At 39.7% G+C, this 72,089-nt stretch overlaps 2 protein-coding genes across 2 annotated transcripts; both read right to left on the minus strand.

Moving 5' to 3' along the window:
- Window positions 1–1,820: 1,820 nt before the first annotated feature.
- On the minus strand, window positions 1,821–12,661 carry MEPE (matrix extracellular phosphoglycoprotein). The gene is made up of 4 exons (XM_059681883.1): window positions 12,599–12,661; window positions 7,343–7,396; window positions 6,297–6,389; window positions 1,821–3,682 (listed from the first exon to the last, which is right to left on the minus strand). Exons 1-4 carry the CDS (start codon window positions 12,650–12,652, stop codon window positions 2,213–2,215), a joined length of 1,671 nt encoding a protein of 556 aa, XP_059537866.1. The 5' UTR covers window positions 12,653–12,661; the 3' UTR covers window positions 1,821–2,212.
- Window positions 12,662–25,751: 13,090 nt separating this feature from the next.
- IBSP (integrin binding sialoprotein) lies at window positions 25,752–39,298 on the minus strand. Its single transcript, XM_059681897.1, has 7 exons — window positions 39,215–39,298; window positions 36,788–36,855; window positions 36,644–36,694; window positions 36,471–36,548; window positions 32,018–32,080; window positions 27,350–27,508; window positions 25,752–26,792 (listed from the first exon to the last, which is right to left on the minus strand). Exons 2-7 carry the CDS (start codon window positions 36,839–36,841, stop codon window positions 26,265–26,267), a joined length of 933 nt encoding a protein of 310 aa, XP_059537880.1. The 5' UTR covers window positions 36,842–36,855; window positions 39,215–39,298; the 3' UTR covers window positions 25,752–26,264.
- Window positions 39,299–72,089: the final 32,791 nt, after the last annotated feature.

The raw sequence follows: 72,089 nt of genomic DNA on the forward strand, positions 1-72,089 counted from the left end.
GCCTCGGCGCCTTCCAGGTTGGACTCCTGCCCGAGCCCCACAGTAACGCACTGCAGATTTTGAAACACTGAGTTTCCTTTAAAAGGATGAAGAAAATGTGAATAAATGTGCATGAACGCTCAAGCTGGGAGAGAGGAAATACTATCTGACCAGAGGGTTGAAACGCAGTTTCTCCACTAGATAGCAGACGAGGACAGACGGCCTGCGGAAGGTTCTGCCTATAAACCCAGCGAAAACATTAGTTTTCTCTAGAAGCTCATTTTTTCCCCTTTATAACGCCAAGTGTTTTTCATGTGTTCAGACCATTCACATGTATCAGTCTGATATAATCTGGGATATAAGTAGCAGCTTTACTTCAATTCGTGTGTATGCAATTTCAATTCAGATACAGTTTCCTTCACTTCATTCATTGCCTCTAGTTTTGTGTGTGTGTGTGTGTGTGTGTGTGTGTGTGTGTGTGTGTGTACGTGCACCAAATAGTCTTTTATTAAAAAAAAATTGCTAGGAATAGTTTATTCTGGAATTCTGCCTAAGCTATTGGGTGATATGTTAAGTCTTTCCCTTAATACTGATTTCTGTTATACTTGGAAGATGGAGAATAAATTAGGGGGAAAAGATAATCCTTGTTTTCAGGTTCCCTTATCATTTTGTTCAGGTTCTTTCTCTCTTTGTGTGGAAGTGAGGTAGAAATGAGAACATGGTGATTTGTTTCTGTGCTGGAAGCCGGTCCTTGCTGCTTGACACAGTCACTGCAGGAAAGAAACATCTGCACAGCATATGTTTCAAGGAACCTGGCATATATGGCATACTGTTCTTAATATGTTTGCTCCCCCTCTTACCGCTATGTGTTTTAACCAGGGCCACCTCCCCGAGAAAGGTTGTTTCCCCAGGTGGGGATGTTGGGGATTGACGGGACTGGAGTTGGGGATTGACGGGACTGGGGAGGGGAATGAATCAGTAAAACCCCCTAGTGTTACAGAATACCATGTACTACTTATGAAGAACTTGGACTAAGACTGTTGGCAATAAATTTGGGACTTATTGGGCCCACATCCCCAGCGGTCTGCCCACCAGGGAAAGCACCAAAGCCTATACCCCTGGAGACCCACCGACACAGGGCAGTCCCATGGAAGGCAAGCAGTGAGGCTGGGAGGACATAACCTTTACAGGGTAGGATAACTCCTTCAGTCACTTCCTTGTAGCTTATCAGTAGAGCAGTAGAATAGTGACCTTGGAATAGTCCTTATAATGGAACACAGAGATTAACCTAGACAAGATTAAAATCAACAGAATTAGATAGAGACAGGATTTTTGGCAAAGGTCAGATAAGAAACTATGGACATGAAACAAGGAACTGTAGAAGGTTAAGGGAGGACCCAAAACATACCATGATGTGACTATAGAGGCATGCTTATAGGATCAAATGGTATAAATACAGATGTAACAGGACAATAAATAGAGAACCTGGCTATGCTGATCAACTGAACGCTGTCTCTGTGTCATTCATTCTTTACCAACTCCGTCCACACCTTTGGGAACCCCTGGACCTGCTGGGGCTGGACCCCAACATTTCTGGAAATACCATTTGCCTTCTGCGAAGCTGGGGATGTGCAGCAGAGGAGAGTGCAGCAGGCTGAGGAGCAGGGTATGTTTGCCAGAGCAGAGGGCCTTCAGAGAAGAGGGAAACGCTGGCTCAGGCAGCTCGCGAGCTTTATTCAGCAGGTGGACTTCACAGCACTGCCTTTGCCAGGCGCAGGACTAAGCTGTTGTCTCTGAAATGAAGCGCCAGAGCCAACAGACTTTTCTTATTGATCATTTATTACAGATTACGATATGAGAGATAGTGTTTGTTTTCCTATCTGCAGAGCAACAGCAAGAGAGGCTTGACATTCACAAACTGCTTTTAAATGACGCCTATTCAAATGCTACCTATTCCATAAATCCTTAATGATTTTTTCCCTTAAAAAAGCATCATGATTTTCAATAGAATTTCATAAAGCATCGTAACGTTGGCTAGAATTTCATACCATGACCATAAACATAGCCACAGTTCTGCCCAGGAGGCTGCTTTTCTAGACTTCCCCGCTCCCTGCCCCGCCCTTCTTCACCTTCACTGGGTCGGCCACCGGGTGGCTCTCCTTCACGGTCCGGTCAGGTCAAGTCGGGGATGTCTGGGGATTTGAACTTGATCCTGCTGGGAGTTCCTAGTGGCCTAGTCCCCATCGCTCTCGCTGGAGCTGGCGCTGTCAGAGGAGTCACTGCTGCCGTGCTTTCTGGGGGGCCTCACCCTCCTGCTGGGGTGGGATTTTCTGTGAGCCCAGGAGCCCCTTCTCCGCGGCAGACCCTGACCCCAGGTGGAGCTGTTCTGCCTGTGGGGTCCGTACTGATTTCTCCCACTGTGTGTGGGTACAGTCCCCTCATTATTGGGGTCACTGCGGGGACCTATTTCACTTTTAATGTCATTGTCAAGGCCCTGATGGGGAATGAGCTGGCCTGGGCTTTTGCTCTTATTAGGAAACCTTTGCTTTTCACTCGCGGTCACTTGGTTCCTGTTAGAATGTTCCGTACCTTTCCTACTCCCCCCTTTGCCATTTCTCGGGATTTCATTATAATTCGTACTTTCAGCAACGTCGCGACTGCCTTCTCTTCTTTTCTCTTTTGGGGGTACATGAGGGTAATGAAACTCCACTTTCCCTTGGTGAGCATTTTGGCCGCCTGCATCCACTCTGTTTCCTTCTTTTCCAGGGAGTTCCCTGAAATTGGTGCTCCCTGTGATCTCGTTGCTGCCCCCCACGAGGCTGACATCGGCGGTGTTTGCCTCTCGAGCTGTTTCACCCCGGGTTCCAATGGCACTTCTGCCATCTCCTGCTCTCTCTGGGATTTCGTTATAACCCGGGCCTCCTGCTTCGGGGTCAGTGGTCTCTGCTTCCCCCGGGGCGGAAAGCTCTGTTTGAACATCTGCACCCTCCAGGTCAGGACCCATAGCTTCTCCTTTACCTGAAACGTCCTTAAAAGGCTGGCCATCTCCACTGAAAGGAGAGATACCGTCCCCCCTCTCTTGAAGATCTGGATAACCGCTGCCTTCGAAATCACTGGGGATTTTTTTGAGTGTGGGGAACTGTTTTAGATAGTCTGTGTTGTACTGGATGTGGTGCGTGCTTTTGCCTTTGGCTGGAATAATGGGGGCTTGCGGATCTCTTTGATGATTCTTCTTACCTTTTGAGGGGGCTTTAGCATGGTTTGCACTTGCTGGAATTTTGCTTGGAACATTCCTCGGTTTGATATCTTTGTTTTCGTCCCCTAATGGCTCAATCACAGCTCCTGGCGCCATTATAAGTTGTGTATTATTTCTGGTGAGAGCTGCTCCATATTCTTCTTGGTCATCAAGTCCGCTGAGAACATCGTCTCCATCCTCAGACACGTTATTCCCAGTGGATTCGAGGTAAATGGGCATCTGTAGGTCATTGTGGGCGTTATCTTTGTGACTAATACTATAGTCTTCATTTGTTGTCTGTCTATTTTCAAAAAGATTTGGGGATTTACTAATTTGGTTATTTTTATCAACTCCAAGGAGGGACACGTCTTTCTCTCTCTCTTGGGCAGTGTTGTCTTTAGGTGCTGGCTCTTGACTTCTTCTCTTGCCAGAAAGGTGAAGAGCGATATTGTCTTTGTTTCTTTCTTCCTGGTAAAGTGAAAATTTTAACATAAAGTGATTATTTTATGTTAACTTTTAAAAATCTAATAATTCTTAGGAGACATATATTTTAAAAAAACAACTAGATACTTAATACAAAGATTCTATTAACTCAAGAAAGGTTTGTTAGTAGAGCTAATTCTGGAATGGCCAAAGCAGGTTTTATGGAGAAAGAGGGATGAACAAGGTTTGAAGGATGGGCAAGATTCAGACACATGGAAGGGAAGTGGTGAGAATATTTTAAGAATAAGTTTGCATATTCAAGGGTTTGGAACCAGGAAACATTTGAAAGATACTGTGAATAACACTATAAGTTTAGAGTTGAGAAATCCTACAGAAGAGAATAAGAAATAAATTTGGAAATGTAGATGATTAGGGCCTGATTTTGAAGGAAGACAGAGTGTGGTCTTCATCTTGTGACTAATGAGTCATTGCAAGTGACACAGAGCTCATATTTTTAAAACTATTCTCTCCCCTATTCTCATATTCTTCTCTCTCTCTCTCTCTCTCTCTCTCTCTCTCTCTCTCTCCCTCCCTCCCTCCATCCCTCCTTCCCTCAAATATAGTACTATTCTACTTGAAGGACTGCTTGGTTTTATACATGTACTTTATAAATGTTAGAAGCAGTGAGGAAATTGTTGCATCAGCTCACACTTGAATCTCAAGATAAAAATGGCTTATGGACATGCCCTCTATTCTTATGAAGCTGGCTAATATGCAATATACAAAAGTTCCAAATTTTAAGAGCTAATATGAAATGATTTATTTGAGGAGTTATAGCATCATTATTCACTAATCTTTTATTTGGCAGGTATATTCTGAAAATAAGAGTTTGCAATTAGGAAAATTTTAATAGAAAAAACTTTATAGTGAGTTGTTTTTAAGTAAGAAGCATTTTATTTTTTAATATATATTTTTATTGATTTTTGAGAGGAAGGGAGAGGGAGAGAGAGATAAAAACATCAATGATTTGAGAGAATCACTGATTGGCTGCCTCCTGCACGTCCCCCACTGGGGATGGAGCCCACAGCCTGGGCATATGTCCTGACTGGGAATTGAACTGTGACCTCCTGGTTCATAGATCAAAGCTCAACCACCAAGCCATGCCAGCCTGGCCAATAAGAAGTATTTTAAACATTTGACTTATTTTAAGACATTAAATCTTGGCAAGTTTTACATGGACATTTATATTTCCCTTTGCAATCAAGTTCGTTTGCTTATTGCTAATTATTCTTTTGAGTTTAAGCAGATGCATTAGAAAATCATTAGATTATAATAATTCCTTCTTACCTTTCCTCCCTCTGTATTCTGAAGTGCGAAGTTCTTTTTTACATTTAGTGCTTTTACTGCTTTTAAAACAGTAGCAGATATACTAATGAATTCTGTGCGTTTTACTAAAGACTGAACAGAGTTCTCTTATGAGTGAAAACATAAAACAACTTTTAAATTGTTTTGTGTGGTGCTCAATTATTTTTGCACTTGCTTGTGTTAACTGATTGCCTGATGGTTGCACTGTTGACTGTGTGATGATCTCTGTGTCAGTTGGCTGCTCTGCTTTCCTCTGCTCTGTTTTTCTATCTGTGCACCTTCACTTATATTATTCTTTTCGTGGATATGGCCTCTCCCAGCCACTTGCTTGCTCAAATCCTACTCATCCTCCACAGCTCAATTACTCCCATTATGTACTTTTCCCTGAACACCCGGCTAGGAACTAATCTTTTTCTAATCCAAGCCCAGAAACATACTATTCTGAGTACCTCTTATGTAGCACTTTGCACATTCTGTCTGGGGTTAATGATTTTTCTAAGTGCCATTTGTTCCCTTTATAATTCTAACGTCCTGGAGAGAGAGAATTAAGTTCTCTCAATCATTTCATTTCACATAGCATCTTGCACAGTAGGAAGTGCTCAATACATAGGTGTTCCAACAAGTAAGTTTAACAGGAAGTTAGTCTTAGAGATGCATCTGCAGAATATCAAGCAGAACAAAACAACATTCTGAAGGGAAACTACAGCTTTCATGGGAAACGAAGCCAGATTTGGGAAAAAGTAAGTAGTCCTTTTTTGCTGATGGCATTTTAAGCTGCGTCCAGCTCCTTGGCCAATGAATTTACAAGAAGGAACTGAATGAAAAGAATTATTGTTCCATTCCAGAGACAAGGCCCTTATTCTTTCTCTTCTGAACATCCTGACACAGATGGTGTCCTCTGTGCAATGCATTTAAGGGACATTAGGCCAAAATGACCTCTAATCCTCACCGTTAGAGCATATAGTACCAGAAATCCTGCCCATAAAACACCAACCATTAATCAGAAGCAATAAACCAAAAAAAATTTCATGGGTGCCCGGGGTCCACCAGTACCACACCTGGCTCGGCAGGTCCTGAAGGAGGGCGAGGCTTGGGCCGGGGCCTGGCTGGGCCACCTGTGTCAGGAACACAGAGTCCCACAGCACAGCCGCCTGAGGAGCCTGGGGTGTGAGGGAAGGACAAAGGCACCAGCCGCAGACCAAAACCCCAGAGCAGGAGAAAAGTAAACTCTGTCCCCCTAGAATTCGTCTAGTTTGACTCCTGATAAGGATCATCACTCGGAAATTCAGCTTACCTTTATGTCCGTTTGATTTTTCCTCCCAGGTGATGTGTAAACATACTTGAAAATATAATACCCATGTTTCTCATGGTGACCCTTGTAGGTGACCTACAAAGATACAACATTCTATTAAGATGGGTTTATCTCTGACTACGAAGTTTCCTGGCTCTCTTTTTGATAGTACAGATATTTTAAAATTTGGGCGAAGTGTAATTCTGCCTCTCACAAATGGCAGTTCTTCCTATAACCACAGGAGGGCGTGTGTCCACCAGTCCCTGAAGAGAGCCTGTTCCTTTCTTTTCTGCATGTCTCTAAATCCTTTTTCCTTAAGGATGACTATCAACTTCCCTCTCTCCCTGGTGTATCAATTTGATGACCACATTTCAGTGGAAATGGAGCACTTGGAATATTTTCAGGTGGGAGGGGGCAGGGGATTAGAAGAAAAGCAGATTTTACAATATACATGTCTGATGTCAAATTGGCAAAACTCGCAGCATGAAAATCCAGGCTCTTAAATTTGCAGTTTTTGCCTTTGTATTTTCAACCGAGACAGAGAACAGAACATTGTTAGTTCTTGGAAGGGAATTTTCGGAGACTGCCAGAAGAAGCCCTGGCAGGCAGGAGTAAGCTGCAATTTGGTGACCTGAAAAGCGGAGGGGGCTTGTTTAACTTTCTGGATGCAGACGGAAACCCACTCCAAGTAAACAGAACTCCCCTTATGGCTCGTCCATGCTCTTTCCTTTGTTTTCTCCCTCATTTATTGCTCTGTTCTCCTGTACATGTGTGGGAAAATGGTGTTTGCTAATAACAATATCCCAGGATTTTTACTAGCTTATCCCTCTGAAAGAAGAAATCATATTGAAGATAAATCTCCATTTCGAATGCTTTTCTCTTTTCTGTCACACACTGTGACGGAATTAAAGTGCCAAAGTTATGGTGTATGATTTTGTGCTTTCACCCTAAGTACACAAGACTATTTTTGACAGTTAACATTTCCTCTGACTGACTTTTTCCTTTACAGAGCTGAAATGGATTTATTTGAGAAGAATAACTCTGTTTACCCTCTGTTCTTCCACACAGTCTTGCCTAGTTTTCTCAGCCTGTGGTTGAATCGTCTGAAAGGAAACAAGAAATAAAACTTCACCAAATATCCATTCTTTCATTCATGTCTTCAAATAGAAAATCTTTTATTTTTCTCTCACTGGGTTGTACCACTCGATGTGGGAAATCATCCTGACCAGAAAGGATGGATACACTCAGCACGTTAATATTTGTCTCAGTGCTACAAGCGGGTGCCCGCACACCTCCCCCACAGGGAGATGATGCCATCTCTATTACAGAACGACACTGTTGCATAAATTCAGTAATGGTGCCCGGCCAGTGTGGCTCAGTGGCTGAGCATCAGCCTATGAACCAGGACAGTGGTCAGCAAACTCATTAGTCAACAGAGCCAAATATCAACAGTACAATGATTGAAATTTCTTTTGAGAGCCAAATTTTTTAAACTTAAACTATATAGGTAGGTACATTGTTATTAACTTAATTAGGGTACTCCTAAGCTGGCCTTTGCTAAAAACGTCCTCAATCTGAGGGGTCGACCTCAGCGAACATACCCCCACTTCATCTAACGCCACTTCTTCAAAATAGACTCGCCCAGGCCAAAAACTGACTTCTGTGCATGGGCCACGAAGTTTCAATCACACTGTACGTGCATGCCCCTATGTGGTATTTTGTGGAAGAGCCACACTCAAGGGGTCAAACAGCCGCATGTGGCTCACGAGTCGCGGTTTGCCGACCACTGAACCAGGAGGTCACGGTTCGATTCCTGGTCAGGGCACATGCCTGATTGTGGGCTCGATCCCCAGTGGGGTGTGTGTGCACGAGGCAGCCGGTCAATGATTCTCTCTCATCATTGATATTTCTCTCTCTCTTTCCCTCTCCCAATAAAAATTCAGTAATGGCTTTGTGAGCTCAGATAGGCTACCGCTGGTTATCCTGCAAGAGAAAAGCCACGGCCCTGCATGGAAGGGGAGGTACCACACCTGAGGATGGGACTTTATTGTGCCAGTCACCTGGGCAGATATTTCCTTCAGGGAAAGGAAAACGGGGCAACCTGCAGATTGGGACAAAATACTTCTCTTGATCTGACATGAAAGTGTCGAAATATCTTGAGGGTACCGGGGGTTGGGGGGTTGGGGGCTGGAGCGGGGTAAGAGAAAGGCCAGAAACTAAAAAGACATAGACCCAGGGATCTTGTTCCAAGTTTTTAGGGTAAAATTTAGGTGTCACAGGAGAGCATGCAGAAGAAGACCTGAGAATTCTGGAGCGAGCTCACCATGGAAGCAACGGGCATACCAATTCTTTTAGTCTTGGTATTTTTATTTCCTTATTTATTTCTGAAATTCCTGTTATCTCAGATGTGGCCAGAGGAGCCCATGGGTGGGACTGGTTTGTGTCTGACTGTGTATGCTGAAGGGGAAACAGGCATCATGGTGGTGTCAGTCGTGTAAGAGAGAAAACCCTTGAGGGAAAGAGAGTATTATGCCTGACTAAGCCTTAGAATTCTGTATTTCCCAGCAGTAAGATATGAGCAGTAATCCTGCTTGCTTTCAGATACCGTACTTCTGCTCTCTCTGTGATGATCCCTACGCATGACATTTTCTGAGTTACTTTGCCATCTGGCTCTAGTCTGGGCTTGGCTGATGGGAGACGCACCTGAGACTGAAGGGTAGAAGGAGAAGCCAAGATATGTTCTTCCCTGCTCTCCCCATTAGGCTGCATCTCTAGGATTGGATGCATCTCTTTTGGGGCCACCACGTCCTTCCTTGTTCCTCCAGCCCAAGGCAGTCTTCATGTTGCTCCATCACCCTTGGTTGGCCCTTTCTGTTCATCCTGTACTTTATAACTATTCTCCAAATAGAACCCTCCCTACTGACATCCCTGTCATGACTTCTGTTTTCCTGACTGAACCCTGCCTGACGAAATCATCTTAGAAATAAACTCAAAACGTTCGTAAAAGTGCTCTATTGGCTGAGCTATAAGGCGGATCTGCTTGACATGCCATTTCATTCTAGAAACAACAAAAGTCAGCCAATTATAGATACAGAGAACAAACTGGTGGCTGCCAGAAGGGAGGAGGTAGAGGGACGGGCAATATAAGTAAAGGGAATTAAGGGGTACAAACTTCCAGTTATAAAGTAAGTCAGGCACATGTACAGCCTAGGGAACATAGGCAATAAAATTGTAATAACTTTGTCTGGGGACAGTCTTTTTGTGGTGATCATTTTATAATGTACCAAAGTATTGAATCACTATTTTGTAAACCTGAAACTAATATAGTAGCGTATGTCAATTATAATCCAACTTTTAAAAGACAGAGAAATACACATTAAATAAATAATGAAATACAATTTTGTACTCAGTGGATGGGGATCTAGAAGGAAGGGTAGTATGCTACATATTGGTGGTGAGAATATTAAGATGTATAGCACTCGGGGAAGAAAATATGGCAATATCTAAGGGAAAAAAAACCAGTCCCTTCTACTCAATACTTCTATTCTCAGAAATCTAGCTATTATAGAAAATAAAAGTACAACTCTTGCTCATAAAAATAAAAGCACAAATTTGTATGAAAAAAATACATTGTCAATGACACCTTATATTTATATAGCACTATACAGTTTGTAAACTACTTTCCTGTAAACAATCTCATCTGATTTCCATAGTAATCCCTGTGAGAAAGGAAGCAGAGAAGCACTACACTTACACAGCTGGTCGCACTAGTACAAGTTAAGGAGATATTTTGGCCTAAAGCTTCTGCCGCAAAGTCCCAGGGTTAAAATAATAAATTTCTAAATGGCCTGATATATGGGAAAAAAACATATTTAATAACAAGAGGTAATGTTCCTATACTTCATATTAAGTGCTTTCAGGCATCTTTTATCATTTTATCTTTTATTGCCTTTTTTATGTTGGTTCTTAAGTGACCTTGTGCATTTACATTTAGATCTTTGCATCATTTCTCCAAAAATGTCAAAACAGTGAAAACAAATCTGGAAATGGGGCTCCAGGAAGGAGAAAGCATCAACATTAGATGATTAGATACTAATTTTAAAAAGAAATGACAGTTTGTGGTATTTGGCATCTTCTCAGAGAACATGACACATGCGCATGTATTAAAAACATACTTGATAGTATAGAGCACCTTAATGTAGTTCACAATCATAAATCCTGAACTTATAACAGAGCAACTTATCACAAAGTTGTTAGAGTCAAGTGCAATTGATGAATATTAATTAAATTACATGGCCCAATAATCAATCTTTTCTTCCATTTTTAAGTTTTGTTTTTGAAGGAAACCAGAATAGGACTCCCACATATACCTCTTTGACATAAAAAATTATTCTGAGCTGAAGGCAATTAAAAAGTAGTAAGGAGGAAATTTCCTCCTCTTCTGACTAAAGGCAGGAAATAAATTCTCCTTTTACTGCAAAGAGACTTTTACCATCCAGAGCCCACACCTGAGGAATGTGCAAGCAAACCTTGTTAAACTAACCCCAACGCTCTTACTTGAGGACAGTAAGGCCTCCCTAGCCCAGCTGGACTACCCATAGTCCAAGCCTTTTTGTCTTGTCAATGCTTCACAAACGTATTGTTTCTTTGTCTAAAAGATAAAATAAAAGCTTCCTGCCCTAGTCACTTCTTCAGTTCTTCATTCTCTTATAAAAGCTCCCAGTACATATAAAAATTCAATAAAACTTGTATGCTTTCCTCCTGTTAACATATCTTTGTCAGTTAATTTTTCTGACCTTGCCAGGGACCCTGGAAAAGTCGAGAAAACATTTTTTCCCCTCCCCTACAATTTGAATCTGGATTCTAGTTCCAAAACATATGTACATGACTCAATATATACCAATTTCTGATAACACCAAACTATTAGTAACTAATTTAGATAAATGCTCAAATAGAATCTTATATATCTGGGAGAAAAATATCATATTTAGCCATTTATAATTCCAAATTTTGTTTCTATGTCTTTGCAGATCCTCTTTCATTTGAAATTTGCACCCCTCCCCTCTCCCCCGATACCCGCTTGGCAGCTCTCCCGTGCATGAATGTGGCCGTGCAATGGAGATGGCATTGTCTCCCACTGGGGAGGAACTCTGGCACCTGCTTTTGACCAGTGGTCACTGGATTGATGTTAACATAGCACATTTACTGGAAAATGGTTGGAGAGTGCCACTCCCACTGTTCCTTGGACCGTGCTGCTCAAAATAGATTCATCCTGGGCTGGTGGGATTGAGCTGGGTCAGCAAGACCCACTTGTCCCCCATCATGCCTAAGCACATGCCTGGTGGCCCTGATTGAGCTGAGCCATGTGGATTGGGCCTGGCAGATGTCTATTTTAAGCAGCACGGCCCCCACAGGTCTGCTGGAGGCTGTCAGCTGAGAGGGGACAAGCTTTTCTCAATTCTGCTGTTCTCATCCGATGACATGGTTCATGCTTGTCAGTGGGTAACCCAACTGGCCACCCACTCGCTCAGGACCTATATTTAAGGACTTCTGGCAACAGAATGACCGCTGGTTTCCATGGTTCTCCAACGGAAATATTACTCTGGGAAGTTCGGATGCTTTCCAGACATTATCTAATTGGCACCGTGTCTGCATTGCAGAAAATATCGGTAACGCTCAGCATTTTCACAAGATAATTTAGTCACATCCTGAGTACTCATCTGGGTGAATCAGAGGGGAAAAGAGACACAAAGGAAATTGGAGCTTGATTTGGGGTAAACATGGGGCACTCCCTCCCATCTTTAGCCTCACTGGTGAAGAGGAAATCATGACCAGGATCTCATAGTGTCGAGGTGTTACAAGAATTACAGGAAAGCTCTGCTCCTTTTGTGTTGCCATATATTTACAAAATCTAGCTGTTTAGCCTTAAAATATTCAAGTCATTTTTTTTCTATTTTTAGTAAGATATTGAAAAGTTCTTTTGACATGTTATAATTTGGGTCTCTGAGCCTTTTCTCATTAGTGTTAGCTGATTTGAAACACTGTGGCTGGCTCTTGCTTTTCTCAAAAGTACTCTTTTTGGTGTTTCCTAAAAGGCAGTGTGTGGACGCGCTGAAATTCAGCACTTGTTCATTGAAGGCCTCCTTGGTGGGAGGCTTTGGTGTCTAGTGCTGGATGCTTTCTTTCTGCTTCATTATCACTGAACTAGGTAAGCGTTACTAACTTGAAAAGACATTGCTCAAGAGAAAAATAGGTAAAAAGAGCAATAGGTTTTATGACACGTAACTAAAATGGGAAATGCTTACTGGTGCTGCCCAGGTCAGATGGGATAGAAGCAGTCCCAAGCAGACAATTTGCATCTTTGAGAATCTCTGTAAAAAGACAATATATTTTACCTTAAAGCATTGCCAATTACAAACTGCAGTTCTAAGAAGTAATATAATACAAAAGCATATTCAAACACCCTTCTCCTAGAAGTCCTTTTTTAATTAAAAAACAACAAACTAGGTAAAATTTACTTATACCCATGTGTGGATACTTTAATGAAAGTGCTTTCATATGTCCAATTATTCCATGTGAAAATGAAAATTGTCCAATATTATTTTTTTTAATTTTTATTTTTTAATCCTCACCTGAGGGTATTTTTCCATTGATTTTTACAAAGTGGAAGAGAGAGGGAAAGGCAGAGAGAAATATTGATGTGAGAGAAGCACATCGATTGGTTGCTTCCTGCATGAGCCCCAACCAGGGCCCGGGCTGGGTAGGAGCCTGCAACCAAGGTACATGCCCTTGGCCAGAATCGAATCCAAGACGCTTCAGTCCGCAGGCTGACGCTTTATCCACTGAGCCAAACCGGCGAGGGGTGTCCAATATTAGTAAGGCAATGAAGTCAGTTCATATAAAAGAATTTTATAGACTTATTTATTTGCTCTATGGTCAGCCTAAACTTTTTCCTTTTGTCTTTAGAGAGAGATCATTTAATTTATTTATTTATATAATTCATAATAACATTAAGTTTAGTATAGCAGCTTATAACATACTCTTTAAATGATTTGCCAGGGTAGCAGGCTCCGTGGTGAGGAATATAATTTTGTCTGCTACCAGACTGGTTCCCCAATATATGTTCTTATATTCATTAGCAATGAATCTGATCTAGTATCCATCCATGGGTTGGAGAGTGAAACAACCGATGTGATATTTATATTGATAGCTACCATATATTAATACTAAAATGAGCCAAGCCTTATTCTAAAAATTTTACACTTATTCAATTAATAAAGCCCCATAATATCCCTATGAGTTAGGTGGCATTACTATTCCTGTTTTATATGTTAGGAAATAGACACAGAAAGTCAAGTAACTTGTCCCAGAATTCCTAAGCATAAGGGGCAGAACTGGGATTAATAACTGGCAATGTAGCCAGAGAGCCAGTATTCTTAATCAAAACTTGATGCCACTTGGAATGTTTTCATTCTTTCATTTATTATAGAGAAATCTATATGTAGTTGATTTAAAAGCAAATAATATTTGATATTGGGCTCAACAAAATTATGTTTAAAACATTAACATTTAATGGACCAGAATGACAAATCTCAGTAAAAAAGGTAGGGGGAGGGGTTGGGAAGTGATTAACCAAAGAACATACATGCATCTATGCATAACCCATGGACACAGACGGTAGTATGAGAAGGCTTGGGCTGGGACGGGACCTGGGTGAAGGGGGAAAAGGGAGGAAATGAGGAACATCTGTAATACTGTCAACAATAAATTTAAAAAAACATTGTCATTTAGCTATGGATAAAGGTACATGTTTATCCTTCGGTAAATATACTAAAAGGATCTAGTTAGTTCACTGAAAACTAAGTCAAGTGGCCATTAGATTGAAGATAAAAGTCAACATAGCATTGAGTTACTAATCTGTTGATTTTACTAAACATTAAGTATTTTACTAAGTACCACACAGACATATAACAACCAATATGAGAATAAAAAATGTATACCACTCTTTGAGAATACTTGGGGAAAAGCACTTTTAATGGGAAAAAATAATCTAAATAATGTTGTAATCTTCAAACATTTCAGGGTTAAAAACACCTTTTGTTTGAAGAAATACATATAACTATTAAATATATTTTTAAAATTCTAGGCTATTCTCTTCAAAATTAATATAATTTTAAGAACCTTATTTCTATCTGTAATGTAGCCATCCAAGCATTTTACAGGTCAGGACAATACAAGTCACTTATTAAACGACTTAATGCTGAGAAATATCAGTCCAGATGATACCAGCACAGACGAGGTTGGAAAGTATGAATAAGATCACATTATCTTTATCCTGATTTATAAGTGAAGGGGGAGAGTACTATTAGGGTCTTTGAGTTATTGTGGATCTTGATAATGCTGACAGTTAAATCAAAGAAGAAATTGCCATCAGTTTTAGCTATTAATTTCTAGAGCTTGGTAATATACTTTCTGTTGTATAAGACAAAGCACTAAGTATTGCACAGTTGTGCTCAATAGAGAATACCTTCAAGTTGCATTTAGTTTCAAAAGTCATCTCTCTACCTGGTTGGCATGCATCCTGAAAATGTAAACAATTGTATTGTAAAGCCATCAAGAAAGCCAAATTACCTGGTATCCTGTAGCTTCAGAATACCTGGCTTCTTCTTCAGGATTAGCAGTTTCTGGCATTTTGCTGAAATTTAAAGTTTGTTAGAGTTCCCAATGGCCAATCAGCGTGGGCTCACTTAGCACTAGCAAAAACAATTTGTTACCAGTGCCCACAGGCAACCATAGGGGGCAAAGTAATTTTAATCTAAAAATGTTTTTGCGGTGGAAAGCTGCTATCAAATGTTCCAGAAAGTGGGATAAACAGAAAATATAAATACCTCAGTTTGGTGTGTCATGTTGTCAGATCATTAAAATTGATTTCAAAACTATTGATTAAGACTGGCTGAATAATTAACAAGTTTTAAAATGGAAAACATTTTAGCAATCATTTTATGTAGAAAGTTTATAATTTCAATTTTGTCTAAATTAAATTCAGTAACACTTAAGAAAAATGTTGAGTGCTTGTTGTGTGCCAGCCACTGGGGAAATAGCAGTGAACAAAACAGAAAAAAAAATCCCTGTCTTCATAGAGTTTATAATCTGATGGGGAGACAGATACTACACAGAATAAATAAGTAAAACAGAGTAAGTTATGTAGTGACACAGACTTAGTCTAAGAAGAAAAGGCATTGCAGGAAAGGGGTGGGGACACTAGGTTAAAATTGTAGATAGGGAATCCTGGGAAGGGCTCATTGAGAGGTGACTTTTGAGTAAAGACCTGGAGACATATGACTATCTAAGGGAAGAGCATTCTAGTCAGAAGGAAGAGGAAGAGGAGGGCCCAGAGGCAAGAGCCTGCTCGCTTCTTCCAGAAACAGAGAAGAGGTCAGCTTGGCTGAAGTCACTGACAAGGGGAATAACAGGAAATGAGGTCAGAAAGGCATCAGGTGGCAGGTGAAAAAGGGCCTATGGGTCATGGCAAGGCTTTGGTAGGAGAAGGCAGCCCTTGGAGGTTTGGGGCAGAGGAGTGACTGAGGGAGCGAATGAGGTAGGAATAGGCAGAGACCGGCTGGGAAACTCTTAGGGTAATGTGAGGAAGAGCTGATGGGACGTGAACCAGAGTGGTAGCAGAGGGGTGGGGAGAAGTGGTTATGTTCTGAATGTATTTTGAAAGTAAAGGCAATAGAATTTGGTGATGCATGAGATGTGGGTCGTGAGAGAAAGTCAAGAATGAAGGATGATACCAAGTTTTTGTTTTGAGCAACTGGAAGAATGAAGCTGCCTTTTATTGATATGGGGGAAACTGCAGAAGAAGTGGTTTGGGGGAAATATTGACAGCTTGGGTTTGACTATGAATATTATAAAGTGGTCAGTTGAGGATACTGACTTTCTGAGTAGGTGGACACAGTATACCATATGGGAATATGCTTTTCTAGGACAATTGCCTGCTCTTCTGTTTTGCCTAATCTGGTTGTCAAAATCATAATTGCAATAGTTCAAGGGGTTCCAGTCAGTCTAAAAATATTATAATACCTTGAGGGGTAACTTATATTAGGAATTTGTGTGAAACATCAGTAAAAGGTAACAAGTGTTCTTTTTGACATACCAAGTGACAAGAACTACCTATAAACACATTTTTAACAGACCGTAAATGATATATGATGAGAGTTAAATATAAACTCCCAATTTCTCCTAACTTCCTGTTTAGACAAAGAGAAAGAAATGGAACAAACAAATAGCCCTTGGATAGCTGTGGCTGAGAGAATGGTGTCTTTTCTAGTTCAGTCTAATCCCTGGTTTTGCTTCATCCAAATTCTGAAGCTCCTCTTCTGAGCAGCTGGAGCTGGTTTTTAAAACACTTGCTGGGACTAAAATTTGAGCTATTGAGCTAGGGCCACTGTTGACTCTCAGTCATTTACCATGGATTTTGGAGTATTTAAACATTGTCATTGACAATGGAAACCTTTAACTTAATTATATTTAGAATCAAACTTACCTGAGTTCTAGTACTGACTTGCTGGGTCAGTTGCTTAAGCAACTAAATTGAGCTTCTGTAAGTCTCAAGTTTGCCATCTGAAAACAGGGGAGCATAGTAATAAGCTAAATTTTCATTGAGTGGTTACTCTGGTCCGAGCATTATTTCAAATGTGGTACATTGCCCTAACAAGTTTGGCTCAGTGGCCAGAGCATTGGCCTGTGGACTGAAGGGTCCTGGGTTCAGTTTCGGTCCAGGTCACATTCCTGGGTTACAGGCTTGATCCCCAGTAGGGGGCATACACACCTGACTTAAATGGCAGCCAATCAATGATTCCCTGTCATCATTGACGTTTTTATCTCTCCCGCTCCGAAATCAATAAATATATATCTATATAATAAAAGCCTAAGCAACCATTATCACGGAACGACCAGAAAGACCTCTCGCTATGATGCACACTGACCACCAGGAGGCAGATGTTCACCACAGGAGCTGCCCCCTGGTGGTCAGTGCGCTCCCACAGGGGGAGCACCGCTCAGCCAGAAGCCAGGCTCATGGCTGGCGAGCACAGCAGTGGTGGCGGGAGCCTCTCCTGCCTCCACAGCGGTGCTAAGGAGCAGCAAGCCAAGCGCTAAGGAGCAGTGAGCAGGTGGGCGGTAAGGAGTGAGGGGTCCCGGACTGTGAAAGGGCGCAGGCCGGGCTGAGGGATCACCCCCCCAGTGCACAAATTTTGTGCACCAGGCCTCTAGTATATATTTAAAAAGAGTAAACTATAACTGTCTTTAATAAATAAATAAATAAGGTGCATTAACTCATTAATGTTTACAAGAGCTCTATACTGCAGGTGCTGCTATTATCACCCTGATTTTAGTGATGAGGCATAAAGCAGTAAAGTGACTTGCTTAGGGTCACATATCTAGCATGTATAAAAAGCCATAATATGTAATCAGGCAATCTGACTCCGAAGTGAGGTTTGAAAACCACGACACCATACTGTCTCAGAAAGTCAGCATAAACATTTAAATGAACAAATGTTTGCACGGTGCTTAGTCCAGCACCTAATTCCAAATTAAATGGTAAATAAATAATAGCTATCCATCCCACCCAGTCTTCCTATCATTAAATGATAATCTGCTATTCAGATGACATCCTTCGGTGTCTCTTTCTGTCCTCTGTTTTCCCACCAGGTCTTCTACAACTTACTTGATAAGGGAAAAAAACAATGCAGTAGTGAAAAATATAATAGAGTTCACGTTTAAGAGCTACGGCTCTAGACGTCATAAATATTAATGACCAGAATTTCAGCAAAGTGCAAAGGATTTGGGTAATGCAGAAAGAGACTACCAAGGAAATGGAAAGAAAAAAGACAACAAGAAAGAGTGCTCAGGGAGCCATAAGACTGAACAGAAAAATAGAGCTATCTAAACAGTAGCCAGATGTGAATACCACAAAAATGCTCATTTTCACATTCCATTAAGGCAATGAATAATTCAGGAATTCCTATAACAATTAGCAAGTTATGCAGTGTTTTATGGTTGTACATTGTTCTGTAATATTAACTTTATACTTTTGAATGATTCAGAGAAAGTAGACCCCTGGAATGTGCCTCATACATGGTACAGCCTTGGAAAATGTTTGTTGACTTTTTCACTGATATTATTTTATAGTTTCAATAGTTTAGATATTGCTTTTCCTTTGTTTTTTCTTTTCCCTAAAGAAGTTTAGTGTGTATGAAAGAGATTTCCCCTTCATTTAAGTCAGGGGTGGGGAATGTCTGGCCCGCAGGCCCTATAAGGCCCTCAAAATCATTTGGTCTGGCCCAGCCAAGGTATTAGGGGTGAGTTAATTAAATGTTTGACCAAATATAGCAGGTTAATTTTTAAGTTGATAATTTTGTATGGCCTAAGAATGATGCTATAAATATCCAAATGGCCCCTGGTACAAAAAAGGTTCCCCAGTCCTGATAAGTCATGGGAAAGCATCTAGTTCAATCTAGATTAAGCTGTGTTCTATGAGAGAAAATTTTAAGAGAAAAAGGTTGATGTAGCTACTAGTCCTACCAAAGAGTAAATGGTAGTAGCTAAATATATATGCTCTAAAGCTAAAATGAATTCAAAGCTAAAAAAAAAAATTCAACTTGAGCCTTAAATTTAGAACCTACAATTGGCAACACACACACACACACACACACACACACACACACACACACACACAGCAAAACAAAACAATACCCTATTCTGACTGGAAGGTTACAGAGAAGAAACTCCAGGGAGGAAAGCCTGAGAATGACCATTTGTTAAAGTTCTGTGAAGGTGAGGTGTCACTTCAACCCTCTGGTAGCTTACATCTTGGGTTGAGCTTGAGCTTCAAAAACTCAGCAAAAATTTTCTTAAGTTTTTGTGCAGTTTTGCTGTAAATTTCTTAGGAACCAATAAGGAAAGATAAAGATCAGGGTTCTATAAAGAAAGGTTATTTATCCTCACACCATCTCAATTTAACTAGAAAATAAAACAAAACTAGGAAGCAATACAAAAGGGCAAGAAATGGACACTGGAACTTTCTCTGGTTCTTGGTTCATGGTCAGGTACAGACAACTCCACCGATGGTGCTCTAGCACGGCTTTCCTCAGGCTGCCGCGTGGAGTAGCTCCTCCAAGAGATTTTTGATAAAAGCAGTTCATGGGACATGTTTCATTCTGTGGTGGCTTTTTCATTTCTTACCCTTAACTCAAGGGCGAACAATCATTTAAAATATACCTAACTAGCAAGCTGCAACACAAGTTTCAGCTAGTAAACCCTCATCCAGGAGTAAGGACTTGTTTTGTTTTTGTTTGTTTGTTTTCTTTTCTTTTCCCGTCTATTTCTGGAACCTCCCATCCAAATCCTCTATATTTCATTATACTATGCCCAGTTGCTTTGATTTACATTTTTTAAAACTTAACATTGAAAGCAATCTTTTCATCCTCTTTTCCAACTTATTCTTAACACTATTAGGTAACACATTTCTCTGTATCATCTTCGGCCGGTAGACGTAAACACATTCTATATATATATTTTCATGTGCTTTGACATAAAATAACTATCTTGTAATTTACATACACAACAAATATACAGCATTTCCCCTTCTGAACCAGGGGAGGAATCATTACAGTGTTGTGAGCGGAGAAGAGGAGCCATTGTTGAACAGTCTCCACTTTCCCATAAAGACCCTTAAAGCTTTGACAAGGCTTCAGGCATTTACTCCCCACTGATCCCAGAGTGGGGTGTGCTGGGAGTCTCGCCCTGTTTTTAGCAGAAGGAAATGTTTCTGTTTTAAATATGTTCATTCATAAGTATCAATATTCATTCTAAGTTTTTAAAAGGTCATTTTTTTTTCTAAAACATCACTTACAACCAACTTTCTCATCTACCCCAAAATTATTCTTATTTTTAAGGTAGTTTTTTTATTTCCTCTCTCAATATTTGGGAATTTCAACAGAAGTACATAAAAATTCCTGCCAGATACGGAACCACGGAGGGTCATGGAACAGCGTGAAGCTGGCTGTGTTCTTTTCTCTAGGCCATTTGTTTACTTGTTCCGCTGTTACTAGCAAAGAGAAGACATGTCAATGTAATTTTATTTTATTTTTATATTAGAATGATGTCTTATTACACCTTAAAATGTAACTCAGAGGATGTAGTTAAAATGTAATTATGGACCAACCCTTTCCTTCAGGACATGATGATATTGCTGGAAGTGGCTACAAAACTTTGTTGTGTGACCTCAAGGGGGAAATATCTCTCATTCTCAAAATAGTCTTTTTCTGAGGTAGCGCTTTGTCTTTCAAAACCAAGACTCTTCTCCTTAGGATACAAAATATGACTACATTTGCCAGCTAGTTATTCATTGTACTGGACACATACTGATGTTTTCCTACCAGATTGGAGCATATTTAGTCTTCTAAGTTTTTAACTTCATATTTATCTGCATTGTTATTTTATTTTAGCTCTTCTCTCATGATTTTCTTAATTCTCATGAACTAAGATTTTCTCTATGCTTGTCAGTTACTGTTCCCATTATCTATTGCTATGTAATCAACTACCACAAAACTTAGTGGTTTACGACACCAATTTGCCTGGCTGGCGTAGCTCAGTGGTTGAGAGCTGAACCATGAACCAGGAGGTCATGGTTAGATCCTGGTCAGGGCACATGCCCCAGTTGCAGGCTTGATCCCCAGTGGTGGACATGCATGAGGCAGCCAATCAATTATTCTCTCTCATCATTGATGTTTCTATCACTCCCTCCCTCTCTGAAATCAATACAAAATATTATATTTTAAAAACACATCAATTTATTGTTATTTCTCAAGGTTTTATGGGTTGACTTAGCTCAGCTACAAGGTCCTCACTCAGAATCTCTCATTTCAGACAGTCAGAGAGGGGCAGGTGTAAAAGTTATGTGAAGACTTGACCAGGCTGCACATCTAAGATGGCACCTTGGTGCTTCTTCATGTGTGTGACCTCTCTCTTCAGCAGAATAGGCTGGACTTCCTACATGATGGCTTAAGACCTAACATACTCGGTGGGTTAAAAACTCATTAACTGGATTTGTTGGGCTAAGAATAAAAGTTTTCATGCAAATTATGTTTGTTATACTCTGTCCTTTCTCAGGAGGCCTCTTCCTTTCTGAGGCCCTTTGTCTATTTAGGCCTCAATCGGTTAAATGATGATTACCCACATTATTGAGGGCAATCAACTTTACTGTGGTCCACTATTCAAATGCTAATCTTATCCAGAAATGCCCTCACAGACACATCCTAAAATAATGTTTAATTTGGGCACCCCTCGGCCCAGTCAAGTTGACTCAGAATTTATTATCACAATACTAGATTTGATGATAACCCATTCTACACAGAATAAGTAATGGCTTATGTTGTGCAGTCTTTACATAACTATCCCACAGCTAGAATCAAGGTCAAGCTTTCTCTCAGCTGACTAAATGTTGAGACTTACCTGATAATATCTTAAAGTTCAAAAGATAATTAGTATAGTGAAAAAGATATCCTCAAATATTACTTATCAAAGATAATACTTCGATGCATTTAGGCCCAAGAACTATAGGGAGCATTTTATCAAGTATTTGCAAAAAGGAGATAACTCACCGATTACTGTATTAAACACCAGATATTTTACTAATTTTTAAAGAGTTTAAAACAAAGGACCAAGTTTCAAGTTGGAAGAAAAGAAGAGAAAGATAATGAGTTCACTGATCCTTTGTTTATATCCTAAGTGATTAAACAGTTAAAATTTTAATCAGTTCTTCATAGTAATGACTTTAGTCAATCATCTAAATAAGGAGTCAGCAAACTATAGTCTGTGGGCCAAATCTGACTCATCATTTGTTTTTGCAAATAAAGTTTTATTGGAACACAGCCAAGCCAATTTGTTTGCATACTATCTATGGCTGCTTTTGTTATAATGACAGATTTGAGTAGTTGTGACAGAAACCGTATGGCCTACAAAACCAAAAATATTTACTATCTTATCCTTTACAGAAAAAGTTTGCTGACTTTTGCTGCAGAGAAAGTTTGATTACCTCTGACTAAAATATTGAAGTTTGAATTTGTATTATAAAAAGAGATAAGACAAGTTGTGTACACATTGATGGAAGTCTTACTTTGTTGGACCCTGGGTGTTGTGAAATGCAAGGGGGAAATATCCTGAGAAAGAACAGAATATAATAGAATGTAATTTGCATGGGAACTTTCAGTCTTAGACTAACAAATCAAGTTAATGAGTTTTTAACCCACTAAGTATTTTCAAAATCTAAGGGCAGAAAATATTTACAAATATTTGCATTTGCTGAAACAAAACATCCAAGTGATTGCTTCATTGTTTCCTTTTAATTAATATTGATTCTTTTTCTAAGTGAGACTAATATTTCTTGATATTGGATTATCCTTTTCAAAAGAGTATTTATTTTTCTACTTTTCTCTCACTTTAATTATTTCTCATCATTCAGAATGATTCACTTCGCCTAGAGATGGATTGTGTTTTATTTTGTTTTGTTTTATAAGTGAAATCCAAATGGAAAGAAAGTCAACTTCTGGTTTTTTGGTTCTGAAATAAGCCCTTGGAGCTCTCAATAGATGCAATCATTTTGAAAGACAAAGCTTTAGCTTTTCAAGGCGAAAATTTTGTAAAGAATGAAACCTATGGTCTCTAAGTAAAGAGAAGAAAGGGTGGTAGGACATTCACAGGGTTAGCCATGAAAGAAGCAGGGTATAGAATTTATGTCACCTAATAAATTGAAAGGGTTGAAGGGGAGTTATTCATTGTTTCCCATAGATTAAATATGTACACACCCCAGGTTACTATCTGGGGAGGATATTGATTGAGGCATCATGTTGAAGGAAATAAGAGGGACTTGAAGTGAGGGAACAGGACCTAGGATGACCACAGGGAGAGGGACAGAGTCATCTCTGAGAAGCAGCTGCCCTGTGGCCATGCTGACACCCACAGACATCCACCCCACCGTGAGGCCTGTGCTGAGAAACCTCTCAGCACACTGTTGCCTGGCAAGGGCCTGCATGCCTGCCATGGCTCAACTCAGAGAAGTAATCCTCTTTATGCCTTAAGACCTTTTTTTTCTCTTATGCCAACTCCGCTGTGTGGCCAGCCTCCTTTAGAATGGCCCAGGACACTCATAAGCCTCCCAAGTTTTGGGATCTGGAAGAGGCATGTAGGGGAGGAGCTCTGCTGACTTCCTGACAACCTGACCTGTCTCCAGGTAGACACGTGGGCAAGGACTGAGTGCGCTCCTTCCCAAGTCTCGGCAAAGTGCTTTGTGATTCCATCTGGAGCAAGAAAGGATAAGCAGCCTGGTGAAGAGATGCTATGAGCATAGCTTACTTCATTCTTAATCTTTCCTCCATTAAAAAGAGCCATTTGATTCACTCTCAAATGGCTTATTCACTCTCAAATGGCTAATCTCAAGAAGGATTATCTTGGAAGAATAAAAGTGTTCTCTTTTCTTTTCAAATATTTTGAATTCTCATCAAATTTCTTTCAGATAGGTCATCCATGGGGGAATACAGAAAATAGAGCTTTAGTAGGGAAAGTCAAAGAGAACTTGGAGCAAGAGACCAGCAAGCCTAGCTAGCTAGGATGACAGAAGGAGGCTAAGACTCTAATATGTGATCCTAAGTAGGATAAATATTTCAAGAGGGGGGTTTCCATACAGAAGATTTTGCAGGTATGATTGAAAGAACTACTGAAGGAGGCATTGGTGTGCCCAGGATTGTGTTAAATCATAGCTCTCACCAGCCCACCCCTTTGTCTAAGAACTTTATGTTGCTTCCATCTAGGCCCTTGGGTAGTTGGTTGTCTACAGACTCCAATTGACTGCCTACTCATGCTGGCATCTGGGGGGAGGCCAGGAATCTTCCCTCTGCTGGCTGGCATTGCCTACTCTAAGAAATACTTTGCCACAGTTCTCTTAACAAACCCCACTAGTCTAAAGGAGACGCCTAGATGCTTGGAGCAATGTTGGAGAATAGTTATCATTCTGCACTCAGGGATGGAAGTGAGCTAGCTCAAATCCCTGAGGGAGGATAATGGTTACCCATATTACATGAGTCAAAAGCAAAGGAAGAAACCATGAGGGAAAGATGAACCAATTTTGCTATATAAAAATGAATAACTTTGGGGTATTAATAAATAAATAAACTTCACAGATAACTTCTTTGTGCCTGATGGAGTTTTGCAAGAATTGAATAAATTAGCAATAAAGGAAATTATTGTAATAATTGGGAAAATTTGAATATAGATTATATATTTGAAAATATTACATCTTGCGAAAGAGAACAGCATTGTGATTATGTATATGAATCCCTTATTCTTACACCAAATTTTAAAGTATTCAGGGTGAAGAGTCATAATGTTATGATATCTACAATCACTCTAGTCATTTGGAAAAGAAGTATATACACATATGTATATGAAGACAGGCATGCAGAAATAGACAGAAAGAGGTAACATAAATATTGCAAAGTGTTAACCCTTGGTAGATCTAGGTGAAAGGTGTAATAAAAGTGCTCATGTACTAGTCTTCCAACTTTTCTGAAAGCTTTGTATTTTTCAAAATAAAAAGTGAGAAGACAATGAATTGATGCATGTAATACCTTACAACTGTTAGTTATCAGATGGAAATCACTTTGAGGACAGGATTCTTTGTTTTCATATACTCAATGTCTAAACTCTAAACATTGTCCTGCTCCATAGTCAATGCTCAAAGCAACTTATACATGACTAAATAATAAGATGAATAAATTTTTGTCTTCTTGCTTCTTACTTTCCCTTACTACTCCCATTAGAAATTTGTTTTTAGGGTTAGATTAAAGCATAAATTGCAGTTAAGGGTTTGCATATCAGCTCTGTGTATGTATGTGTGGTGTGTGTGCTTAAGTGTTTAATATCCTACCCTACTCCCTACCACACCTTAAAGCAAATTAAATAGGAGTAGGGTTGCCAAATATAACACAGAACATTCTATTAAATTTGGATATCAGGCAACAATGAATCATTTAATATAAGTATGGTCCAAATAGTTCACAAAGGCCAAATATTCCATGGAACATACTTATACTAAAAATTATTCATTGTTTACCTGTAATTCAATTTTTAAAAGGTATCATATTTTTTATTTGTTAAATATGGTAACCCTAATAAAAGCCATTTATTCCCCCTGATGTATATGGCTGACCCTGCCTGCAAGCATGTAAAAATCTTAGATAAGTTGATTTATCTATAAGAAAATGTTTATAGTTTTTCTGAATTTTCAATTATAGTGGAAATAAGCCTTTATCCTTTTAGCTGAATTGTCCCCCTACTTGCCTCACTTTGTGTTCATTCCTAATCTCTCACTTTTCTTCATATAACACATTTTAAGGATTGCATTTTTATTTGTGATAAAACCCATAATAGGATATACATACAGGTCACATAAAAATACATGAGGATGATAATTAAACTATACAGTGTTGGATAGGTAGTATGATTAAAGAATTACAGATTTATTGTATACAGTGTCACTAATGTCAATGAGTTTCTTCTTAGAATCACTTCTTGCACAAAAAGTATGTTTTAGCAGTAATAGAGCGAACACGTTAAAAATACTACTTATAGAACAACTACAACTTCAAAACATTCAATTGAACTCAATCTCATGGATTTGTTTACCACTTGACAAATGACCCTGATTTACAATGACCTCTCAAGAACATACCAGGGGAAAGCAGCATGAAGCCCATCACTTGCAGAAGCAATTACAGAAAATCCCTTTGGAACAGTAGCAGCGTTCCACATTATTATATGCACGTGTGTTACATTGCACCTTCCTGAGTTGAACATTGAAAACTGTAGCCATATGAAACACCAAAATGGATGACTTCATCCCAGCCTGGGCCTTCACTGGTGGTAGTAGTAATTTTGACCATCATAGCTATCATAGCCACGCCCTTTATAGTAGCTGTACTCATCCTCATAGGCTCGGTAATTGTCCCCTCGAGGTTCCACATTCTCATTTTCATAGACTTCATATCCATTGTCATATTCATTGGTGCCTGTTTGTTCATACTCCCCCTCATACTCAGCGGTAGTGGTTCCCCCCTGTGGTGCGGGGGTGGTCCCATAGACCTCCTGTGGTGGAGTGGTGGGTTCAAACCCGCCATTGTCCTGCTCTCCAGCCACTGTGGTTCCTTCTGCATTTTCTTCTTCCCCTTCTTCTTCTTCTTCTTCTCCATTGTCTCCACCACTGCTGCCATTGCCATTTTCTACATCTGTGCTGTTGGTGCTAGTGCCATTTATGCCTTGCCCATTTTCATCCACTTCTGCTTCGTTTTCTTCATTTTCATTTTCTTCCTCTTCCTCTTCTTCTTCTTCTTCTTCTTCTTCACTTTCCTCCTTTTTTGTAGCCTTCTTTCCTACATCTCCAGCCTGGAAGGGAAAATTTGAAAGAATCCAAATCTAGGCATGAAAAATTGTAAAAAAGGCCATCACTTCATTCAACACCGATTGTACCGATAGCCTTGTTCTAGATGTAATTCTGAATTGAAGCCAATTTAACTTACAAAAGGATTGGTGGGGACTTCAAAAATTCAGAATTTGGACCTTTGTCTCTGGGTTTTGAAGGAGAAAAATGTACTTGATAAATGAGCTGTCTCTGTAGGAGCTGCTTTCTATAGCTTTGCTACTCGCTTTCTGTCTTGAATCCTGTTCCCTGAAATGTAATGGCATCTCTCAAGACCTTTAATCCATTGCTAAGATGCTTGTCCTTAATCTTCTGTTATAATGTGCAAGTCACTGTAATATCATGGGAAGAGAACTTGCATGGAAAAAGGTCTTTCCTTATTTGTAAACCAGAAAATTGTATCTGCTCTTGCTTTCTCAGTGAGTTAAAAAGACAATACAGAATTCTCTGTATATAGTGTCAGGATAACCTTAAGCTTCAGTGGAGGAATGAGGTCATATTTAACATTGGGGCAAATTATTACCTTCTTGGGAAGTTGGATGGCAGCTAGGCCTACATTTCCCGTTCCAGGCGTGGTCTCCTCGCCATAGCCAGGTGTCGTAGCAGAAAGGGTGGAGTTCTCAGCCTCGGATTCTTCATCTTCATTAGACTCTTCATTGTTTGCTTCTTCATTTGAATTCTCCTGGTAGAAATGTCCAGAGCAGAAAAAGTTATTTTAGCCAGAAGCTAACTCGAAATTTGTTGGAGTCATGGACCACTGTTGGGAAAAAAGGCTTTGTATTGCTCAGCCAGCTCATCACCCATGTTGATAATTCTGCTTCCTCTTATACCATTTGCACTTCTAACTTTTTATAACTCAACTCAAAGTTACCACATACTATGTATCTCACTATGGTGTGTTTTAGATATTTTTACATTCTATTTAATTAATTCATAAATATTTGTATAAAAATTTCAGCATATCTTTCTATACGGTATCACAACATACAAGATTTAGGTTCTTAAAGTCTCACAATTAAAGTTTTTTTTGTTAACTGAAGTAATATAATTTAAGTTGATTAAAAATGTTTGATTTAAATAATTAAAATTTTAAAAATCTTATTAGCAATTACTACAACATGGTAGTAAATTAATTCTTGTACTTGTTGACAAATTAGCTGAGAACTTTATACCTATTTTTCTTTAGTTCTTTATAGCAGCACTGTAAGGTAGGATTATTGTTCTTACTCTTTAGAAAAATAAATTGAGCTCAGGAAAGCTAAAAACTTGCTTAAGTTCTCATGGTAAGTGATGAAGCTATCTCTTTATAACTCAAAAAGCTGAGCCTTTGAAGTTTTTGATGATGGTTAGAATTTATCTGAGTTGTCCACATTACAACTAGTATATATTTTTCAAAAAGGAATTTTTTATATAAACCAACTCCTTTCAAACAAATTGGTAGCATGTCTTATTTATTACCAAAAAAAAAAAAAATGAATGCATCGCATTAGTTTTTAAGCTTATTAAAAGAAAAAGGATATATTTAATTCAAAATCTATCTGCCAATTGTAAGCCAGTTCTATGGCATATGCAGTATTCAAAAGATGTCAGGAATTTGACATGCAATCAGTTTTTCTGTGCAATGAGGAAACTAGACACTCCAAGAAACCCTAGTAATATATTATGCTCTGCATGAATATGTTTTTTAAAAATTACCTCTCCTCAAATGAATGCTTATCATAATCTTTTAACATTTTAGTCTTTTTCCTTTACTCCATGTTGTTAGGCAACTGTTTGTTAATTGAACTAATTTCACAAAGTATTTCATAGCTAATATTAAAAATCAGGAATTCATTTCTATAGAATTTATTTACTTTAAGTCCTGGAAATTGAATTTATTTTAATGTATTTTTAAAGATAGTGTGATGTTAGGATTACTTTAACTAGGGTTCCTATATTTGAAGACTTGAAAAACAAACAAAACTCAGATTTAGTCTGCCTTATTATTAAAAAAGAATATGTTTGCTCGGCAGGTGTGGCTCAGTGGTTGAGCATCAACCTAGGAACCACGAGATCTTAGTTCAATTCTCGGTCAGGGCACATGCTCTGGTTGTGGGCTCAATCCTCAGTAGGGGGCATGTAGGAGGCAGCCCATCAATGATTCTCTTATCATTAATGTTTTTATCTCTCTCTCTGTCTCCCTTACTCTCTCTAAAATCAATAAAAACATATTTAAATATAAAAATAAATATGTTTGCTTCAGAAAATTTATAAATTCCACTGTTTCAGTGAATTCTTGGGAATGCTAGAGTCAACCCCAAAACAATCTCCAAGCTAATTGTGTTAAATAGTCCACAAACACCATACTGTTTATTTATTTTTTCATGTTTACGTTTTAGTCCAACAAATGAAATCTTTCAGGTGTGGAGGAGGGATGATCCTTAGAGTATGAAAATATACAAGTTGGGTCCTATACCCTCATTTCACAGGTGAAAAATCTGAGGTCCGGTGAAATAAATGACTCATATGAGGTCAATAGACAGCAGTTAATTAGTGCCAGGGTCACGAATAAAGGCCCAAACTCCCAATTTATAGACATTTACATTTTCTCCTACAACACCTTTTCTTTTCCTAGATATTCTATTTGAGGATGTCCTGCTGCAATAAGTTATAAAGGAAAATAGGCCAATCTGTTTATTAGCAGTAACTTGTACTTTAAAAGTATTATTAACCCACTAGAATGCTAAAATGACTGAAAGAAAAAGTGTTGGTGAGAACCCTCCTACTGACGGTGGGAGTTCACGTTGGTACACCTGCCTTGGAAAGCTGTTTAGTTGAATCTACTCAGGTTAAACATATGCATAGCCTTTTGACTTAGGAATTTCACTTCCAGGTAAATTGGCGACCAGAAATGAATGCATATGTTCACCAGAGGGAATGCTAGAATGTTCATAGAAACTACCCAAATGCACATAAACAGAAGAATAATACATTGTGGTACATTAACATAATGAAATACTAACAATGAGAGTGAATAATTTACAACTATAGAACAATAAGAATCAGTCTCTGAAATTGAAAGTAGAACAGGCCACACATGAAAGAGTATATGCTGTGTGATTCCATATATGCATACAATACACAGAAAGGTAAAAAAAATCTGTTGGGAGTCAACATAGCAGTTGCCTTGGTGGGGGTTGGTTAATGAATGGAATAGAGCCCAAAGCATGGATTGCTTTTTTATATGAGTGCCCGTTACACTTGTGTGTTCAGTTTCTGAAATTTCAGCAATCTGCATACTCATGATAATTGTGTTAAGTGTATTGTATTTTAACAGAGGTTTTGTAGTTATTGAGACTGGATAGTTTAGAAGTGGAAAAAAATATATGTTTACCAAATCGAAAATATGCCTACACACCTTCTCATGTGAATACAATTCTTGGAGACTATGTTTAGTCTGAATTGCCAATGAACTTGTAGGGAAGAAATGGGGGCAAAGTGCTTGTAGAATCTCTTTAGAATGGAAGACTCCAAGTTTTTTTCATCCACTTTTCAATGATCACTTTTAATGAATGATCTTTGGAGCATTTATTCCTCTGATGGTTCAAAACCAAACCACCAAAAATTACTGGGCACCATATATGTATAAGAAACGGTGCTAATCAGGACAAGGAGATACAGAAAACAGTACTGCACTATTTCTCCCTAAAGAGGAATGAAACCTATGGTCTCTAACAGGGGCCCTCAAACTTTTTAAACAGGGGGCCAGTTCACTGTCCCTCAGACCATTGGAGGGCCGGACTATAGTTTAAAAAAACAACAACTATGAACAAATTCCTATGCACACTGCACATATCTTATTTTGAAGTAAAAAAACAAAACGGGAACAAATACAATATTTGTATTTGCATGTGGCCCACGGGCCGTAGTTTGAGGACCCCTGGACTCTCTAAGTTCCCTGCGTCATGGGGAGTTTAAAGATAATTTCTTGGAGGATCATATATGTTCAGTGGTTATTGGCAAAATTTTGAGTGTGTGTGATTGCATCTGAGTAGTAAAGGCATCCTATTCCTCCTCCATCCCCAACCACCATTACAACAAGTGAAGAGCCTTGGGAAATCTGGCTGTCAAGGCAATTTTACAATCACTGTACAGTGAACAGCTGTAGTTAAGTGGATTATCCCAGCTTAGTTCTTCTGTAAGATTACTATGTTCGATACAGGCAGAAATTTGTGGGATTTAGTAGGTGGCATTTTTCCTGGTACTGGCTTGATATTCTTGTTAAGGCCTTTCTTTAAGCTAGTAGGGTAAATTATTGTACTGGAAATGTTAATTTTACAGTTTAAAAAATTAAACTAATTATTTGTCATTTTTAAAGTTCCTGCACTGTTTTGTTTTCAAGATTAACAAACATTTATTTATGATCCATTTTTTACTGTCATTGTCCATTAATAAATAGCACCTATGAATACCTGAACTTAGAAGGTTCCCAAACCAGTGGATTGCTATAATTGATAACCCAGAAAAATGTTCCTAATTAGTACATATCCTTGGGTAAGAGTGTCAGTTATAAACATGTTAGCACAATTTCCAAGATATATAGATGAATTTTAGCCATGACTACACTGATTTTTAGTACGATATTGGAAGACATTTTTACATCTTGAGTATTTGCATTTCTGTAAAAACATGAATTTTGTCATTAACCAAAAAAGACATGAAATTCCTATTAAAAAGAACAATGCTACTTTGGTGGGTCAAGAAAGGCTGATGAATCACAATAACACTGTAGTGTAGAGGATATAAGATTAGTTTTCAAATACTACTCACTTGGTAAATTTAGTCATTAAAATAAGCATTTCACTGAGTTTAGAACTATTATACACTTGTATTTTACCATCATGTCCTATCCACTTAAATATAAATAACACTTTCTTTCCTTTTTATCAGAATTCAGACTTCTTCCACTTAAAATGGGGCCACTTTTGGTTTTGTGTACAGGTCACTTTAACCCCAAACTGCAATAGTTTTAAGCAGGTCATTTTAGTTTATTCTAATTTAAGTAACATTTTACTTGTCCAAAATAGAAGACTGTGGGCAGTTGGTAAGCTGGCAATGCTGTTTGCTGAGTCCCTACTACAGTAAACTAGTTTCCTATTTGTTTTTGTGCTGCCTGGTTTGTTAGAAAAAAAAAACTGCAGAAATTTCTTACCTCTTCCCCTTCCTCCTCTTCTGAGCTATCACCATCTCCATTTTCTTCAGATGAGTCACTGTTCTAAAAAAATGTACACATGAATTCATACACATGTGATTATATACGTAGATTTACATTTATTAGAACAGTTCTCGTGCTAATGTGAAAAAGGAGATTGGGCACAAATAAAATGAGGTTAGAGAGGAAAGGGTATTTTACAATGATCAAGATACATATGAGATATTCCATTTTTACCCTCAAAACATAGACAATCTGTTAAAAACACTTTGTATGTAAAAACTAGAGCAATGAATTACAAAATTGCTTAGCTCTAAGAGACCAAGAGGATTATCTGGTCCAATTTTTTTTTTTTTACAAAGAAGGAATCTGAAGCCAAGAATGGTCATGACATCAACCAGTTCAAGGCAAATCTTGGGCTAGGCGTAGATCACATTATTTTCTTTTCTTTATAAAATATGAATAAAATGATGATTAGGTTTACTATACTAGTAAAATGATATCTTAAGTAATTCATGTTCCTGGTGAGTTTAAATTAGAATTTCACTTGAAATTAAATTTGCATATAATTTTTATTATCTTTCTATATAAAACTAATATCTAAAATTGTAATATGTATTAGTATACAGGTATGGGCAAAAGTAGGTTTATAGTTGTAATATAAAAATAACATAATAATAAATAAATAATAATATAAAAATAATCTCTCTTGCGTACTCACAGCTGTAAACCTATTTTGGCCACCCTGTATGTTGGAAGTTATTTAAGAGAAAAATTAATTCATTTATGAAATTTTAGAGTACCATCCCTCTATAGAGCTCAATATTGAATGAGAATAAATTGAACCAAGGAATCTGATATACAAATATAATTATAAATTAATGAGCTTTGCTACTTTTTACAGGAAAATGCAAATCTAAACTTTTGCTTTCAGAGCCTTTAAGACAGTGGAGGAGATTCTTCATCTTTCTCCCAGTTTTAATCTAATTGAAGTTTCCTTCTTTCTGTGCCACAACTTTTAAAGGCAGCAGGTATACAAATGGATACCCAACTTATGATTCTGTCATTTTCTACTCTGCAAATGTTAATTTTGATTCTGACTCAGTTAAATTCCATGGGCCTTAGACAATATAGCTGCAGAAGAACCTCCAGGTTAGAAATCGGATTTTAGGAAACAGTCCGGATCCAGTCCTACTCAGGGCCATCCTGCTGGGCTTATGCCTCAGGTGGCCACACCTTCCACCCAAGGAAAGGGAATGCTTGTCCCCTTGAGCCAAGAATAACCTTGGGTGGAAAAGAGAATAATTAGACCTGCTCTTCCACTGCTGTGACCTTAATGGTTGTTCTTTTCCCAGCCCAGAGAGTAAATAAAGAAAGATATTATATTTGAACTACTTTTATTTGTTAGTTAAATTATATAGAGAGGACAGCATATTTTGCTTCAGTGGGAGTGTTTCATCATTTTCCAAACTTTCTCATGTCTAGCTTTATTCCTAGCCCAAACACACCCTCTTCAATTAATATCTATAGTGAGAACAATTATAAAACTGAATGTAATGCCTTGAGGCCTGGGCTTTTCCTTCATTTCCTATCTTTCATTTATTCCTATTATAATTTGTCACTAAATCCTATGGATTTTCCAAAAGTATATATATATATTAACCATTATTCCTTCTAACTTCTATTACTCCATCTATTCAACTCCCAGGTATACATTCCAGGCATTGTACTGAGAATAAGGGTCATAACAAGAGATGAGGTTGGAAATATGGACAGTTTCTCTGTATTGAGCACTGTGATAGCTGAGATGAGTTCAATATCCTATATAATAAAAGCCTAATATGCTATGTCCAATTGTCCAGTCATCCATTCAACCAATCAAAACATAATATGCTAATGATATGCTAAGGCCGCTCAACCACTCACTATGATGTGCACTGACCACCAGGAGGCAGACAGTCTACCAGTTGACCAGGCACTATGACGTGCACTGACCACCAAGGGGCATATGCTCCGACTGGTAGGTTAGCTTGCTGCTGGGGTCCGGCCAATCAGACTGAGTGAGACTGGCAGGACACGCCCTGGAGCCCTCCCGCAGTCCCTCCCCAGCTGGCCAACCCCCCGCGTCCCTCCCGGCCCTGATCATACTCCGGTGGGATCCCTCGGCCTGGGCTGTGACCTCTCGCAATCTGGGACCCCTCAGGGAATGTCAGAGAGCCAATTTTGGCCTGATCTTGCTCAACGCAGGAGCTGCCCTCTGGTGGTCAGTGTGCTCCCACAGGGGGAGTGCTGCTCAGCCAGAGCCGGGCTCGTGGCTGGCGACTGCAGCAGCAGTGGCAGGAGCCTCTCCCGCCTCTGCGGCAGAGCTAAGGATGTCCAACTGTGGGGAGCAGGCCTACACTGTCAGTCGGACATCCCCTGAGGGCTCCTGGACTGTGAGAGGGCACAGGCCGAGCTGAGGGACCCCCTGCCCCGAGTGCACAAATTTCGTGCACTGAGCCCCTAGTGAGAAATATAAGATAATGTTCTTGCCCTCAAAGAGTTCACATACTAATCAATTATCAATTGAATCATAAAAATCATAAAAAAGCAATTTCTTCAATTAAAAATGCTTAAGATATGACCTTATTTATACTTTAATGTCTATAGCACACCAATAGATAAGTTATGGTAGACTGTTAATAGCTTTGCAATCACTATAGCATGTTTCATACAAGTTGGTATTTTAGAAATAATTATATATAAATAGATTTGTTTAAATGAAACACAAATTTCAAAGTCAATACAGCTGAATCCATTGTGGAGTGACAATCTGAGCAGTAAGTAATAGACTTAAGAGAATAAATAATGAAGAGCAATGAAAAATATACAAGTAAACATAAGAAAAAAGTCTTGAAAGTCAAACTGCAAAATAGAAGAGTATATCATAAATACTATGTAAGAGTGTTAAATGGGGAGATATATTTTATTGGATTCTTTTTAAAAAAACAACTATCTTACTTTCATATTTTTAATTAGTTGAGATGGACCAATTTGCAGATAATTTGTGGAAATTTTGTATATTAAAGATATACTTAGAGTCTGTCAATGGAAAATAAAACTTTTCCTAATATCATTTCAGTATAGATATTTTAATTGGACCACATATATAAATTTCTAGGTGTGAATATCTTTTTAAGTACCTGATATTTTAGAAAGTTGAGGAGCTACTCAGAAAGTTGAATTTATTATCATTTCTGTTTTATTTAAGAAAGAAAACCAAGTAAACTTTCAAATGAACAGTGTTTATTTATGGGCTTGAGGTGAACCAAAGAATGGAAGACAATTCTGAAAACCCACAGCTCTTGTATCATTTGTGTTCATATTTCTTTGGCCACACACATTCCCCATAATTATTATGGTGCTAGAAATACTTTAAAATGATCATTTCCTATCATTGTATGAGTTAGAGATGGGTTGGCCCAACATATGGGAGGATGCTGTGCCAACCCACTGTGCTGAGGCATTCTTTTCAGTATCTTGACTGCTTTTAGTGTCTCAGGAGTCCTGAGTCAAATGGTGCATAATTGGTACCCTCAACCCGAACTGTATAGGAATAAAAATAGTGCAATTCTGGTTTGTTGTGTATTTAAAATCAACACCACACCCTCCAGTTTTCAAAGGCCCTCTTCACAGGTAACCCAATAAAAATGGAAACTTTTATTTTTAGTTTGGCTATTTTTCTTTTTGTTTTCAAGAATGTTTTGTTTTTCTCATAAGCATGTTGGTTTACTTCATGAATATCTCTCTTTCCTCTGCAGTTATTATAATAATTATGCTCCAATGTGACCTACACAGGTCAAAGGTTCAAAAAATCCTCAGCAATCAACATTGATTATCAAAAATTTCTTTTTAAATGGTCTCCACTGTTTATAAAGTCAATTTTTTCTACCAGTTAAAGGTTTCTAAAATTGTTGGATGTAAAACAACTGTATGACGGTATTGAATCAACTATAACATGATGATTAATGGCCTTGTGATTGACTTAGTTATCAACAACTGATGAAATCGTCCACTTTTGTCAGTGAGTTAGCCAAAATACCTGAATTCAATATGTCAAGGTATTTGCTTTTATTATATTCTAGACTGGACCCAAATGATTTTACTCTGTTTGGTATATCTTTGCTTTAAAAGAGAACTAAGGATAAATTTTATTTTATTATGTTAAAAACAAACTTTGTATTAAGTGATCTTTCTGGCTGAGTTTCAGTGAGAGTTTAACTCAGTGTTTCATAGTTAAATTTGACACAAGACACTGGGGGGTAGGGGAGGCCAGGGAAAGGTCAAGGGGGGAAATAAAAAGGAGATATATGTACTACTCTTTGTAATATTTTAAGCAATAAAACAAAATTAAAAAAAATTGATTCTCTTTCAATTGAAATGTGTAAAAAGAAAAATTAGTGTTTATACTTACCTGAACTGCAAATCGTTTTAGAGGAGGATAAAAGTAGGCGTGCTTATAAAGATAATACCGTGGTCTGTACTTAAAAACCTGCATAAACAAAATAAATATATATTCATGTTTAATGTGCAAATACACCCAGAGTAAGTGTAGTCAGGCCAAGGAAGTATGCTAAAATTAATTACCGCATTTTCTTCAGAATCCTCTAATTTGGCTCTTCGGTGAAAATTTTTCATCTGTTTAAAAAATATTTAATTACTACATATCCTCTCATTGACATAAAAAAGATAAAAATGGAAATAAACATACGTTTTTAATAAAGAACTTACTGAGAAAGCACAGGCCATTCCCAAAATGCTGAGCAAAATTAAAGCAGTCTTCATTTTGGTGATTGCTTCTGGAATTAATGAAGTGGTAAAGTTAATAAATATTAAAAATAAAAGTGCAATTTTTTTTTGCTCATACTAGATGATGAAATATTTAATTTTTTTCTCCCCAATTATAGTTTTGAATAATTATGACCAAATTTCTGCTTTTGTTTAAAATTTGTTCCTTTTATTTAAGGGATAGAAGACTGATTGTACCCACCTGTTTAAATAATCTTGAGTCCCATATTTGGTCTTAACCTATCTGCTATGATGTGTCACTAGAAGACCATCTCTTCACTTCAAAGGGTATGAATGCTTAGCATACGTCACACTGGGGCTGGTAGGCCTCCTAATATCACTGACATAGGATTATTAGCTAAGTGAATTGAATTGTTAATGTGGTTATGAGATCTGTTTCTTTTCTTTTTAATTAAAAACAAAGCAAAAATTGAATACATTGAAATGATTGTTTTCATGCCAATGATTCTACAGGTGTTTCCAACTTCTATGTAGCTTTTGAACTAAAATGTCATTTGTAAAATTGAGATGAGGCACCATTTTCCTATGAATATTTTAGAATACTCGATATCTTTGTGTGTGTGTGGAGTGATCCATAGTATGTGAACTACTATTCTCATAGCATGTTGCACCAACAGCCATGTCTTAGGATGTTGCTGTGGGAAGAGTTCATCAGAGTGTCACCTTAAAATATCGGGGGCAAATTTCCTTAAATTAGGTTTTTCTCCAGCTCCATTTACGCTTTCCGTCACTAGTAGGGGAGTCTGTCATGGGGTAGGTCAGGGGTTTTCTGGGGTCAGGGAACTGAAGATGCCACTCTCAGAGTGGGAGTAATTCCTGAACAGTCTTGGGGGTTGTAGCCATGCAAAGATTTCAGTTCCACGTGGAATCCTCATAAGTAAAGGGAAGAGAATTAGTGAAATCCTACCTTAATTGAATTGTATTTGATAAAACCCAGTTTAATAGAGTCTGCATAAACTAGCTGACAGCCTACTAACACCCACCCACTGGCACTGACATACACATTTAACCGTGAGTGCTTTCTCAGTCAGAGCGACAGCTTTGCTACCTTCTAGAAGCAATATGTAATGGTGATGGCAATTTCCCTATAGGCACACTTGGAAAAGTTACATTTAAAATGTGTAAGACCCATGTATATACTGTACCATGGAGGTTGATTTGCATTTTGTCACCGTTCACAAGATTTATTGCATCCGTTCTGGGTATCTCATGCTGAAAGTAAACATTACATCAGGGAGGGTTTGAGGCCTGAAGGAGCTTGTTGGGTCCTAAGCCACATTCTATTTGTGGCAGAGTGGGTCTTTGATTTTGATGCCGACACATTTCCTCACAGTCTTCCTACTTTAGGAAAAGTTCTTGGTGGTCACACTGGATAAAGAGATCTTGCCCCTGAAGGGGGTTCATCTGTTTAAGAAGCTTTCATTGTCCTTGGGGTGCTCTGAATAATATTTTGAACTTTGCCAGCTATAATCCAGCCCCCCTACCTCCACCCCCACCCCTCCCAAAAAAACAGAAAGATTGTTGTTCTGTAGCTTTATGAAAAAGAGTTGGAATATTAATAATATCTTAAAGAGATAAAAAGTTAAATACATAGGACTGTAGAAAGAGTTTTTATTATGTAAATTTCTTAGAACAAACCATAAAGATAACTAGATGAAAACATAGCAGGGGCAATATGAAAAGAACCGAGATATTCAGGTAGGCAACAACTGGCTGCCTACATAAATCTCATTTTATTTACTTTGCAATTCAGCAAAAGCAAAGACCTCTATATTGACCATAATAACCCAGACAACAATTTAAATATTCTTAAAGGATAGTTTTGTGACTCTGATTACAAGTTTTTGTTGGGAAAAGTACGATAAACCACCAATATCATCTATTTCTCTAGCACTAAATATTTTTCCATGCTGATTTCAGAGCTATATGATAGTAACACTTTGAAACTGAATGTATAATGTATTGAAAAGATTTTATATAATGGAAATGCTAATTAGGCATAACTTATGGAGTGATCTGCATACAATGAGGCAGATTTGCAAATGCAAAATAGAATTCACTCAGGTTGTCTTGACTGTCTCAGAATGAGGAAATAAACAGTTATCTATGAGATGCAGAGGTAGAAAGCAGGAAGCATACTTGTCTAGTTAATAAGCTCAGTCTTTTGGAGGGAAAAAATCTAAAGTCTGAGGTACTAATTTAATGGTAAACAAGTATGAAATTACATAGTCGTTCTATACAGTTCAATAATATCAACATTTAAATAAAAAAATTTAAAGCCAAGTCCAGAAATGTAAAACATGGACTGTTTGATTTTTAAGATAACAAAGCTGTCATATTAAATCTTACCCGTTTGCAGTCCTGGAATGAAGAGGCAAGCTCACAGGAGTGAGTGACACAGATTGAGTATTTCCTCTGTCCTCTCACTCACTCATTCACTTGCCCTTGCTGGATATAAACTCTCCTTTGCCTTCCAACAGCCAATCACTGTCACGGTCAAGGTGATGTCAGAATGTGGATTCTCACCAGAAAACCCCCAAACATCAACACTTTTTCAAGACACAGGCTCAGTTGAATAAACATGAAACATAGTTCTAGTGCCAAGAAGTTTGCATTGTGGAGTTTAATTGAAGGGTTAGATGAAGATGAATAGTTTGCTTTCTGAATATATATAATATACTGGATTTGAATTAAAATAGCAAAACATTTAACCATTTAAAAATGTCATAATTATACAAGTGTTTACTATGTTGAAAGGAAAAATACTTAGTCATCAAATATGGTCCTACATTATTAGTTTAGTAAAAACAATTAAATAATAAAGCACTGAATAACAATATTTCATATCAATTATCTTATATTTTCTTGAAATATGCTTCACTGCTTCATGAGTTAAAAATCAGTACAATTAAATGTCAGGATTTATAAGATATATTTGCTAAAATATCACTGAGGATAAAAGTTTAAACTTTTAAGGATCACTCTACTGATAGGAAGGTTTTAGTTTTTGTTTTGTAAAATAAACCTCTTAGATTAGTTATTTATATGGTCCTTTCTTATTGCAGAAGCAATGTAACCAAATTTTTTTTTCCCTTGGGCTTCTGTATAGCGCTTTTCTGTTCATTTTCATATTTAATGTTTTATATATATAGAAAAATAGAATTATAGCTGGCAAGTGTTATCTGTTGTTTCTGAAATGATTCATGAAAACTGAACACACAAAGGACTAATTGATAAACTAAAGTGCTAAATTGTTTAATTTGCAAAGGGAAATTTAGTTTAATAGCTTGTATATTCTCCTTGTTCAGTAATTTTATTCTTCCCCAAGTAATTTTATTCTACCTGAGAAATCAAAAATTAATAAATATATCTATACTAATAAAAGGGTAATATACTAATTAGACTGGTAGACCTTCCGGGAGACCTTCTGGACTTCATTCTGGACAAAGCCATGGTGGCAGGGACAAGGTAGTTAGGGGTAATTATGCTGGCAGAGGAGGGCAGTTGGGGGCAAGCAGGCTGGTAGGGATGAGCAGTTGGGGGCAAGCAGGCCGGCGGGGGGGGGGGGGCAGTTGGGGTTGAGCAGGCCAATAGGTAGTGGCAGTTAGGGGTGAGCAGACCAGTGGGGTGGGGGGGGGGGGTCAGTTGGGGGTGAGCAGGCCGGTGGGGGAGGCAGTTGGGGGTGAGCAGGCTGGTGGGGGGGGGAGCAGTTGGGGGCAAGCAGGCCGGCAGGGGGGGCAGTTGGGGGTGAACAGGCTGGCAGGGGGTGGCAGTTGGAGGTGAGCAGGCCAGCAGGGGGCAGGTGGGGGCGAGTTGGCAATCGGGGGGGGGGCAGTTGGAGGCGAGCAGGCCGGCAGGGGGGGCAGTTGGGGGTGAACAGGCTGGCAGGGGGTGGCAGTTGGGGAGGATCAGGCTGGCAGGCAGAGTGGTTAGGGGTGATCAGGCAGGCAGACAGGTGAGCAGTTAGGAGCCAATGGTCCCGGATTGGGAGAGGGATGTCTGAGTACCGGTTTAGACCCAATCCCACAGGGATCTGGCATACACTGGCACTCAGACATCCCCCAAGGGGTCCCAGATTGGAGAGGGTGCAGGCCGGGCTGAGGGAAACTCCCCTCATGCCCATGCATGAATTTCATGCACCAGGCCACTAGTATATATATATATATTTAAATCCTCACCCAAGGGGGGGGGGGAGAGAGAGAGAGAAGAGAGAGAAACATTGATGTGAGAGAGAACACTGATTGCCTGTTCTCCATACATGCCCTGATGGGAGATCAAACCAGCAACCCAGTAATGTGCCCCAACCAGGAATCAAAAAACCCCAAACCTTTTGATATATTGGATGATGCTCCAACCAACGGAGCCACTCTGACCAGGGCCTGCCTTGGCTCTTTCAGAATGGAAGTCATAGAAAAAGAAGTGAGCCATGCTGGGCAGCATGGACTCAGGAAACAAGTTACAGAGGCAAAAGGAGGGCCCTTGGTAGCAGGTTCAGGGGGTTAGCCCAGGATGAAGTGCCGCTGCCCAATGCTCCCTGGTTGCAAGTCTCCTGGGAACCCTTAGAGCTTAAGAGAAAGAAAGCAAAGAAGGAGGGGGACATGCATGCTCAATGGAGAGCATCCTTTGTCTTAAGGTTTTTTATCTGTTTTCTAAAGGCAGGAATTTTAGGGGAGGTATCAGGGTAAAGTTTCAACAGAATATTCATCAGCTTTCCACGTGTGTCCTTTAATAGGCTGATGAATCAAAATGAGCATATGAGGGAGGGGGAGGGTTGGGATAATTTTCTGGTCAGCTTTATTTTTATCTTGGCTGTGTCTGGTTCTAATTGGTTTTTGTGTTATTTGTTCCCCTGATTTCATCCATTCTGGGGTTTGGCTGGCACTAATGGCACCATTTGGGTCTCTGTTATCTGTCTCCCTTACTAGGGTGATTTAAGCTACTCACTCTCTGGTTGGAGAGGAGAGATGTAAACCATTTTCTCCTAAATGTCCTTTGTTAGGGAGGATAAAATCTTGTAATTTATTAGCTGTCTGTTAATTGCTCAACCATTTGTTTAAATATCTGTCTCAATTTCCTCATTCCTCCTGCCAAGAATATTCTAGCTTCTTCCTAACCTGCCACAGATGTTTTGAATAAATCATCTTTTATTTCAGAAAAGTTGCCTGGAAAATATAGACTCATAAAAAGAGAATGTAGATAGGCCCTTTTGATTTCTTTCAACCCCATCAATTTAGGTCAGCTTACCAAACTTTAAATTATTGAGCCTTCCACTTATTGTCCTGAACCAGGGTAATGGAGACTCAATGAACCAGGACATAGAGAGCCAAATCTAAGAAAGATCTGGTCCCCATCTTTAAAATTTTTACTGTTGTGCAGTGAGACAGACTTATAGTCCTAGGACACAGCAATCAAACTACCTAGAAGATATTTTGCTGCAGAAATAGGGAGGTTTAATTCTAAATGACAAAAGGGCAGTGGAGCTGGGTCCTGACTTCAGAATAGGAATTTGCTAGGTTATCAAATGCTAGGAAAGCATTCTTGGGAATGGGGTTAAAAGACATGGAGATGTGCGAACAGCATAAGCACCATCTGTGCTGAGTGCTTTCATGCTATTTCTTCCACTTGGGCTATCATTCCCATTTGATAGGTGAGGTAAGTGAGTCACAGTGATGATAAGTATACCCTGGGTTTCACAGCTAATAAGTGGGAGAAGCTAGGGATCAAAGTTAAGTCTGTCTAATTCTAGAGTCTACTTTTAATCACTACATATCCTCATTGGCACGTTCAGAAAGCTTTGTTAATTCAATAGATTGGAATAGAGTGAGTGAAAGTACTGACTAATGACAGTGATTGGATAGGCAAAGACTAGAGGATGGAATGGGGCTATAGGTTGCACTAAGGGGTATGGACTCCATCATGGAAATTAGGAATACCAAAGGGTTAAAGCAGAATAATAATATGTTTAATATTGCATCTTGAAAACACTATTCTGTGTTCAAGGCAGAACTGGGCTAAAAATGGCAATATCATTATGAAGGAGAGGCGCTTCCAGAAGCTATCAGACCTTTATCATTTTAGAAAGCAATGATAAAAGTCTGAACTATAGCAGTAGCAGTGGGGAGGGAAAGCATTCAACAAATGAGAGAGATTTTAAATAAAAAAAATTAATAGGATTTAATAACAGTAAGGAAAGTGAAGAAGCTTAGGCCCTAGGATTCTGGATTGTGGCATGGGTAGTTTTATGGATGCTGGAACCCTCTCTCACACAAACCGAGCAGAGTAATTGGTGTACCATAATCACTCAGCAAGTTGTTACAAATTTATTATATAATGAAAGGTGTAGCATACTGACTACCATAAGATTGGGGTTTTGCTCTTGATTCTACTGCTATGTTAAGCACTTAACCACCCCAAGGCTTCGATTTAATCCATCTTTTAAAAACAAGCGGTTTTCACACCAAAAAAGAAGCAGCCATTGTCTGCTTCCATCACCTGTGATGCATTCTTGCCAAAAAATAAAACTTGAATCTGATGAAGTCTCTGTAGCTACTAGGTTAGAGGAATTACAGGGAACACAAGGATGTGTAAAATGACACCACTGGGATGTATTAAGCAAAATCCAGAATGTGGGAAACTTTATAAGACATAGTATCTGACTTCTATTTTTCTATTTTATTAGCAGGAGAAAAAACAGAAAAAAAGGAAACAACCGATTAAAAGGGCCTCAGGGACATATCTAGAGAAATTATGAAACAACGAGAGGCCCGGTGCATGAATCATGCATGGGTGAGGTCCTGAAGGGGGTTTGGGGGTGGGTGGACAGGATGCAATCAGTCCTCCAGGCGGGCGGTAGGATGCCCTTGCTGACCCAGGATCTGGGTCTGTCCCGCTGACATTTTCACCAGTTTTCAGGAGCCACCTGGCGGCTGCTTTTATATCCTTTCTTCCTTGTGGAGCACCTAGGGAGGGGAAGGGGTCATGGTTGGAACTGTGCCAGCAGCGCTGGTCCATCAGTGCCTGGTCCATTCTCTGGAGATTGTAACTGCAGTAGTACTGAGAGAGTGAGTGCAAGGGCTGGTCAGTCAGCTGAGCAGTGTTCCCACTGTGGGAGCACACTGACCACCAGGTGGCAGCTCCTTCATTGAGCGTCTGCCCCCTGGTGGTCAGTGCTTGTCATAGCGACCGGTCATTCCAGTCATTCCAGTCATTCCAGTTGTTCCAGTCATTTGATCGCTTAGGCTTTTATATACATAGATTGGAGAAATGTTGACTGCTGACCAAATATTTTATAGTATTGAGAAATTATGTTAATTTTGTAGGTATAGTGATATTATTATGTTTTTGAACAGAATTCTTACCTTTTAGAGATTCATACTCAGCTGCCTGAGTTGGAGGGAGAGGGCTGTCCCCTCCTCTCAAGAAAGATTTCAGATGACTGACAGACAGCAGCATTAGAGCAAAGCAATTGAATTTATTAAGGAAGCAAGGCAGGCAAATTTATTAAAAATACACTTGGCATTTAGCACAAGTGGGCACCCAGCTAATCTGAGCACCACACCTATAAAGGTTTAGGGATTTTATATTTTTCTGTCTACAAGTTTCAAGGTTCTTCTGCAGGATATCTTGGGCAACAAACTCGATTTCAAGGTCCCCCTTTTACTTTGTTGTGCCTTTTCCCAGAATTTATGAGAACATTTGGAAATTTTTTTTTTATCTTGGCAAGTCCCAAGACTGCTGACTTCTTTGTTCAATAAGTGAGATAAAATTCCCCCTTCTCCTCCCCCGCCCTCCCCCTCGCCTTTCCTTTCTCTGATTAGGGAGAGAGTTATTAACCATTTTCTCTCAGGTGTCCTTAGTTGGGAAAGATAAAATCTTGTGATTTACAAGTGGTCTGCGATTCTGTGGTGACAGGATTTAGAATCAAATAGAGGTAAAGTCCTGGTGCTGTCTCTTGCTAGCTTATAAAATTTTCTCAACCTAAAAAATCTGACCCCAGCTTACCTTTCCAATATTATTTAATACTTCCTGCCTGCTAGAATACATTTCAATATGCTTTATATAAGACTTTTGAATAGTCAAAAATATAGATACTTTAAAACATTTTGCAGCTCCTAATGGATCGTACACTAATCTAGAATTGTATGGAATAAATGACAAAATTTCCTCTCCTTTATCAGAAAAATGCTAAAATCTTGGCTATACCAACATTCTATTTATTAATAAACCCTTATACAGTTTCTTCCATGTCTTCTACATCCACGTTTTCTCTCTGAAGCCAAAAGGTTGGGCACCAATCCTCACCTCTACAGTATTCTCCTGAGCTGTCTCACCATCAGCCTGCTTGCTCTTTGATAAGCCCATCACTGGAAACCTTGTCTAGCCAGTCTAAGGTCTTATACCCCTACTCTGAGTTGCAGTATACATTCGCCTTCCATCTAGGCTTACTTGTTCAATGTTTGCCTAGTTTTCTTTTTATCAGTAAGTCTCTGGATTTAGGACTCTGTGTAGTCAGTCAATTGCTATCACAAATTAAGCTCTTGTAAGCCCTGGTGGAGGAGGATACAAGAGACAGATTATTTAATCCACTCCTCTACTGATGGACACTTGGGCTGCTTCCAAATCTTGGCCATGGTAAATGCCGATGCAATGAATATAGGGGTGCATATATTCTTTTGAATTAGTGCTTCTGGTTTCTTCAGATAAATTCCCAGAAGTGGAATTGCTGGATAGTAAGGCAATACCATTTAAAAAATTTTTTTAGGTAACTCCATACTGCTTTCTACAGTGGCTGCACCAACTTGTATTCCACACTGTTATCCATGTCCATGAGGTTTTCACTTCTCTCTCTTTTTTTTCTCTTTTGTTCAATCCCTCCACCTCCCCCAACCCCAACACCCTGTTAGTTTTCTCTCCATCTCTGAGTCTGTCACTATTTTGCTTGTAAGTTCATTAGATTCCACATATGAGTGAAATATGGTACCTGTCTTTCTCTGACTGGCTTATTTCACTTAGCATAACACTTTCCAGGTGCATCCATGCTGTTGCAAAGGAGAAGATTTCCTTCTTCTGTGTGGCTGAGCAGTATTCTAATGGAGACTTGACTTGGGATAATGAACACACAGTACAATGTACAGATGATGTGTTGTAGAATCGTAAACCTGAAAATTATATAATTTTCTTAACCAGTATCACTCCAATAAATTCAATAAAAAGAAAAAATAAATTAAAATAAAGATTTTTAAAAAGAGCCATATTTTCCCCCCTCAGAGTTTATAATCTAGTCAAGCTCTCACTCCTCTCTTCCCTCCCAGGCCTCTCCTGTTTATATAAAAGTCAAGTAACGCTTTTCCTTACCCTACCCAGCTTCCCAGCAAAACGCTCATGCATTCCATAGCCAGAAATAGCAAATACCAGACTTGTACCTAATATAAGTTCTTATTTAAGAACCATCATGTTCTCTTACTGTAATATTGTGTCCTCGTGTGGTAGTGGTGGTGGTGGCTGTGTGTCCATGTCATCTGTTTTTTATTGTGAGTTTCTGGAAGGCAAGGACTGTATCTATTTAAATTACTGTATATGGAATCATGGAAACCACATCTATAGTTATTTACATGAGACTGGAAGTTCTCATAGAACCTGACATCAGGTGAACATTAGGGGGATATATCAATCAATTTTTTTTATCCTTTCTGAAAGAGGAGGCAAAGATGAACATATGCTGCTGTTAGCAGAGAGTGGATCTCAGAGCAGAGTACTTACAGACTATTCTCTGCATGTGGTTCCTATTTCCAAGGGAAAGATCCTAAATTTGTTTTTCTCCTTCCAAATCTTCTTTATTTAAACCTGGTTGGATCTCTCTATAGCCTTTCCAGGTACTTTCCTTCTCTATGATATCATCTACTTCTCCCTGTTGGCCTTCTTTCATTGGCATTTAATTTTCAAGTCTCTTTCATAAAACAATGAAATAAAAACCCCATTTTATCCAGCTACTTATATATTTCTCTCTTCCTCTTGATGGCCAAGTTTCTTAAGAGTTGTCAACATTTAATGACCCAATTTCTTCAACTTTCACTCATTTTTCAACCCACTGAAATAAGGCCTTTGGCCCCATAACGTTGTGGAAACTTGTCTCATAAAGGTTACCAATGACTTCATTCTGGTTGACCAATGAGTCCTTGCCTGTTAACCGAAATGAACACTTTTCAGTCACTTTCCTAGGTGATGTTTATAGTAGTAGGTGCCATGGACTGATTCCTCCTTTTGCAAAAACTCTACCTACCTGACACATGCCTGGTGCTACATTCTTTGGCTTTCTCCTCCCTCCCTGCCTGCTATTTCTCAATTGCTTTTATGTACTACTCTTTTTCCAGCTGCCTTTTATATTTTTAATATTAAAATTTTTTTCAATTATAATTTACATTCAACATTGTTTTATATTAGTTTCAGGTATTTAGCCTAGTGGTTAGATAACCATATACTTTACAAAGTGTCCCCCTTGATATTTCCAGTACCAAACTGACACCATCCATAGTTATTATGAGACTAGAGGCCCAGTGCACAAAACTCGTGCAGTGCGGGGGAGGGTCCCCTCAGCCTGGCCTGCGCCTTCTCACAGTCTGGGACCCCTCAAGGGATGTCCGCCTGTGGGCTTAGGCCCGATCCCCCTGGGGGGGGGGGGGGGACATCCCTCTCACAATCCAGGATACCCTCACTCCTTACCTCCTGCTTGCTCATTCCTTACCGCTCAGCTTGCTGCTCCTTAGCGCTGCCACGGAGTTGGGAGAGGTTCTTGCCACCACCGCTGAGCTCACCAGCCATGAGCCCAGCTCCTGGCTGAGCAGCCACTCCCCCTGTGGGAGCATGCTGACCACCAGGGGACAGCTCCTGTGTTAAACATCTGCTCCTGGTGGTCAGTGTGCATCATAGCGACCAGTTGTTCCAGTAATTCTGCCGTAAAGGTCGCTTAGGTTTTTATTATATAGACTAGAGGCCCGGTACACAAAAATTTGTGCACTCGGGGGAGGGGAGGGGGGGTTCCTCAGCCCGGCCTGTGCCCTCTCGCAGTCTGGGAAACCTCGGGAGATAACGACCTGCTGGCTTAGGCCTGCTCCCGGGTGGCAGAGGGCCGGCCCAATCCCTAGGTGCAGCCCCCGGTCGGGCTCAGAGCAGGGCTGATTGGGGAGTTGTGGCGCCACCCCCTGTCATGCACAGAGCAGGGCGGATCGGGAGGTTGCGATGCCACCCTCAGTCACGCTCAGGGTAGGGCCAATTGGGGGGTTGGGGCACCGCCCCCTGTCACACTCAAGGCAGGGTTGATGGGGAGGTTGCGGCACCACCCCCTGTCACGCACAGAGCAGGGTCGATCAGGGGGTTGGGGAGCTCCCCCCTGTCACACACAAAGCAGGGCCGATCAGGGGGTTGAGGAGCTCCCCCCTGTCACTTACAGAGTAGGGCCAATAGGGGAGTTGGGGCACCGCCCCCTTTCACACACAGAGCAGGGTGGATCAGGGGGTTGGGGCGCCACACCCTGTCACACTCAGGGCAGGGCCGATGGGGAGGTTATGGCTCTACCCCGTCACCCACAGAGCAGGGCCTGTGGGGGGCAGTTGGGGAACCGCCCTCTATCACCCACAGAGCAGGGCCGATCAGGGGGTTGGGGCGCTGCACCCTGTCACACACAGAGCTGCAGGGCGATCAGGGGGTTGGGGCGCTGCCACTGTCACACTCAGGGCAGGGCCAATGGGGAGGTTATGGCTCTACCCGTCACACACAGAGCAGGGCCTGTGGGGGGCAGTTGGGGAACCGCCCTCTATCACCCACAGAGCAGGGCCGATCAGGGGGTTGGGGCGCTGCACCCTGTCACACACAGAGCTGCAGGGCAATCAGGGGGTTGGGGAGCTCCCCAGTATCAGGCACAGAGCAGGGCTGATCAGGGGGTTGCGGCGCCTTCCCCTGTCATGAACAGAGCAGGGCGGATAAGGAGGTTGTGGCCCCGCCCCCTGTCACACACAGAGCCGCAGGGCGATCAGGGAGTTTGGGTGCTGCCCCCTGTCACACTGATCCCGGTGCCGGGAGGCCTCACGGCTCCGCTGATCCCGGTGCTAGGAGGCATATTACCCTTTTACTATATAGGATAGAGGCCTGGTGCACGGGTGGGGGCCAGCTGGTTTGCCCTGAAGGGTGTCCTGTATCAGGGTGGGGGTCCCGCTTGGGTGCCTGGCCAGCCTGGGTGAGGGGATGATGGCTGTTTGCAGCCGGTCACACCCCCTTCAGGGTGGGGGTCCCCACTGGGGTGCCTGGCCAGTCTGGGTGAGGGGCTGAGGGCTGTTTTCAGGCTGGCGGGTGACTGAAGCTCCCAACTGCTCCTTTTTTTTCTTTTTCTTTTTTATTCTGGGCCAGCTTTAGCTCTGAGGCTTGGCTCCAGCTCTGAGGCCTCTGCTGCTGAAAGCAGGTATCTGGTTTGTTTGGGTTCTGTAATCGAAACACTGTTTCAACTCCAGCTCTGAGATCCGGGCTGGCTGAGAGCATGTTTCTGGAGTTTGTTTAGATTCTATATTTGTAACAATGTTTCAAACTGCAAGCTCAGAGCCTGGCAGCGGCAGGCGGGGAACGTTGGAGTCCTCCGTCACTGAAGCAAGCAAGCCTCATGTTCGCTTCAAGCTGCCTGGCTGCCGGCCGCCATCTTGGCTGGCAGCTAATTTGCATATCACCCTGATTAGCCAATGGGAAGGGTAGCGGAGGTATGGCTAATTACCATGTTTCTCTTTTATTAGATAGGATTATTGACTATATTTCCTATGCTCTACTTTACATCCCCATGACTATTTTGTAACTACCAATCTTTACTTCTCAATCCCTTCACCTTTTTCACCTAGTCCCCCAATCCTCCTCCCCAATGACAATCATCAATCTGTTTTCTGTATCTATGAGTCTGCTTCTGTTTTGTTTGTTCATTTATATTGTTATTTAGGTTTCCACATATATATGAAGTCATATGGTATTTGTCTTTCTCTGGCTGACTTATTTCATTTATCATGAAATAAGGTACATCCATGCTGTTGAAAATTCTAAAATTTCATTCTTTCTTATGCCCAAGTAATATAATCTATTGTATATATACTGTATATGTACAGCTTTTTATCCACTTGTCTATTGATGGGCATTTGGGTTGCTTCCATAGATTGGCTATTGTAGATAAGCTCCAATGAACATAGGGGTGCATATATTTTTTTGAATTAGTGTTTTGAGTATCTTCATATATATACTGAGAAGTCTCCAGCTATCTTTTAGATGTTTATGTTTTCAGGAATCTGTCCTTATTCTTCAGATTGTCTCCAGATTATGTCTTTGATTCCCATGACTTCATGTACTTATCTTTTTTTTACAAATATATACACAGATTTTCCTCCTGCACTTCAGGGTTGTATATAAAACTTATTGTGGAAATCTCAACTTGGAAGTTCCAAAATTATCTCAATTTCCCAACTGCCCTGCCTTCTTCTTCTTTCCATTTGTTTGTTTGTTTAGTTGCTCATGCTAGAAATCTGGATGCCATCCTTGTCACCTATCTGTCCCTTATCACCCTACATAAGTGTAGTCCTGTCAGTTCTACATTTCTTGAATCTTATGTCTATCCACCTCCACTACCAGTTTTCTTACTTGAGGCTACTCTTTTCTCACTGTTATTTACAAGAATATCTTGACGTCGTTCTCTCCTATCTGGTTTTCACACTATGGTCAAAATAAACTTTCTAAAACACCAATAATATATTTTTTTATTAGAAACACCAATCAGAAAGAATATATGCACCCATATGTTCATAGAAGCATAATTTACAATAGCTAAGATTTGAAAACAGCTTAAGTGCCCATAAGCAGATAAGTGGATTAAAAAATATATGGTACATCTACACAATGGAATACTATGCTGCTATAAAAAAGAAAGAACTCTTATCATTTGCAACTGCATGGATGGGCCTGGAGAGCATTATACTAAGCAAAATAAGCCAGTCAGAGAAAGATAAATATCACATGATCTCACTCATTTGTGGAATATAATGAACAATGTAAACTGATGAACAAAAATAGATCCAGAGACATGGAAACTTTGAACAGACTGTCAAAGCTCAGAGGGAAGGCAGGGGAGGGTGTGCTATGTGTGTTTGTATGGGGGGTGGGGGGGCAATAAGGGATCAACCAGAACTTGTGTGCATATAAGTATAACCAATGAACACAGACAATAGGAGGGATGAAGGTCTGGGCTGGGGGGTGGGGGCGGGCTTGGAGAGGTCAATGGGGGGAAAGGGGACATATGTGATACTTTCAACAATAAAGAATTCAAAATAAGCCCTAACTGGTTTGGCTCTGTGGATGGAGCATCGGGCTGTGGACTCAAGGGTCCCGGGTTCAATTCTGGTCAAGGGCATGTACCTTGGTTGTGGGCACATGCCCAGTGGGGAGTGTGCAGGAGGCAGCTGATTGATGTTTCTCTCTTGTTGATGTTTCTAACTCTCTATCCCTCTCCCTTTGTCCCTGTAAAAAAATCAATTAAATATATTTTTAAAAGATTCAAAATAAAATTTAAAAACACAATAATATATTTTCAATCTCTGTTTAAAATCCTCCATGATTCTAATACTGTCAGGATAAAATGTAAACTTTTCAGTGCATAGACAGTCCTTCAGAATCTGACTCTTACATATGACTCCAGTCCTACCTCTTATACTTCCTGCCTCCCACTAAACTCAAGTCACACTGAAATAGCCCATTTCCTTCCCTGTACCCCATATCATTTTCTCAGAGCCTTTGTACATGCTCTTGTTGTTTAACTCTGATCTGTCATTCAGGACTCAGCTCTGAAGTCACGTCCTTCAGGAAGCCTGTCCTGATTCCTATCCCCACCTTGGTTGAGTACCTCCTCTATATATTTCCAAAGCACTCCTATAACACCGATCCTTCTCTGTTGCAGCTGGATGCTCATCTCTCATGCCCTCTGGATAGATTAGGAATTGTTAAGCACAGAGATAGGATCTTACTTACGTTATATCTCCACTCATCATAGCATCTGACATAAGGCATTTATTCAATACTAGAGGCCTGGTGCACAACATTCGTGCACTGGGGGGTGTGGGGACCCCTCAGCCTGACCCGAACCCTCTCCAATCTGGGATTCCTCAGGGGAGCCCTCTCCAATCCGGGAGTTTCTGTCTGTCTTTGCAATCATATGAGCGAATTGTCTGAGACCCCAACTCAGTTTGGTTTCTTGCTCACAGAAAAATACAGGCTTTTTTTTTTCTTTGCTTCATTGGTGGAGATTTCCTGGAAGTTTTAGGATATCTTCCCTTTAATTTTTCCTAGACACTCTGATTTTACTTATGTCTCTCACCTTTGCTTTCCCTCCATCCCCCACTGCAACAGTAACTTGCTCCAGGCTCACTTTGCTCTAGTGTCTAGGAGATCCGTCTGCCACCAAAACTATGATTCCCAGAATTCCTGGTGCTCCCCACGCTCTTGGTTTTCCCTTCCTGCTCTGTCTCCATCCCATGGCCTCCCACTCTGCCAAGTCCTCCAAGCCACCAGCTCTCCCTCTCTGCTCTCCATCTGGTGGCTTGGGGAGCCAAGTTCCCCAAGCCGCTCCACTCTCCGCCGGCTCTCCCGCTCTGCTCTCCACCTGGCAGCTTGAGGGGAGTGAGCAAGGGATCCACGTCCCCCCAAGCCACCAGCTCTCCCGCTCTGCTCTACCCGCCCCCAGCGTCTGTGTATGCAAATTAACCCACCATCTTTGTTGAATTAATTTGCATACTCACTCCTGATTGGCTGGTGAGCATAGTGGAGGGATGGTCAATTTACATGTTTCTCTTTTATTATATAGGATTCTTGAAATAATAGTTGACTAAGAATGAATGAGTAAAAGACCATCTATCACAGTGTTTCTTTTTTTTAAAATTATTGCCCACTAAGGAGACAATTTAAATGTAATATATCCCTAAGGAGAGATATTTAATAGTATGGAATAAGATTTTGTTGGGCATAATTGAGCTTTAAAGGGCCACAAACCATTGTAATACCTAAGAATTGAGAAGGGAAGGCCTCATGTTTATATCTATATCAACAATATTAAATTGTTTTGTTTGAGAAAAAAACAAACAAAATTCTTTTCTACATATGGGCAGACTGAGGGATAACTTTTATCTTGCTCTTTATTAAATGATTTTCTTTAACCCTTTCTGTGTTTTCAGCTAAAAACAATTTTTTACTTACCAGAATACAGTAGCAGAGAATCTTCTGTTTCACGCTATTACCTAAGCTATTCAGTTAGCTTGTGAATTACCTGAATATTTCATGAATGTTTACTTTGTAGTGTTAAAATGCCCAATATTCTATTATATCAGCACATTCTTTAGTGAAAAACTAAGAAGTGTGTTCTCAGAAATCATCATTTTAGGGATTCCACCACTGACAAATATAGTCTTTTAGTTACTAGCTGGGGTTATATTTTTGGTGTTCCATGGGTTTTCCATTGCCTTGGACCTTCTGCAGTGACCTGCAATAATAACAGTTTGTGATTCCACAGGAAAACAAATCACTGCCCCTCTTTCCTTGTGGTCTGTTGTAATTCTGTGTGATATGGCTCACTCCACTGCACCAACTGTAAAAGTTGCAATAGTCATTGGACATCCAAGGCCAGCTGGTCACTTGGTGGACATTTGTTGCATTCAGTTTAGTTTTTTTTCTGCTTAAACATATCTAGTGTGGATTCTTAGGGATACTTCTGGCCGAGCACATTCCAAACAAGTTTCTCTCTTGTAGAGGAATAATCTCTATATGTAAGTCTCATTTTATTGCAGCTTACTCCTGTACTGCACCCCTTTCAACTAGACATTCATGTAGATAGCCTGTCCTAAAAACTTCCAGTTTTAGGTTCCTTTTTTCCCTTTTGCTATGTTCTAGTTAGTTCATTGCTTTTCTCCATTCCCAAAAGATTTTATATTGCTTTCATGATACTGCACATTTAGGAAGAATTTATTAAATATTGGGTAACTAACTGAATGACTAATTTTCTTGAATGTGTTCCTTGCTACTGAAGAGGAATCTTCCTTCTATACCAGAATTTGAGCTAGGGACATAAGTTCCTTCCTCCTCCTTACCCTACCCACAACCCCAACGAATAAAATATCAGCTATTTAGATTCAATTTTTTAAATACATTTTTTATTTTTCAATTATAGTTGAGATACCATATTATATTAGCTGCAGGTAGATTCAAATTTTTAAATGCCTAAGAAATGAATTTCTCAGAGGGATTTTTAAACTCAAGTTGATTGTCTATATCTTTATATTCTGCAGGCACAGCCATCCCTAAAGGCAAAAGATGAGATGACATGTCTCCCCTCAATTTTTAAAAAAATTAAACAATCTATACTAATAAAAAGGTAATATGCTAATTAGACTGGGTCAACTGGATATCTTCTGGATGTCCGACTTCCTTCCAGACAAAGCCACAGTGGTGGGGGCTGAGGAAGAGATGGTTGGGGGCAATCAGGCCATCAGGGAGCAAGCCTTTAGGGGCGAGATCAGGCTGGCATGGAGGAGCAAGCCTTTAGGGGCAAGATCAGGCTGGCATGGAGGAGCAAGCCTTTAGGGGCGAGATCAGGCTGGCATGGAGGAGCAAGCCTTTAAGGGCAAGATCAGGCTGGCATGGAGGAGCAAGCCTTTAGGGGCGAGATCAGGCTGGCATGGAGGAGCAAGCCTTTAGGGGCGAGATCAGGCTGGCATGGAGGAGCAAGCCTTTAAGGGCAAGATCAGGCTGGCATGGAGGAGCAAGTCTTTAGGGGCAAGATCAGGCTGGTGTGGGGGACCAAGCAGTTAGGGAGCAATCAGGCTGGCAGGGGAGCAGTTAGGGCGTGATCAGGCTGGCAGGCAGAGGCAGTTAAGGCAATCAGACCAGTAGGAGGGCAAGCAGTTAGGGGCGATCAGGTCATCAGGGGAGCAAGCAGTTAGGGGTGAGATCAGGCTGGTGCAAGGGAGCAACCAGTTAGGAGGCGATCAGGCTGGCAGGGGAGCGGTTAGGGGGCAATCAGGATGGCAGGCAGAGGCAGTTAGGCCAATCAAGCAGGCAGGTAGGTGAGTAGTTAGGAGCCAGTGGTCCCAGATTGTGAGAGGGATGTCTGACTGCCGGTTTAGGACATCCCCTGAGAGGTCCCAGATTGGAGAGGGTGCAGGCTGGGCTAAGTAACAACCCCCCCCATGTGCAAATTTTGTGCACGGGGGCCTCTAGTTTATAATAAAAGCAGATGGAATAAAGTTATGACAAGTTAAATGGTAGGACAAGTCAGAAATAAATCATATTAAGCAAGAAATTTAGCAGCTCTGGAAAATCTAACCTTTGTCACTATCATCACTATCACCATCAAAAATTGTTGAAATGCCTATTTTTTTCCTGATGGCCGGCAAAGTCTCTCTTTTGGAAGAATAACCTCTATATGTAAAAAATGGGAGACTTTGCACTTTTAGATAGAAATGTCTAAACACCTAGAGTTTTTCCTTAACATAAATATAAAATTACATAACAGCCAAAATAGACCAGACTTAATATTTTCATCATTATACAAGGAAAATAGTACAATTGTGGGATGGTCGACTAGAGAGCCCATTAAAATCCACATTTTGCCATTTAATTCTACAATGTCAGGAAAATCTTTTAAAACACATGGAACTCTTTGTGTTTCTTTAAATTTGATGAGCTGGCATCGGGAGGCGATGTCCTCCCTTGGTCCTGTGGCCTTACCTCGGCGGGGGAGGGGAAGGGTTCTAGGGACTTGCCTACAATTTCAGGCAGATTGAAAACCAGAGCCAAGTCCTCCTTGTAATTATGTTTTCCTGTAAAAGCTCAAAACCTCCTGCTCCATATTCAAGTTCATACTTTACTAAGGTAAATGGGCAGAGTCTTTGCTCCTTTGGGTGCTACAGTGTCAAACTGTGAGAAGTTGCCACCCGTGAGAAACCAGCATTGGTCTTTGTGGTGGAAGGAGTGTTGGCCACCATGAGAGACAGAAGTTCCCTATGGATTTGAATATTTTAAATTTGTTAGTGCCATTCAGACCATCAAAAATTCTAAGGAACTCATAGAAGATTGAAATTAGGATCAATTTGAATAGAAAGCAAGAGTTAATAACATTTCTTTTGAAGAAGCTCTGAATTCAAAATCAAGACCTATAAAGAGCAAGTGTGGGCCATGAGACAATTAATGGCAATAAATTAAAGATGCGCTTTTAGGATGACCTAGACTGCCCACGCCCCCATGGAGATTTACATGTAGGACATATATAGGGGAGTGCTTCCTGGGATAATATTTTAAGTGGAGGGAAAAAAGCAGAATTGGGTGGATGGAGAAGTTAAGCTGTAACTCAGTGTTAAAACAGAGATCTCAGCCAGGGTCTTTCAGGGTTTTCCAGAATTAAGGTAAGGGGCCTAAGCCTTTGTACTCCTGCTATTTGATGACCAGAATTTCAATATGGGCTGCCCCTAGCAGTGGGTGTACGTTTGGATGAGCAATTTCCTTCAGCTGAGAGCCATTCCTGACTAGGGACTCCATTGTGAACTGTCAGTGAAACGTGGAAATTAAACTGGAACGTGTGGTTTTCCCTCTGGGCAGGATGCAAAGGTGATTTCTTGGGTTCTTGTCCAAGTGGATTTGAAGAATGAAGCCACGGACAGAAGGTGGTATAGGAAAAGGTGGAAATTTATTGGGAAACAAGCACAGACTCCCACATGGGTGGAGAGACCGACTAAGTCCCTCTTTTCTAAGGTTTATAAAGGCTGCAGTTCTTTGTGTCCTGATATGCCCTCTGATTGGACACTGTAGCAGCTTCAGAGCTCAAACCCCCTGTGGGGTTCCCCTCTTCTTCTTTTTGTTTTTCTACTCCCTTTGGCCTTCCTCTTCCTTCTCTGAATGAGTGGCTTCCTCTCCCTTTATTCTGTAAATGTGTAGCTTTTGGCAGCTCCCAGCCCCCTTACTCTGTGAACGTATGCCTTCTGGCGGCTCCCAGCCTTACAGCCGGGGTTCTCCCCATGGGCCCCCTAATTCCTAAAACTCCCTAAACCTACCCTTTTTACCCCTAAAAACTCCTTTCATCAGCAAGCAACACTTCTGACAGCTGAGGGGAGGGATACCTCAGTCCTGACAGAAGAGTGACAATTAACCAGGAAGGAAAGATGGAAATACAGGAAGTAATAAAGAGCAATGGAAAGGGTAAATACATGAATAAATCCAAATTAATAATGACTTTAATGACAAAGTGTTATAAAGTTCAAAATATGTGTAAAATAAAAATGCATGATAACGAAAGTACAAAAGAGGGACAAGGAATAAATGAATGTAACGCATTACAAGGTCCTGATATTGTCTGGGAAGGGGTGAAAGTACCAAATTTTAATAAGTCGAGAAGACACATTTGCTTGGGTGACCACTTAGCAAATATCAAAAGATTATATAACTAACAAAGTTACAGATGAGAAAAATAGAATCATAGAAAAATACTCGATTGATCCAAAAGAAGTCAAGAAAGGAGATATAAAGGAAGATAGAACAAATTAGACAAACAAAAATAAAAACAGTAAAAGGATACTTATACTAAACCTAACACATTATTTATTAATGTACAAAATACTTTAGTTAAAGAACAAAAACTTCAGATTGGATAAGAAATTACCTCTTAATCTCCAAATCAATGTAAATTAAGTCTTGTTTTTTCTGCAGTAAAATTACACATCCTTCCCTTGAAAGTTGTAAAATGGTCAACATTAGTGGTCTTGATCATTGAAATTGATTGAAAAGGTTCATCTGTTAATGAAACGAGATTTGGCATATTTCATCTTTGAAAATGTCTTTTACACACATAGGTCCTACCAAGTACTGATATCAATCCATAAGCATGTAAATTTAATTGAGCATTTTTATCACTTGGAAGGCATTTATAGAATTCTATTAGATTGATCTCTTTATATTTGCATTTTAGCCTGTCATTACTTTGCAGATTAATCACTTCCAATTAAAAGGTAAATGGATGCTTCTCAATTGCTTCCATTAAAATTCAGTTGAATGAATTTTTGTTGTTATTAAATGAATGTAGAAATATGAAAATTTTCTTTACACTTGTATCAAGGTCCAAAAAACACTGCTGGCACTATAGTCTGGGCTTGGAAAATGTAGCTCCTGCAAATTTGTATGGGAATGAAGATTTCACTTCTTGTTTTAACTTTGACAGCATGGGAAGTATATAAAGCATTTCAGGAGTAACCAAAAATTATTGATTACATTTTCACTTACGTAGTACTGATAGTACCTATTAATTGAAATCTTATATAATATAGTAAAACACAGTACTGTTCTCAATTTAAATTAACTTTTTTGTTGAATTCTTTTTGTTAATAACATAATTTAATGAATGACTCTATAAAACATTTTTTCTCACATGTTTCATAGTTATTTTCATAGCTTTATAGCCATCGAAGCACATTACCTTTTCCTTTGTTCTCCTGACTCCAGAACCTTTCATTTCAGCTTTCATTTACTCCTGATTTAGGATTTTCTATTAAGAATTTTGGAAACTAAAATTGATTCCAGAGCATTAGTCTTGTCATTCAAAATGTTGCCACTAATTTTTACTGCATTGTCACCTTTAAATAGTGTTGTAAGAGCAAATAGTGAATTTACAAATTGTTGACCTATTTATGTATCTTTTATTAAAACTAAAACTCATTTTAGTTTCTCTGAGCCTCAGTTTCCAATTTTTTAATATAGGAATCTTATACCTATTTTAAAGTCCTTATGAGGAATAAGGTAGTGCATATAGAGTGTCTGCTATTGTAATTCTACAATAAATCTTACTTCTTGGATCTTAAATTAACCAAATGTAATGTTAAACATTACTTTATGATTCTTGCATAATGTTTTCCTTTTATCTTGAACCATTTCAAATAATTTGTTTTTCATATATCAGTTTACTTTCATCATATCATAAGGAAATGTAACAGTTTATTTTCTGAATCACATGTATGCGAATGTAAAGTATCCTTTAAATATGTATGTATGTGTATCTAAATATAACATGTGCATATATTTAAAACAGTCTGTCCTTTACTGCTTTATTATATCTATAAATATATTGCCTTTTCACTAATTAAACATTTTAGTGAGAAAATTGGGGAGGAAAATGAAAAGAGTATCAGCCACCATTCCTTGAGGCATATCATTCACAGACCATAGAAAAAGAACAAACCGGTTTGTGGAATGCTGCAGCCTGAAACCAACCATTAGCAAACCAATGCCTTTCAAACCAAAGGGTCACTTTGTAGGGAAGGGGGAACACTACATTCTGACGTTTCTAAGGATCTCAAGAGCAACACCCTATGGACCAATGTTTTCTTGGTGGCATCTTGTTAACTCATAAACCACAAAGTTTTGTGCTTAAACTGTGGTTGAAAATTCAAGCAGAAACCTGTAAATGAGTAGCTTAGTGTCTTAAAACCATATATTTATCCAAATGAAGGTGTGGCCCCCATGTTGCTTCCCTTTAGATGCCCAAACTTTGAAGAGCAGAGGGTTGGATCATTCTTAGGCATTTCTTACAAGTGTGTAGAGGCATCTTTCTTCTATTTTCTTCCCCCAAATATTATTTTCCTAGTTTGATGAAATAGGAGTCACCTTTTATATTTTCCACACTTGAATGTGAACACTGTGGTGGTTGTTTTAATAACTCAGGATATTCACATGTTTCCACCCTGGAGCTATTCTAAAGAGAAACCACAGTTCCAGAAATAAGCAAAGCAAACAAAACAAAATAAACTAATGTTATGTCTTTTAGATTGCAGGTAGTAAGGTTACCAGTAAACAATGTTTGGCTCTGCAAAGATATTTTCCCCTGCCTTTAAAATGTAAATATAATTAGATATTTCTGCTCGGTTTTATTTTGGTGCCCTCTCAATGTCAATGGCAGGTCAGAAGCGGGGATTGAATGAGGAGACCTGGGTACTGAAAGACCACTCCTGCTTGCCTCCTGTTTGGGCCTCAGGCGTGGCTCATTCTGTTGGCCCATTCTCCTGGTCCTTCTTTGGATCTTGGCAGAAATAACAGCAATATTTGGGCTTCCTCCTCTCTCATTTCTTATCCTTTCTGAGTGCCTAAAGACTATAGAGCTTCTTGCTATTATCATGTTTCTGAAGACTAATAAAGAGTCATTCATATGTTTATTCATTCAACAAGTGTTTTATATAATAAAAGCCTAATATGCTAAGTGTCCAGTCATCTGGTTGTCTGTTCAACCAATCAAACCATAATATGTTAATGATATGCCAAGGCCGCTCAACCACTCGCTATGATGTACACTGATCACCAGAGGGCAGACAGTCAACTGGTCGACTGGTTGCTATGATATGCACTGATCACCGGGGACAGATGCTCCAACCAGTAGGTTAGCTTGCTGCAGGGATCCAGCCGATTGGGACTGAGCGAGATGGTTTAGACATGCCCTGGAGCCCTCCTGCAGTTCCTCCAAGGCTGGCCAACCTCCCACATCCCTCCCCGGCCCTGATCGTGCACCGGTGGGGTCCCTCGGCCTGGCCTGCACCCCATCACAATCCAGGACCCCTCAGGGGATGTCAGAGAGCCAGTTTTGGCCCAATTCCGCAAGCCAGGCCAAATCTGTGCACCAGGCCTCTAGTCTAGAGATAATCTACTATGAATACTGTCAGAGTGTTCTAGGTTGACATTCAAGTGCTTAAAATAAAAATAAAGGATGCCATCTGGAGCTTACAATCTAGAGATAAAATACTAAATAGACACATTTCAAAAGTTATATAACATAAATACATGATTTAGTTGAGAAACTACTGGCCAATATTGTCCAATGGGTTAAACTTGACATAGTCTGTCTGACAGAGGTAAAAAACAAAGTGTTTGTAAGGGTAAACATCATTTGTTTTCAAGGAACAAAAATCCTCTCAAGTTACCTTCAAAAAGGGAGCTATAGAACAATACAGAAAAACTGGAATGTTGGGGGCAGCCTCCCTGTCTCTCTGACTCAATCTTTGTCTCTCTTTCCATAAAAAGTGATTTCTCTTCTGTCTGTTCTGCTCTCCTCACTGCAAACCATCTTACTCCATAAGATTCTTGGTTGCTGTTCTTCCTTATGTTCAGCTTGCATGTGCCATGTTTGCCCAAACCCAACTCCAGTTCCAACAGGGGACATACACCTAACAGATTCTTGAGTTGCAAGGATGCCAATCTATGCTTTTGTGTTACATTTTCCATTAGCAGTCAAAACAAAGATTACAATGGAGAAGCGAGATAGCAAAATTGGACTCAGGATGGGCAGGGTGTAGGATGACAGTGGTGAAAGCAAATGGATGCCAGTACATTATAAATATGGAAACAAATGGTTTTAATCAATGAAACCAAAACTGTATTTGGAAACTCAAAGGGACAAAACCATTAGGGAAAAAAGGCAAGTCCAGGGACCCAGATTAGAGATGTTGAATCAATAAATGGCATTTGGTTTTTAGTTGCACTAGCTACATTTTCTTGCTGATTTACTGTAGATAGTTGTGTAAAAAAAAAAATTTTCCCAGAGAAATTATCTGTTTTTGAGACAAGAGGGTAGACTGGGAGCCAGGAAGTATCAAGTTGGCAATTGTAGTGCTTGTGTAGGAGTAGATGGACTTATTTTAAATTAATTCAGTGTTGCGGGGGGGCGGGGGGGCAGGCAAGTGGGGGGTGGGGAGGGAGAAACAGTATCCAGTTGGCTTTAATGTGAGTAGCACTGAAGGTACTATTCTGAGAGGCAATTGTCCTTTTTGTCTGGCTATTGGTTTAATATTGGTGAGCTAAAGACATTGAATTTTAATCTACTGGGTAAGAAAGAGTTTATAAATAAAACTATGGATTTTGGACTAACATAAGATAGCTGAGGAGTCTATAGGTGGAAGATGTCAATTCTGTGCATAAATTTCTATAGCTGCTGTGCTGAGTTGATTCCCTAGTAAAGTAGAAACAAGGTCATTTTGAAAAAGTATCAGTAGTCACAAATATTCTCCCTCTCTCTCTCTCTCTCTCCAACACACACACACACACACACACACACACACACACACACACACACACCTCTGAAGTCTGTACTTATTCCCATAGGTCTCTCTGGATATCTGATCACCAGGAGTGCCAGGATATGTCTTGAACTAGAAGGCCAAGTTAAGTGCTAGAAAATGATGCTTCTGGGTTCAAGGCAATTGTGCTAAAGAGTGGCTTTTCAGAAAAAGATGAGTGAGGGGTTTATATCACAGAGGGGCTAGCAGGTTGTAAGCATGAGGAAAAGGAAAAAGGAGAACAAAAAATGCAAAACAAAACAAAAACCAAACTACTTACTTAACCAGCATTTATAATACAATATCTATTGACAGTATCCTGGAATATCGAGGACCTATCAGCTGAATACATTAATAGTGAAGAGATGATTATATGTCTTTTAATCATTCGACTATGGTTTGTGCCAATGAAGGTGAGTTAATATTTCTGGAGGATTCAAGAACTGGATATCAAAGGTAAACTAGGAATATAATAAAAATAGATGATCTCACAGCTGTCTACATGTCTTTGCCAGAGTGGCTGTGACTCTTGAATTAAGTTCAGAAATAGCACCCCAGAATAAGCATTCTTCTTGCCTTTTTTATTAACCATTTAAATTGTACAATTCAGTGGTATTTAGTACAACCATCACCTCTCTGTAGTCCCAAACATTTTCATTATCCCCAAAAAAGGGAAACTTCATACCATTAAGCACTTTGTGCCTTTTTTGCACTCATGCTATTTCCACCTTCCTGGAGGTACTGCCATTTCCTACCCATGTGGAAATTTAAACCAGCTTACGTTGGAACAAAAAACTCAGAACAAAGAAATAAGGCAGAAGCTAGGCCTGTTCCCAGAAGGATTTAATGCTGTGATCTCCTAGAGTTGGAATTTCTCTTGGAAGACCTGCGTGTGGGCAATAGGCTCTGGTCTTCTAATTATTTTATTTTTATTTGTTATACACAGTAATAGTTTTACATCAATGGATATTGTATTATAAATTTGATTCTTGGTCAGGGCAAATGACTGGCTGATCAATGTTTTTCTCTCTCCCTTCCTCTCTCTCTCTAAAATCAATAAAAACACATTTTAAATAAATTTAAAAATAAATATCACATGGTGTGATTATGGCATAATTTATACTACAATTGATGGTTATTTACTATGTTTCCATTTATTTATTTACTAGAGGCCGATGTCACCACGGCTGCCTTAGTCCCCGCCAACACCGTGGCCACCTCTGCCTCTGCAGCTGCGGCTTCATCCGGAAGGTCATCCAGAAAGACGTCTGGTCTAAGTAGCATATTATGCTTTCATTATTATAGACTAGAAGCCCGGTGTATGAAATTTGTGTGTGGGGGAGGGGGTCCCTCAGCCTGACCTGCACCCTCTCCAATCCGGGATCCCTCGGGGGATGTCCAACTAAACTGTCAGACATCCCTCTCGCAATCAGGGACTTATGGCTCCTAACCGCTCACCTGCCTACCTGCCTGATCTCCCCTCACCCCTCTGTCTGTCTGATTGCCCCTAACTGCTCTCCCCTGCCGGCCTAATCACCCCTAACTGCCCTCCCCTGCTGGCCTGATTGCCCCTAACTGCCTCTGCCTCGGCCCCTACCACTGTGGCTTTGTCTGGAAGGAAGGAAGGATGACCGGAAGATGTCCGGTCAACCCAGTCTAATTAGCATATTACCCTTTTATTAGTATAGATTCTCTGTCTACTATTAATGAAGCTACTATGTGCTATTGGCTTGATTTATATGGGATTCCCAGGAGTGGTATTGAATTAAAGAATATAACTTATTTTGTAAATTTCAACATGTTTTTAGACCACTTTTCAATAAAGCAATAGTAATGCACATTTCCACTGGTAGTTCTTAGAGAACCATTTTTATTACATCTTTGTAGGTGTGCAGTAATATTCACTATTCTTTCATCTGTATCTCACTAACTATTAGTTAAAGCATCTTTCTATATTTGTGGGATACTTGTATTTATTATTGGTTCATATACATACTTCTTGGCTGTTTTTCCTATTGCATATCTTTTACTGGGACATTTTTGTAATGGCTACCTACACTTTGTCTTTATGTTATTTTCTCCAAATCCATTGTTTATTCATTTTTATTTTTTAAAAAATAGGTTTTTTTCCCCCAGCTTTAATAAATAAGCACTGCGTCATCTATAGATTGATATTGAGTCTCCTGAATTTTCCTGTAAGATTTGTATTTTCCTTTCCCCCCATTTAATTCTTTAATTCACCTCAATTTTTGGTGGGAGCCTGTTTCATTATTTATTTCTAATTTTATTGGTTTGTACTAATCAAATGTAAGTTATAAATTCCCATGTTTTTAGGCTTACAACATTTTTTTTTGTAACTAAGCACACAACTGATTTTTGTAAATGCTCCATAGATGTATAGAAAAAATGTAAATCTCTACTAAAGGGATATTCAATTTCCCTGTGTCTTTGTTTAATGTTTTTGACTATAAATAACATCCTATTCTAGAGTAGTTATTAATCAAATTTTACCACATTTTCCTTGTTTTGCTAATAGTTCAATTAATATATTTAGTTTCTGTATTGCATGGTATAATAATACAATTCCATAAATTGTGACTTATTTAAAAATTTCCCTCTTTATATGATTTAATATATTGGGATTTTGAGGAGCTACTCAGTAAACAACATTCCTCTTCCTCTAAATAGAACAAATTAAGAAGTAAAAGCAAATGGATGGTATATACAGAACAGCCTTCATAATCTGCAGGGCCCAGTAATAATTATTAAGAATTTCAAGACAGGGATAGCCAGGGACTTGTAAACACAGGGACCTTCTAAGCATGAGACCCTGCTCAGGCCACAAGTCTATGAGGCCAGCACAGGGTATATGGAAGTCTAAATATCAATCTTGTTCCAAGTGAAGTTGATGGAAGAGAGTTAAATGGGCCTGCTGCTCAGACTTACTCTGCTGGTGACTGACCAATACCATATTTTTCTAATTAGTAGTCCAACTCTGATGAAGTGTTTAAAAAGTTAATTTTATATAATAAAAGCCTAATATGCAAATTATCCCCTCAGGAGGTCATTCAGCCTAGAGTTCGACCACGAGTTCGACTGCTCACTATGACATGCGCCAACCACCAGGGGGCTGCGCAAAATATGGCAGGTGTCAGTGACACAGCATTGGCAGCGGGAGGCAGTGGAGGTGCTGATGGCTCCGATGGGCCCCAATGACAGCGGGATGGTGGCAGGATGGTGGAGTAGGCTTGCAGGCGGCACCAGGCCAAGGTGGGTGCGAGTGGGGGCCTGATCACCCTGCAGATGTCAGGGGAGATGCCGGGGTGAGGGGGGCTGCCGCCCAGCTCCCGGGTGCTGAGGGAGTGGGGAGGGGGCACTAGCCTCAATCAATCGCCCATAGGCGGGATGGTCGAGCAGGTGAGGGGGTGGCGCCAGGCCAAGGCAGGTTGCCAGGTAGGGCTGCAGGCCTATGAGGCTGGGGGCACGAGCTGGGACCCGATCACCACAGGCCATCCTGAGGGACCCCACCTGTGCACAAATTCATGCACTGGGCCTCTAGTAATTTACTAATATAAATCTGGAACTATACAAAACAGGTGATGACATCAAATGTCATCAAAGAAAATTCTGAGTAATGACATCGAGACTCCTCTTGCCTATTTTTTGCATACTCTATGTTCTCTTAACTTTTGCAAACAGATTTGCTGCTGAGTCATAGATGCTAGATGTCCCGGGAGATTACCTCGCCCTCCTTCTCCACACACTAGGAATAGCACAGGCCTTGGCCATGTGCACTTATCCCTCACCAGACTAGAACTGGCCTTCAACCCTGTACTAAGGAGGCCACCCCCAGTGATGAGAAGGAGCTTGTCCTTCATAGCAATTTCACTCTTGGCTCTACTTCTGAGAAGACAGAAGTGAAGGACACAATTAGTGTCAACAATGATGGGGTGTGTTTATTTTCTCATGCTGTGACACCCAACTTCTGGGTGGAATTCTGAGGTCAGTACTTGAGTGACCACCCAATGGTTTAATTCATTTTAGTTGTTGCTGTCCTGCAGGAGTAAGAACTAAAAAAGTAAGGGTCGTCGTGACTTGCTGGGAATAGGGCATGTTACAAGGAAAATAAAATACTGTTATGTGAGCCGCCATTGTGCACAAAGCATTCCAATTCCTCACACTGAATAAATTGCTAGTTGCTGAATGCTATGAATAGATGCAGACACAGCCATAAGATTTTCAGAATCCAATCACACATTCTAATATTAAGAGATGGTGTGCTTCAACAAGTCAGGAAAAAAGGAAATAATTCAGAATTCCATTAGTGAATTTTAGCCAGTGAATAGAAATACATTTACATATCTTAAGAATCAATGAAATATAAACTTTAAGCGTGTAACCACTAAAAGAGGATTTCAAATTAACTTTACTAGAAAATTGGGAATGAAATTATTCAAATCTGAGGAAATAGGTAATGTACCCAGCTTTTCCTTTATGTGTTGGAGTCACTGATATAGCAACTGTAAAAGGGTTCACCCACCAGTTTCTCAAACAAGGATCTAGTAGCATCCTTATTGATATCCCTGGTATTTTAAAAACACTCAGACAACAAACCAGAATGCTGAGAAAAAAACTTAACAATATTTTTATAGAAAATAAAAAAAACTCAAAAATTATTTGGAGTGATCTAATTGTTCATTTTTAGGGAATATGCATATTTTGAACTTTGGAAATTTAACATTAAGTGTAGAAATTATAAAGGTAACTAAACCTGTATTACTCATGTTTCAGATTAAGGAATAAACATATTTGGCATTCTAGATATTTATAAAGTTTAAGAGACTCTTCTAGAGCAATAAGTCAGCCTTGTAATTTAATGTAAAGAAAACATGTTGGTAATTGATCTTTTGAATCTTATATTTGCTATTTTCTTTTTTTAAAATAAATCTTTATTGTTCAGATTATTACAATTGTTCCTCTTCTTTCCCCCATAGCTCCCCGCCCTCCACCCAGTTCCCACCCCACCCCTTGCCCGTACCCGCCCCCCACTGTCCTATCCATATCTACGATTTTGGTCCAGTCTCTTCCCGCACCCGCCACACCCCCGTCCCCCAAGAATTGTCAGTCCACTCCCTTTTTATGCCCCTGATTCTGTTCTATTCACCAGTTTATTCTGTTCATCAGATTTTTTATTCACTTGATTTTTAGATTCATTTGTTGATAGGTATGTATTTGTTGTCACTTTGTTGTTCATAATTTTTATCTTTACCTTTTTCTTCTTCTTCCTCTTCTGAAAGAATACCCTTCAGCATTTCATATAATACTGGTTTGGCGGTGATGAACTCCTTTAGCTTTTTCTTATGTGTGAAGCTCTTTATCTGACCTTCAATTCTAAATGATAGCTTTGGTGGGTAGAGTAATCTTGGTTGTAGGTTCTTGCTATTCATCACTTTGAATATTTCTTGCCACTCCCTTATGGACTGCATAGTTTCTGTTGAGAAATCAGCTGACAGTCGTATGGGCACATGCTTATAGGTAACTGTTTTTCTCTTGCTGCTTTTAATATTCTCTCTTTGCCTTTGCCCTTGGCATTTTAATTATGATGTGTCTTGGTGTGGTCCTCTTTGGATTCCTTTTGTTTGGGGTTCTCTGCGCTTCCTGGACTTGTAAGTCTATTTTTTTCACCAGGTTGAGGAATTTTTCTGTCATTATTTCTTCCAATAAGTTTTCAATATTTTGCTCTCTCTCTTCTTCTGGCACCCCCATAATTCGGATGTTGGTGCGCTTGAAGTTGTCCCAGAGGCTCCTTGCACTATCTTCATATTTTTGTTCTTTTTTTCTTCTGCTTTTCCAGTTGGGTGTTTTTTGCTTCTTCGTATTTCAAATCTTTGACTTGATTCTTGGGATCCTCTAGTCTGCTGTTGGATCTCTGTATATTATTTTTTTATTTCAGTCAGTGTATGCTTAATTTCTAATTGGTCCTTTTTCATATCCTTGAAGGACTCACTATATTTCTCAGAGGTTTCTAGAAGATTCTTGAATAATCTTATAACCGTGGTTTTGAACTCTATATCCAGTAGTTTCCTTTCCTCCATTTCTTTCATTTGTGACTTGTTTCTTGTCTCCGCATTTTGGCTGCTTCCCTGTGTTGATAGAGTGGCTTTCTGTGCTAGGTGTCGTATAGGGCCCAGTGGCTCAGCCTCCCCTATTACCTGAGGTGGACATTCTTGGTGCACCCCTTTGTGGGCTGTGTGCACAGTCTTGCTGTAGTTAAGCCTTGATTGCTGTTGGTATCCCTGAGAGGAATTGACCTCCAGGCCAATTGGCTGTGAGGACCAGTTGTGTCTACAATGGGAGAACTTCTGTGCTGGAAACATTCTTATGGGTCAGGACTTGCTTCACTGGGGCTTTGGCACTCACTGAGTCTGCCCCTGAGTGTGTCTCTCATGGATGTGAAGAGCTTGAATCTGGATGGTCTCACTCTGACCACTGGGTACACTGGCTCTTGGATCTCCAAGGAGGTTCAAATTCAGCCACTGCCTGAGGCCACCCAGCAGGAGCTACAGAGAGATCTGCAGATTCCTCCTCTTTGTTTGGGGTTTGGAGGTGCCCGGATGAGGCGCAGCTGTGAAGCAGTGCAGGCTGCTGACGAGCCTTAGGCCTTCTTTTGGGGTACTCTGACCCAGCTGCAGTTTGACAGGTTTTTAGGTGGAGAAAGCCCAGGACATTCGTATGCAAAAGCCACTGCTCACAGCTTGGGTGGGGTTGTAAATTGGGTGGGGCGGGGTCTCAGGGAATCACTAGCGCAGAGCAAACCGCAATGGCTGCCAGTCTGCTCTGCCTCAGAGAGGTCCCAGGGTCTGTGTCCTGTGACCCTGTGCAGGAACAATGAACGCTGCAAGCACTGCGAGAAAGCCACCCTCACGTTTCAGCCAGATGCCAGACAGTCCAGTTTCTCGCCGTATGAACCTGGGTCCTCAGATTCTCATCCAGAGCTGGAGTTCAGAGCAAACGGGAGCTTGTATCTCCCTCCCAATTGAAAAAGACAACAGAGTACCAACGTCCAGCCCCTTTCAAGTGCGCCTCCGTACCTTCATACTTCCACACCTCTGCACCTCCTACCGGACTCAATGCACTTTTCTCTTTCCTTCTAGTTGTAGAGTTTCCATTCAGCCAGCCTTCCCATGGTTCTAGATGATATTCATTTTGTCTTTTAGTTGTAGTTTTAATGTGGTTGTGCATGGCAGCAAGTTCGGGTGTTTACCTATGCCTCCATCTTGGTTCCTTAATCTGCTTTCTATTTACTTGATTTATGTTCTTATTTTTATTATTTCCTATTTCTATTTCCATTAACTTACATTTCATAGTCATTTTTCACCTTCTTGAGATGGGTAATTAGAGCATTAATTTTTAGTCTTTCTTATTTTCTGTCAAATAAACCTAAGGCTATAAGTTTCCAAGCACAGCTTTAGCTATATCTCATATAGCTAAATAGTATCCTCATTACTTTCCAGTTAATATTTTATTAGTTTTATTATGATACTAGAGGCCCTGTGCATGAATTCGTGCATTGGTGGGGTCCAACTGGCCCGCGCCCAATGGGGGCCATTGGGGGCAGTCCAGCTGGGGCAAGGGGCTGTGGGCGTTCTGGGCGTTCTGTTCCATCAATTTGCATATTAGCCTTTTATTATATAGGATTTTCTTTGATGGATTATTTAGAAATACATTGCTTAATTTCAAAGGCATAGATATTTCCAAATTTTCTTTTTATTTCTAGCTAATTTCCATCATGATCAGAAATAGCACTTTGATTTCAATCCTTTGAAATGTGTTGAGAATTACTTTATGTCCCACATTTGGTTGTTTTTGATAAATGATCCTTATACACTTGATAATATCATCTCTTCTAGGGTTATTTGGTACAGTGTTTTATATATATTTCAATTAGACTACATTTTAAGCATGCTATTCAAATATTCTAAATCCTGATTTTTTTTGTCTATTTTATCAGTTACTGAGAGAATTGTGTTAAAATCTTCTACTAAAAATATAAACTCATTTATTTTTAAGTTATGTCACTTTAAAAACTGCTTTATTTCAGGTTACGTTACTCGATTCATACACATGTAGAGCTGTTGTATCTTCATGATAGGCAGTATCTTTATTATGATATCCTCTATGTCTGGTAAAGGTTTTCAGCTTAGTTTACTTTGTCTCATATTAGTACTGTTTTACCAGCTTCTTTCTGGATTATGTTGGCATTGCAAATACTTTTCAATTTTTGTTTTCTAACATTTTGGTATCCCTCTGCTTTAGGCATGCCTCTTATAAGTCTTATCTTTTTTTTTTTCCATTTTGGTTTCTTTTTGTGCTGGTTGTTCTGTATACCATTTCCCCCCTCATCCATTTGCTTTCTGTATGCCAAATTTTTGTTGATATATTTCATGCACTGTTATCTGTTCTGTTTGATTTGCCTTTCCCTTCTTCATTAGGTTTAGAGAAAAAAAATCTCATCTGTCTCAGACACTCCCATGGTCAGTGCGCAAGTCTTATTATTATTCATTCTCATTAACATCAGTTCCTTTATAAGTCCCATTTTATGGGTCCCAGTATTCAACCATCATCCCTTAGATTTTCAGCTCATTTTCTCCAACACCCCGACCTGGACAATTCTTTAAATCTGCCTTTACACTGTTCCTCCTTACACAGCTTAAGTCCTGTGTTCCATCATTTTAATCTTCATATTGTATATACTTTCCCCGCCTAGTTGAACTAGTATGTGGAACCACAACTCTGATTAAATCCACCTTTCTGCCTATTCTGCCCATGGATCTGTTCAACTAAATATGGCCAGAGAAAAACCATACTGGTCTCGCTTCATCATCATGACCATGAATTTCAAGGGGCTTGCTAATGCTACCTCTCAACCATACTATGTTTGTCTCATTATTTGTTCTCTCTGTCTCTACCAGCTACTATATGATGTCTTTCTCTCCTGATCCACACTCTCAGCTGATGACTTGCTTTGACAATTAACTAAGAAAAAATAAAACACTTAAAAGAAAACTGGCACAGACTTCCAGCACCCTTCCCAGCCCACATACTAGCAGGTCCCCATGTACTCTGCATCTATACTTCACTATAGATGAACTCTTTGTGACCCTGTCTGATGTGCACTAAAATCCACCTGCTCTTACCCACTCAAGGCACCACTCCAGAAATCCTCACCTGTCTCCTAATTTTAAAATTTCTTGCTCTATTGTATCATCCCCAATAGTACATACACAAGCAGTTTTTCCCACACTATTTCAAAAAACCTCTCTGTGACATCATACTGAGGACATATAAATCAGAAGCTTATGTGTGAATAAAAAGGTACACTAAATGAATTAAAAAATAAGGGACAACTTGTGGGAAATATTTGCCACTCATATCACAGACAGAGGCCTATCTCCATTATTAAAAAGCTTCTATAAATCAATAAAGTCACATCACAACATTGGTAAATGATATGAATGAGAAGTTCAGAGAGAAGTAAATTATCATTTGACTCTTAACCATATAAACAGATTCTTAAGAGAATTAAAAAACAAACAGGTACAATTTTCCCCTCTCATATTGGCAAAAGTGTAAAATTTTATTCGTCTCTGTGAAGTATTGGTTAGAAGCCTGTGTCTGAAGCCAGACTATATGTGTCTGAGTACTACTAATTGGGAAGTTTTGCAAACATTTCTTGATTCTCTGTCCCTTAGTTTCCTTGTGAGTAAAACAGGAATCATAATTATACCTACCTCATAACAGGAATATTTTAAGGATTGAATATGTAAATTTGTGTAACATGCTTACAGCTACTCCTGACACAGAAAAAAAAGCTGTTACCATTAAAACAACATTTTGGGTGGCAGAGGCTATGAGGTCATAGTCAATCTTATTCATTGATAGTGAAAGTCTAAATTATTACAACTTGGCAGAATCTAACGAAGTAACAAATGAACATGCCCTTTAACTAAGCAATTTCACTTCTGCAAGTTTTGTCTTGCAGATATACTTCACACATTTGGAATGATGTTGTACACATTTCTTAG

Source organism: Myotis daubentonii, chromosome 1 (genome assembly GCF_963259705.1).
Source record: "Myotis daubentonii chromosome 1, mMyoDau2.1, whole genome shotgun sequence".
NCBI classification, from domain to species: domain Eukaryota; kingdom Metazoa; phylum Chordata; class Mammalia; order Chiroptera; family Vespertilionidae; genus Myotis; species Myotis daubentonii.

Excerpts from the sequence above, each read along its gene's own strand:
- IBSP (XM_059681897.1), bottom strand. The coding sequence starts at position 36,841 with ATGAAGACTGCTTTAATTTTGCTCAGCATTTTGGGAATGGCCTGTGCT. Across the intron at positions 36,695-36,787 it reads GAATGGCCTGTGCTTTCTCA|ATGAAAAATTTTCACCGAAG; the intron begins GTAAGTTCTTTA and ends TTTTTTAAACAG. Across the intron at positions 32,081-36,470 it reads TAAAACGATTTGCAGTTCAG|AACAGTGACTCATCTGAAGA; the intron begins GTAAGTATAAAC and ends ACATTTTTTTAG.
- MEPE (XM_059681883.1), bottom strand. The coding sequence starts at position 12,652 with ATGCAAATTGTCTGCTTGGGACTGCTTCTATCCCATCTGACCTGGGCA. Across the intron at positions 7,397-12,598 it reads ATCTGACCTGGGCAGCACCA|ACGATTCAACCACAGGCTGA; the intron begins GTAAGCATTTCC and ends GTTTCCTTTCAG. Across the intron at positions 6,390-7,342 it reads ACTGTGTGGAAGAACAGAGG|GTCACCTACAAGGGTCACCA; the intron begins GTAAACAGAGTT and ends GTATCTTTGTAG.